Source organism: Lissotriton helveticus, chromosome 1_1, assembly GCF_964261635.1.
Source record: "Lissotriton helveticus chromosome 1_1, aLisHel1.1, whole genome shotgun sequence".
Taxonomy (NCBI): Eukaryota; Metazoa; Chordata; class Amphibia; order Caudata; family Salamandridae; genus Lissotriton; species Lissotriton helveticus.
In genome coordinates, this window is record NC_136057.1 from 1,960,715,297 (window position 1) to 1,960,787,385 (window position 72,089).

Below are 72,089 nucleotides of genomic sequence, written 5' to 3' on the forward strand. Positions count from 1 at the left end.
CTTTAAACCAGCTTGTGCTTTTAATTTGCATCCATGTTTATAGGTCTGCGCAGGTTCCCTGCCCTTTAGCTGCTGTCTGCTGCTGTTTCCGCCTAATGCGTGAGGTTTGGCATGCTCACGCCTAATGCGTGAGACTTGGCATGCGCTCACGCCTAATGCGTGAGCTTTGGTTGTCGGGTCGCATGCGTAAGCGCCGAAGGCACGCTAACTTACGTGACCGCGCCCTGTCTCCTGCGCTCACTATTCTGGACTATTCCTAGGGTGTAGCTGTGGTTTCTTCCTGCTCCCTTTCCTGTTTCCCACAGATCCAGCGTTTTGGATTGGAATTTCACCGGAGGCTTTCGGTGTTCATTGCAGGGGGCGTGGCAGTTTCCAGCTTGCTCCGTTTTACAGAGGAACCTTGTTGGAGCATTTCAAGAAGATGTTTTGTCCATCTTAGTAGTAGAGTAGGTCGTACTCTACAGGTAGGGAATAGGAATTCCTTGTTCATAGCTAAAATGTTTGAAATAGCTTTTTTGTTTTAAAAGGTGACATTTAAAGCTGCCAAATGCATAATAGATGATTTCTTAAACACAGAAAGTTTGAAGCCTTAAATGTTTTATTCCTCAAGTAGGGTACTGCAATCCATTGCTGGCAAGGGTTGTTGAAAGTATTTCTGGGGAACGCAAAGCTTATCGGAATGCGCGCACATTCTGTTTTATTGCAAAATTGTCTAGGCGCAATCCTATCTTGAGAATTCTGGCTAAGTGGCCAAAAGGGTTATTTTTTGCTGATGATGTTTATGTGGTATTCATTTAGTTTGACCTCCAAAACTTTGGTAAAGGAGTTTATTTGCTGAAGTGTGGTGCTATTTCTTTTATTAAGAATCTGTCGCAATTCACAAGAGTTTTGAAAGTCGCTATTCACAAGTGGTTGAAAATAGCATAATTAATAAAGAGTTTATTCTTGAATACAACTGTGTAGGAAGCTTATCGGATTTATAGAGAGTTTGTCCGAAGGCTAGTGTTTTAGAATATTCGCAGTCTTGGTACAAAGGTTATTGCCAATTTAGAATTACAGAATATTTTGTTACTAACCTTTTCTTTTCAGATCTCCTTCCCCGCAGTCCCCTTCCCAATTCCCTTTTTCCCCCCGCTTGATCACTCCAAGATTCTGTGTAGTAATTACATTCGGAATTGGAGGTATCGAGAGGTGGGCCCTTATAACTTCACGACAGACCCTGAGGAAGACGTCGCCTGACACAATTGGTGTGGGTTTTCATCGTGTGAGTATAGGTATTATATGTACATTGCTTAGTTTCTAAGGCCATCGAGCACGCCTTACAGGATCCACATTTACAGTGGCCCACCAAAGGCGGGATATTCCATAACACAGTCTGTATTTCCACATTTTTCTTTTTCAACAAGGAGTGTACTACATAGTCTCTCACACTCCTGCCCTTACGGAAGGCATGCATCGGAGGGTCCGGAAAATAAGTTTCTTCTGCCACCAAGTGCCAATGACTATTAATGATTGTCTTGATTTCAGTACTTTTTGTATTAAAGGTTGTTACACATATTAACCTTCTATCGTCATTCTCATTCCTTATCTTGGGTTCTAGAAGCACCTCCCTGTGCTAAAACCACGCTCTTTTTTGTGCTTTCCTTACCAGGCTCCTGGGATATCCCCTTTCCATTAATCTTGTCATTAGGATAGAGGATTCGGAGAAGTAATCTATCTTGCGACTGCAGTTCCTCCGCAACCTCAGGAACTGTCCAAATGGGAGATTATCCCTGAGGTTGCGTGGATGATGACTCGAATACCTCAAGAGGGTATTCTTCTCTGTAGATTTCCTAAAAAGGGTGGTATGCAAAATGCCTTTCTCTTCTTTGATGGTGATGTCCAGAAAGTGTATGAATTGATTACTATGTTCCATGGTGAATTGAATGTTCTTATCCCTCCCATTCAACCAAGTGTAAAAAGCCATCAGGACTTGATTAGGACCATTCCATATGAGTAGCACGTCGTCAATATAGCGAAGCCATAAAACAATGCTATCTCTATAGGGATTGTTCTCAGTGAGGACCCAATCATGTTCGTACCGGTCCATAAAAATAATTGCCAAATTTGGGGCAAAACTCGCCCCCATGGCTACGCCATTTGTCTGCTCAAAATATTCTCCTTCAAAGACAAAGAAATTGCGTGTCATTGCAATTTCCAAATTTCCGATAAAATTCGTGGGGACTTTATGGGGTCTGGCTCTCTCATCTAATACCTTTCTTATCACTTCAATCGCAGCATGTTGTGGAATATTAGTGTACAATGATGAAATATCCATCGTCACCAATAGTTCCTGTGTGGGGTCAAATATTTTACCATCCACCAATTTTATCACCTGCATCGTGTCTCTAAGGTAGCATGCGGTGTTCTCTGCTATAGGCTTGATAAAGATGTCAACAAACTTACGGAGCGGTTCGAGAATCGAGCCACATCCCGAAATAATCGGCCTCCATGGTGGATCATTCAGCCTTTTGTGTACTTTGGGTAAAGTATAAATAGTCGGCAGACGAGGGTAGGTGTCATTTAGGTTCTCACATTCATGTTTTGTTATAATGCCCTCTTTGAATGCATTATCCGTCACAGTTCTAATTTTGGATGCAATATCCTTAGTGGGATCAGAGGCTAATTTCCTATAATTTCCCTCAACCGATAGTTGGTTCAAAATTTCTTGTTTGTAGGCATCCCTGTTCTGAATCACAATAGCCCCGCCTTTATCGGCCACAGGGAGGTGCTTCTAGAACCCAAGATAAGGAATGAGAATGACGATAGAAGGTTAATATGTGTAACAACCTTTAATACAAAAAGTACTGAAATCAAGAAAATCATTAATAGTCATTGGTACTTGGTGGCAGAAGAAACTGATTTTCCGGACCCTCCGATGCATGCCTTCCATAAGGGCAGGAGTGTGAGAGACTATGTAGTACACTCCTTGTTGAAAAAGAAAAATGTGAAAACACAGACTGTGTTATGGAATATCCCGCCTTTGGTGGGCCACTATAAATGTGGATCCTGTAAGGCGTGCTCGATGGCCGTAGAAACTAAGCAATGTACATATACAAACTATACTCACACGATGAAAACCCCACCAATTGCAACTCTATGGGGGTTATTTATGCCATCCTTTGCCCCTGTGGGTTCATGTACATAGGACAAACGACGCAGACGGTGAAAAGTTGTATTCTGCAGCATTGCAGCAGGGTACGGTGTAAAGTACAAGGAGCCCCTTTGTTTGATTATTTTGTGAACTTCAACCACCAACCTGAGAGTTTAAAATGGTGAGTAATTGAAAAAGTAACACAGAATTCCCGGGGAGGTAACTTTGCTAATGTCATCAGCATTCGAGAATGCAGATGGATGCACCTTTTTGACACTGTAAATAGGGGTCTGAATGAGCAGGAGGAAGTCATGAGACAAATGGCTTCAATCCCTAATGGATGAAAATCTTTTGCTCCTATAAAATATCAGTTATGTATATTGGCTTAATACTATTGATACCACAATGATGTCCCCATAAGTTGATAGAGCTATTACATTATACAGATCCCCAATTTTTGTATTGTTTTTTATGTCATCTTTGTACTGTTTGTTAGCTTAGGTTTTATATGATTGTATGATTGTATTTGTCTGATCGAGTAATTGTTGTGATTAATTATTATGATGCGTTCACTAAAGTATTCTTAAAAATATGTACTGATTACCATTGTGGTTTATGCACAAGTAAATGTACTTAGGTGTTGCATTAATTGCTGTAGACAACATTGTTAGGAGTGTCCTCCTCCCTTTCAACAGATAATGGTGAGAATAATTACCTGTTTTTTAATCGATTCCGGTTTTTCTAATGAATCCTCGGTTTACCAATTATAAAATTCGACCTGAACTCACTGGCATTCCTTATTTAATTTTTGAATTTGGACACTAAATGAATTATGATTCGATTTTATTACAACAGAATGAACTATTGTGGCAATCGGAAACCATCTTGAATGTACTGGTATCCGCGAGGCATCACTAGGCGATTAGTCCCCTCTCTGTTTCTACTAGGAGGGCCCTAGTCTATTAGTTGTGGAAAGTGCATCCACCCATGTGACGTTTACCTTCCGGACACACCTCCCAGCTTTGGATAGCTCCACTAGACGCTGTTTGATTCTGCCGTATTTCGGAGTAATTCGGTGGCCGTTTGGAATACAATTCTTCACGGACCCTTCAATCCAGGTATTCATGAAACCGATTGTTGTCCTGGGTGTGGGTCATTTAAATTGCTGACTCGTGTTCCCCCCATTTTTGTTTCCCTTTTTGTACAGAACGACACATCCAAACAATTCACTTAATCGTGTTCACTTTAATCTATTCATATTGTGGAACTGCACCTATAAGTCATCTATAGGTGAGTTTTCAGTCTATTGAATTTAATTGGAATAGGCTGGACAGACAATTGATAACTGTGCCTTTTGGAGATGGGCATTTAGTTAGTTCTTCTGTCTCTTTCAGGTGGCTCGTCCAGTCGTTTTGACGTGACCCCGGTAATGTACCCAACACTATTTATTGAAATAACTAGAGATTCCTTTACATGATTAGTTTATTTAATTCGATCCAAACTTACCTTTTAGGTCCCCCCGTCCCTCCCTTGACCCCAGTCCTGAAGAAGACCTACAGCAGAGGTTGTGAACTTCCCCGTTTTGCGCCAGGGTCGAAACGTCGACTATTACGCCCCTATAAATTTGAGGCCTATATCATCTATTCGTCATTGTCCTTGCCCTTCCCCCCCCTTTTTGTATGATTTATATGGATAGCAATGTATGGGTAGGCCTCCTTGGTTGTCCAACTGCAAAAGTGTAATTTGAGTTGTACATAATTATCTTAACTTTGTTCTTCAAACTATTTCTCCTTTCAATTCACTTGAGCACCCCCTTTTTCTCCTACTGCAGGTCGCAGTTCTTTTCTTTCCCTATTTTATGAACATGTAAATAAATTTGGTATTATACAAAGAATTATCAAGCATAATTGACTTTTTGTACTGTCTGTGTTGGGTTTGTTAGACTAATACTGTTTTTTGCAAATAATACATCTCCTCTCCACAGATTTGATCTGTTTACCTCGAAAAATAAGATTCACATTAAGTGATATTTTGAAATTGTGTCAGGGACTAGTTATCCATGATTGGCATATTTGATTTACTAGTAAGTCCCTAGTAAAATGCACTGAGGGTGCCAGGGTCTGTAACTCAAATGCTACCAGTGGGCCTGCAGCACTGGTTATGCCACCCACACAAGTAGTATTTTTCAAATGAGTCTCAGACCTGCCACTGCAGTGTCAGTGAGCAGTTTAAACTGCAATGTTGACCTGGTAAGTTCACCCATTTACCAGGACTAACATCTTAGTCACCACTAAGGTAGGTCTACGGTACCCCCGGGGCAGTGTGCAGTGTTTGTGAAAGGTAGAACATGCGTGTGTTTCATGTCCTGATAGTGAAATACTGTACATTTCGTTTTTCACTATTGGAAGGACTAGTTTTCCTGTAGGCTATCATTGGAGCTGATTAGTAACATTCTACATGTGTAAATGTAGAGGGGGTTTTTGAATTGTGCGTTTGAAAATGCCACTTTTAAAAAGTGTCCATTTTCTTGTATAACCATCCTGTGTACCTCTGCCTGTTTGTGTATTCACCCTCTGGTTTTGGAGTAACAGGAACTGGAGATGTGCATTCACTCTAGACAGTTATATGGGGGGTTGAGGTGTGTCTTGCCTTTCCTGGGTGACTCATAGCCAAACTGAATGGACCTTTCTGCATTTAGAGTGATGGTAGTAGTTTTCACTATCACTCTACACAATGCTGTCTCCATCTCCTGTAGTGAAACTGGACTGGGGAGGACAGTATTTTTTACTGAGCTCACAGACTTTGGAAGCAAACACTACAAAGAGCAAATGCGGTATAAGTATTGGATATAAAACCCCAGAACTTCAGATCACTTCTGGAACTAAGAGGACCCTGACAAGAAGAAGAGATGAAGAGATGCCAGGAGGAGTACTGCCCCTTTGCTGTGTGTTGCTTTGTTGGGATGGCTTCTGTTTGTGGTCAGAGGAAAGGACTGAATCATTTGCCCTGCTGTGATATCCTGGTGAAAGAGATCTCCAAGGGCTTGATGCAGAGCTTTGCTCCTGTTCTGAAGTCTTCGGGACACAAACTCTTCACCTGCAGCATCTTTGAACTCCATTGCTGGGAGTTCCGACCTGTCTTGTGGTGCCAACTCAAGTTCTCGGACCTTGGATGTTGTTCCTGCTGCAAGTAACTGAAGAAACCTGAAAATCATTAACAAGTCTATATGTTGGCATATAACTATTTAAGCACTTCAATTCTGATCGTCCCTTCATTAATCTGCCACAGACACAGATGTAGAGGAAATCTAGTCACTACTCCGTCACAGGAACATCTATCTTTCATTTTCACATATTATATACTTTTGAGGGTCAGTCTACTATTCAGTGCTTGACTACTGTTCTTGAAGTTAAGATTGTATGAGCTTATATCAGGTTTACAGTGACTGTGAGTATGCCTCAAACAGAGCAGGTAGAACATGTGCACCCACCATACTAGCTTCTGTTCTATTCAGAGCAACCAGCCTGGTCAGCAGCAATGCAAAACATTTTCATATAGAGGTCAGACATAGACTGCAAATCTGCTCTGCAAACTATGCGCACTCACAAAAAACTCCAAAATTGTGTGTGTGTGCATATTTGAAAGGCCTGCATTGCCTTTCAATTCTCCAAAGGCACAGGGACTGATTCACAAAGGTAAACCTAGACACTGTGTAAGTTTATTCCTTTTCAGTATTCGCAAAACTACATATTAATGGATTAGTAATGCAGAGTGAAGAACTCAGCACATAAAAAGATAGGACAGGCCTATCATTTTGTGTGCGCAGTTCTCTGCCTTAAATGTGGATTATCTGCACTTATAAATTTACTATTAAGATACAGTTTTGTGAATACTGAAAAAGAGTAAACTTGTACAAACAAGTAAGTTTACTTTTGTGAATCAGCCCCACCATGTACAATTAAGAGATAATATTATTTTCTGCTGAAAGAGGAGCTGCTTTGCTTCTACTGCTTTCTTTAAAGGAAAGTGACCAGGCTGATGAGAAATATTTGGCCTCATGTTCACTTATAGAAAGGGGCAGGCTACCATTGGCTAGGGAATACACTCAGGTGTTGATGGATTAAGGAATTGGCAGTGTCTGATCTATGTTTTACAGTTTGTGATGCTTTCTCACTTAAACTGAATCAGTAGGACATTTTAAATATTGTTTTAGTGAAGATTTTAACCGGAGAAGCATATGCTTTGATATGTGCAGCCCTGGTGTAATTCTTGAATTAACATTTGCTGGATTGGGAATCAGTTCACAATTTAGAGTTTCTCGGTTTACTATCACGTGGGCTAATTTCCGCTCTTAATGGTGGCAAAGGATCTTTGCCGTTGTTTTAGAGACTATCAGGAGCAATGTATCACATTCATTAAAATCACAATTACTAATCTAATTTCAGTCAATTGAAAGAGTTTGATATGAGTTAAAGAGTATTATTATAATTCTTTATTACTTCACAAGTAAATACATGCACTTTAGTCATGAGAATCTTATTAGAAGTCAATATTCAATCAAAAGGTAAAAATGACAAGAAAATGAATTAAGCATGTTCCTTAAAGGAAAACAATCCTCTAGGAATTGTAAAGGTCCAGTTTGAGAGAGTGAGAATTCAAGCATAAAGGTTCAGCATATTAAACAGCTCAATAAATTAAAAATCAATCAAAGCAAAATTTCCCATAACGAGAGGTTTAAGAAACTCAGTTGGATCTCAGAGAAACATGGAATAAGGCAGGGTAAAAGAATTGTGATGGCATGTGAGGGCAAAAAGTGGTAACTTACCATAGGAACATGCACTATTATAGACAAAACCTTCTGAAGCTTTGCAAAATGTAGCTTCTTCCTCTCCAGTTGGACAATCAGCGTTCTATGCTTTCATGGGAACAGGATCACTACGCTTCTTCTCACCGGAATACAATAGTCCACAGACAACTTTTGTTAGGTTTAACATTATTCTGTATCAGTTATAAACTAATGTAGGTTACCTTCTCATTCAAGACTACTTTCCCATGATTAAACTACATCTCTAACCTTCTAATATATTAAATGTTGTACCTTAGCTAACAAATGGTTTTTGTAGAAATCAAAACATCTGTATTAACAAAAAGAAAATATTAAGCAAAAAGCATTCATTGGAAAAAAAACAAGTCAGTTAAAAAGGTCAAGTTCACATCTAAAATGCTGCTTCTCTAGGTATGAACTCTTCATTGCCCATTAAAACACAAAACCTAATCAAGAGTTAACAGTGTTCTTTGAATAAGTAGAAATAGTCTGCAAAAATATGTGACAGCTTTTCAGCAACTATTATCTATTATGAAAAAACGTGTTCACGGAAGGTCACAAATTAAACATTGTATGCACGGTTAACATTTCTAGTCAAGTCAGCATTTCAAGCAATCTTACTGTAGCCATTTGAGGCCTAGTACATGTAAATATGGAGCATACTACATTTGTATGCATTCTTTTTTTTTTATATTTCTTTTTATTATCAAGTAAACATAAACAAACAAGGCAATAAAAAATCAGTACAGCTGGATCAGCGCTCAGTGAAGAAGGAAGTGCATTACAGTTTGATACAAATCATCAGTGCAAGAGGGGGGGAGCAGGGGGGAAATTCAGAGTCATAAAACATTAAAGCTTAAACATCATTAGGAATGTCAGGTCAGGGGGAAGACGGAACATCCGGAGCATCGACGAGGGGAGGCGTACATATGTCACCCCGGTAGGAGCTCCATTGGCCCCAGATTTTGCCCCACTTTTTAGGTCTGCTGCGCGCCACATTTACCGTCTTCTCTCTAAACATACACCAGTCCATATTCTCCTTCCATGCCAGGACCAAGGGCGGTCTCTGGGAGCCCCAAAACTGCGCGATATCTCTCTTGGCAACCATATTCCCAAGGGTCCCCCACTGGGTCTGCGCTACATCATAATCAGTCTGTTCCCAAACATTCAGCAAACAAAGCCTTGCTTCAGGCAACAGCGCGATACCCGTGACCTCTTCCATCACAGCATGCACTCGACTCCAGAACAGTACCATTTCCGGACATTCCCAAATTATGTGGAGGAAAGTACCAGTTAAACCGCATCCACGCTTACACAACCCATCCACAGAATATCCCATACAAATCAGGCGGGGCCGGTCACATAAATCCGGTGCAGGATCTTAAGCTGTACGAGTCGGAGATGAGCCGGAATCGCGACCTCCTTCGGTGAGGATATCGCCGACTGCCAGTCCTCATCGTCCAACTCCAGACCATCACTAGTCCAAACCTCTCTAAGTTGGACCAACAAATCAGCTCGATCATTAATTAATTTCTTATATATCAGGCAAATAGTGCTGTCGGGAACGTATCCGTCAAGCACCCGATCTTCAAGTGGGGATGATTCCGGGATAACGATACCTGCAGGAAAAACCGAACTCAGCGCGTGGCGAATCTGCGCATAACGGAAAAACTCCTTATCGCTCAACTCATATTCTACTTTCAACTCCTCAAAGGTCTTAACCCTATCTTTGGCCCAGATATCACTTACCCTGCAGATACCAATCATATCCCACTTCTCAAAACCTTTCGTCTTCCACAGGCTGCCCAATCTTTCGGTTGCATAAAGCGGAGTCTCTCGAGTCAGTCGATCCCTCCATCCCATTGCCGCGTTAGCACATCGCCACACCTGCACCGCTATCTTAGTGGGTCCCAGCAGATTTGGAGTAAAGCGCTCTGTTATAATCGCCACCCGGCAGCAGCCACTTATCCATTTCAAACGCAGGATTGGATGCAGGACCGTACATTCCATGATTAATCGCTCCCAGCTGGGAAGCCCAATAGTATCGCCTTATATCCGGAAGTGCAATACCACCGTCCTACTAGGGAAGCGTCAGCTTAGCGAGGGCGATACGCAAACACCCGCCCCATATCAATTTTCTCTGCAAACTCTCCACCTCCCAAAAATAGCTCGCCGGAATGACATCAAGTGTGTTCTGCAGCGCGTATAAAAACCGCGGGAAAGACATAAATTTGAAAAGAGCTGCACGCGCGAGGGGGGACAATGGCAGTCTGTGCCAGGCCACAACGTCGGATTTTAATCGTTGAAGCGGGGGAAGCAGATTGCGATCATAACGGACCATGGGGTCCAAGGCGATAAATACCCCCAGATACTTAAATCCCGTCTGCACCACTTGTATGGGACAACCGCGCGGCAAAGAAGGAGAGTCACACGAGAGTACATAGACACAGGACTTGGTCCAGTTAATCACAAGGCCGGAGTTTCTCCCGAACGAGTTCAGCACATCAAACTATACAATCAGCGACTTTCGAGGCGACGTAAGATACAACAAGATATCATCCGCATATAGCGATACTCGGTCCTCAAAATCCGGGGTCCACCGAATACCCCTCATCGATGGCTCCCACCGTAGCCAAGCAGCCAGTTGTTCTAAGGCGAGGGCAAAAAGAAGCGGGGACAGCGGACACCCCTGCCGCGTGCCCCTCCCAAGGATAAAAGACTTAGAAACCCGACCATTCACCACAATCTGAGCCAATGGTTCCTCATACAAAAGTTTCACCCAGCCGATGAAACCAGGACCAAAACCGAACTTTGCAAGAGCGGCCCAGAGATACGGCCATTCCAACATATCAAAGGCCATCGTAGCATCCAAGGAAGCCAAGATGGCCGGTTCACGCAGTGACGCAGCCCCCGCAAGAATGCCATGCAGGCGCCGCAAGTTCAATGCCGTATTACGATGGGGAATGAAACCGGACTGATCCGGGTGGATCAGGTCGCTGATCACCTTTATCAAACGGTTTGCCAGCAATTTTGCGAGAATCTTGGGCTCCGCATTTAGAAGCAAAATAGGCCTATAAGATGCACAGCGATCCCGCGGCTTCCCCTCCTTATGAATTACCACAATGGTCGCAAGTCGCTGATCACGAGGGAGTGAGCCGATGTCTCGCGACTCCAGGAACATAGAACGAAGATACAGCGCCATTTTGTCAGGATGCAGTATGAAAAGCTCGATGGGGAGACCATTAGGGCCCATAGCTTTTCCCGAGTGTACAGAACGAATAGCAATTGCCTCGTTTTTGCTTTTCTTGGCGCCAGCAATTAACGACAGCGCCTGGCCACGGATAACCGTCTTGAAAGCCTCCCACAGCGAAACAGAAGAGGACACAGACCCCACATTCTCGGCAAAATAATGATCCAGAGACTTTATCAACTCCGCCCGGATTTTGGGGGCACAGAGATACCAAGGATTGAGCGGGGCCACTCGACCCTCAGCCCCCATCTTCGTATTCATCATAAGCCACAGTGGGGAGTGATCTGAAATACCCCTAGCCAGATGTCTGACTTCCCTGACTGAAAAATGTAAATTGATACTTGTATAGTGCACTACTCACCCGCAAGGGTCTCAAGGCGCTTGTACGAATACCGCTGTGGAACCCATCCTGGCTTTCCCTGTGAGGTGTCCACTCCTGGGCACCCCCAAGGTGGAGGCCAGTCAGCCTAGCGAAGAGGCCTGTGCTGCCGGCATCAGGACATAATCAAGTCTAGAGAGACTGCCGTGGGCACCAGAGTGGAAAGTGTATTGCGACTGTTCCGGATGCAGTAGCCTCCAACAATCTACCAGTCCCAGCGTCTCCAAGAAGCCACCCAACCAAGACTGTGATCTCGTGAAATTCCTGGGGGGGGTAACGGTCCTCCCTACCGGAGACGACAGAATCGAAATCACCACCCATTACCAGGATGCCTTCCGGAAGCACCAGAATTACTCTCCCCAAATCAGCAAAGGTCGTAGTCTGCAGGCCAGGAGGAACATAAACGGAAAGCAGTAATACAGTCTTCCCCTCCCATCTACCAGTGAGAGCAGCATAGCGCCCCCTGTCGTCAAGGATTATGTCATCGACCTCCAGGGGGAGGGAACCCCTGACTAGGATACCCACCCCCCTAGAAACAGAAGTGAATCCAGAGTGTGCCACAAGACGATAACCTCGCCGATTTTATGGCATGGCATGTATTTCCTATCAGATGTGTCTCTTGCAGTAACATTACATCAGGGGAGAGGCGTCTCAGTAGCTGCAGCACTACACCACGTTTTATCCTATCCCCCAACCCGTTAACAGTCCAGCACAATAACCTCAGCCCCCTACCCCCCATCCCAGGAAATAAATCCAGAATCCACCCCACGGCGAGCACAAGACCCAGGTCCAGAAGTTAAACAATGTGTTGCCTTGAAACAAAGTGAAACACACACAAACCCCCCTCCACCCCCCAACAAATACCCAAAACACACACCCCCACCCTGCACCCCTGCGTTAGACTCAAAAGCCACCCCAACTTGCAGTGTGCCTGTCGCCCTAACATTAAACTAGTCTACAAAAAGAAACCCGGAGGAGGAAAGAGTCTCACCCCCCCGCCACCTCTGGGTATCCCACCACGAATAGTGCAAGTATAAAAGTCATCGAACCGCAGCTGCCAGTTGAGCACAATGTCCAGAAATCCGAAACCACTGCTCACTCCTGTTCCAACGGGCCGCCTTCAGCTCCTTCGGAATGTTCAGAGCGATCACGCTGCATGGGCAACGTGTCGAGCCAGTCACTCACATTCTCAGGGCGGTCAAAGAAAAATGTCCGATCTTCGTATTCTACGCGCAGCCGAGATGGAAAAAGCATTGCATATTTCATACCCATGTCTCTCAATCGTCGCTTCACCCCCTGAAACCCCATCCTTTGTTTCTGAACGAACTGGGTGAAATCTGGGTAGAAGCTCACCGTAGTGTTTTCAAACTTCGTAGGGCCGCCCACCCGCGATGCCTGCAGGATAGCGTCTCTATCTCTAAAGTTGAAAATTATGGCGATGATAGGACGCGGAGGGGCGCCCAGCTTGGGCTTCCCGCCCAGTACTCTATGTGCATGTTCCACCGCAAAGAAATTGCTCAGGCCTTTGGGGGCAAGATAATTTAGGATGAGGTCCTCGACAAGGAGATCCACGGCTGGGTCGTCCAGTTTTTCAGGGACCCCAATAATACGTACGTTGTTGCGTCTGGCCCGACTTTCAAAATCCTCCAGCCGACGAGAAAAGAGATCATTGGAGGATCGTCGATTGCGAACCTCCGTCTGTAAATCGGACACATCAATCGTGAGGCTGGAGGTCTTCAAATCTAAAGATTTGACTTTTTCATTAGTCTTTGATAAATCCGCCCTGATCAAGTTGACATCGATTGCCACAGTGTCAAGCTTTAGGGCCAGAGCCTCATATTGTTGGCCGATAGAGGTCTTCATGCTAGCAATGGCGCCCATGACATCATGCAGGGTCAAGTCATCCATGGCCGCGGCGTCGTCTCCCGCACCTCCCAGTGACCTACACGTACCACCGGGGGACCCCTTAGGATGAGTGTAGCGATCCATGATATTCGATTGAATAGTGCCCCCCCGGTGAACGGTCTTGGTCTTCCGTTTCTTGCTGTTGGGTTTGCCCGCCATACTGGGTGTTGCGCCCCTGAGGGGCCCTCGAGACCTGGTAAAAATGGCTCCTCTCGATGCGCCCACCAGGATCACCAAAAAACAAGTTCCAGCCAGATGTCACACGACCAGAGACACTCGGTGGCAATCACACAGTGGAGGTGCGGGGTCAGACTGCATCCCGGGTTGCCAGAGCGGTCTCGAGACAGGAGAAGGCCGAGGAGCCAAAAACGAAACCGAAAGTTAACTCCGGGGTTGTGAGCAGGGCCCCGTAAGCCGTTGTTGTTCAATTACTACCTGGGCACCACATTGACTCGAGCCCTGGGCAGTGTCATGGAGCAGGCCACAAAGTTCGAAGTGCCGAAGTTACGGTTCCCGGAGTCCAAATCGATTTCTGAAAGCAGCTATTATATCAGCGGGGTTGCGTCTTCAATAACCCGTCATCATAATCAGGATAATGTTCAGGATAGATGCGGGAGGTGGCGAAGGTCTCGGGAGCCCTGTGCTCACGCGGCCATCTCGGTTGCGCGCGAAGCTCCTCCTCCCATTTGTATGCATTCTTAACGCATTTTATTTCATTAAAGGTTGCACGTTAAATCTGCACCTTCATTATAAACTATATTATTTCCTCTATATTGTTAAAATGAACCCTCACATTATGATGATGCTTCTTGTTGCTGTGACAGCATTCTCAGTATGTAATTCTGAATACTCTGCCTGTAGCATTGCTGTAACCTGCTTGTGTGCATTTAAGTTCACTCATTTATTCATACATCCATCAGGGCACTTACTGATCCCTCGTTCAAAATAGTGACTCATTCTCACACCAATCCACTCACCTCTCCACGGGGCATATTAACAAGGGCTTTATCTCCGCTTTTTTGGCTTTAAAAGAAAAAAAAGCGGAGATAAAACTATTGCCCTATTTACAAGAGGGCGCTAACATGCATAATCGCATGTTAGCTCCCTTTTTCCTGATGCTTCCCTTTGCATCTCTAATGAGATGCAAAGTGGGCGACACCGGGCAGTACAGCCTTGCAAATATCGCTGATGTGCACATCGCGATATTTACAAGGCTGCCCAGCATTTTAGCAGACGTTAGTTTTCGGAAAAAACTGCTGTTTTCTCCAAAAACTAACGTCTGCTAAAATCCTGACTTATCCATCCCTTACTATAGGGGGTGGATTATGCTGCTACAACCACAGGATCGTATCAGCAAGGTTATCACCCTTTTGCAGGGAACATCGCTGGAAAACCAGCGATGTTCCCTGCAAAAAGGTGATTTCCCCCACTATCTCTGGAATTTCTATCGCCCTGGAGCAACACGTTGTTGATAATGCGCTACCAGGGTGATAAATTCCAGAGATAGACAACGATGAATAACAAAGCGCTAAGCACGCTTTGTGTTATTCATCGCCGTTCCTTGCTGATATGCCCCCATATACACAAACCCTCAAATCAATGAACAATGACTTTTAAAATTGCCACACCAATTTGCTTTGACAATGCTTGTTTCGGGAGAGGCAAGGTGGCACCCGCCACTGCGGACGTGTAGGTGACCGCTCCAGCCGGACCTCGCGGAAAATTGTTTTGGAGGAGTAGTGAGACGATTTTCTAACTGTTCTCACCCTGCTTACAAAATGCACCGGAATGCTCAGAAGCTTCCCCCGCAAGTTATGGACTGATACTGATGCTTTGTTTCACTGACCAGCGTATGTGCCGTTGTGCTGGTTCTTGATGCTGGAGACGCTGCTCGGCTTAGCTGCGGGGCTGACCAGGTGTCAGCGAAGTTGGAGGGCATTGCCGCTAAGGAGTACGCAGATCACCTGGGAGCCGCGCTTCGATTTCACCAGAGGACCGGACTCACTCCAGGAGATGCCCCAAAGGGAACGCGAGGGAGACATCGTGGGCAAGAAATCGAGAGTTTGGAGAATGCAGCGGTAGACGCTCAGGTTAGAGAGGACGTCCCTGGCAGCTTGCCTGATTTGGGCAAGAATTGTGATGACGCTGCTGCAAGAGCTAAGGGGGGCCCAATTGGAAAAAAGATACCAGCGCTTTTGTCAGCAGCTACGGATAAGCGGAAGGGGAGAAAGGCTGAACTTTTACTGGAAGGGGGAGCAGACCTGGTTGAGTCAAGTGACGGGGGCTTCTGAGTGCGACAAATGCGAATTAAATACAGGTCCATTATCTATGGAGGACGCTAACTTGGGATGTATGGGGCCTCTTTCAAGTGCGCCTACTGGTTCTCCTAGTGTCATTCCGTCTTCCTCGAAAGATTCGGGGTGGGCCTTGGATGGTACCGGAGGAACTGGAGGTGCGGACTGTGGGTCTGTAGGGGGGACCCAACATTCTAATCTGCTGACAAACTCCCAGGGTGCTGATCAATTACGAATACCTGATGCAGAATCGGGGGATTTGTATTCCCTTTCTGAGCAATCTATGTCATCTTGTGAAGATCTGGCTGGTCAATATACAGCACAATTGAGTATGGCAGATGGTAGTGATCACAGTAGTCTGTTCTTGGAGGAGTAAGGGGAGTTCGCAGGGGGTTGCCCCCACACTGTTCAGAAAAAACTGGAGTTGAATACAAACAAAGGTGACACTGTAAAGGCTCAACAACTTTATCATTAATATATCAATTATGTCCCACTGGGATGAAACCCGAGAAGAGAGTCAAAGAGTACAAAACTTATGCTGTAAATTTCAAAATTCGGTTAGGCGTATGGCTAAATTCCATGCTGACTTTATCTCCAGGTTCAACGAGGCTGAAGCACAACTTTCCGATTTGGAGGATGAACTTGCCCAACAAAAGGTTGCCGCTGAGTTGATGCAGGCTACCAGGGAGGACACCCAATGGAAGATGGCGGACATAGAAAACCGGGTGCGTCGAAATAACGTAAGAGTACTTCAGATTCTGGAGGGGAAGGAAGGGCAGGATCCACGCAGATTCATTGTAGATTTGTTCAAAAAAGTATTTCCTGAGCTGACCAGCTGGGACTTGGATAGAGAGATCGAACAAGCTCACAGGTTCCCCTTTAATATTCATCTTAGAGCTGGACAGGGGGATCCTAAGCCTAGAGCCTTCCTAATCTCATACAATTGTTTCTTGGCTTGAGAGGAGGTGTTTCAGTTAGCGCGACCTGATAAGAAAAGAGTAGAGGGAGATGTTGAATTTTTTGTGAGGCCGAATCTTTGCCAACATACTGTTGAGCTTCGATGGCAACTTCGGCAGTTGATCACACAATTCCAAGTCAAGGGGGCTCAAGCTTATTTAATGTTTCCTGCAAAGCTAAAAGTTATTTTTCATGAGCGTACTCGTTTTTTCACTAACACAGCGTCAGCTAAGGAGTTCTTAAGCTCTATTTAGTGAGGTTGATTTCTATTTATCTACTCAATGTATGGGCTATTCTGAGTCTGATACCTCCTATCTTTTCTCTTGCTAGGGTGATGGTGGATATACCTTTTTTTTTCTTTTCTACTCCTTATAACTTTTTTATTTGGTAGTGAGGGCTGTTCTTTCTCGTCTAACTTTGGGGGGGAAGCCTTTTTCCTCTCCCTCGAGTGGTGCGGTCCGCGAGGAATGGAAGGGGGTCCATGGGAGCTTGCATCTTCAGGACCATGGGTCCTAAAGCCTTGTTACGGGGAGGGGGAAAGGGGGACACTGTGGAGGGGCAAGGGGGGTGGGTCACTTAGGTGGGATAGAAAGGGAAAAAATCCATAGTAGTAATTACTCTGAAGAATATAAACAAAAATAAAATATTGATATGGTCACAAAGGGAGTATTTATGTTCTGTTATAGTATTATATGTGAATTGGCATTCATGGGGAGCTTTGCTGTACTGTTACAATGATATTTAAAGGGATAAAAATCTGTTCGCTAAATGTTTCCGGTCTTAAAATTGGTCAAAGCGGAAGAGGGTAGCTGCTGAATTGCGAATTTTTCAGCCAGACCTGGTGTGTATTCAAGAGGAGCACATACCCTGGCCTAAACGGCATATCTTAAAGGAGCTTGGGTCTTCGTTGATTACGGCCTCTAAGCAACTCTTAATGACTCAGGGTGTTGCTATCTTAGCTAAATCAAATGTGCAGATTATTGGACACTCCTTGGCCCATAAGCTTGGTCGCTGGGCCATAGTTGAATGTGGACTTGGGGATAGCACATTTACTGTGTGTACCATTTATGGCTCCAATTTAGATGAGGCAGAAACTCTGGAGGAGTTAAATTTAGAGTTGGCTACTTGGGGACAACCTGTGGTACTTTGTGGGGATATAAATATCGATTTGGCTAATCAAGAATTTCAGGATGGGCCTCGAAGATATAAAGGTTGTAAACCATGGGTTTTTAAAGCTTTATATCATCTAGTAAATGATCATGGGCTAGCTGATGTGTGGGGTAAGTTGAATCCTCTGGATCCAGACTATACGTTTTGTTCTTTTCCCCATAAAAAGTACTACCTCTTTAGTAGGTGCCTCAGTCCAAATATATCCCAGGATTTCGTGTGACCATGCCCCAATTGTTTTGGAATTGAGTGCACCAGGTCGGAAGGTGCTGCCTAAGACATTCTTGTTTGAACAGAAACTGTGTCCAAATGATGTATTTAGAGAATATATGATTTGCTGGATGAAGGATTTTTTTGATAATAATAGGCAGTCCGCTCATACTGCAACTATTTGGTAAACGTTTAAAGATTGTTTTCGGGGTGAAGTATTTAGTTTTGCACTCCATCAGCAAAGAAAAATTAAGTCAGAGGTACAGGGATTATATGCAGCTCTGAGAGAGGCGGTGGACAAATTAATTTTGGGGATTGCACAGCGAGGTAACAATATTCTGGAGCTAGAAAACTCTGCTGCTAGAGCCCGGACTAAAATTCACGGTTTGTGGAATATGGAGAATGCTAAAAAGTATTTAGTTTATAAAAAACAAAATCATGAATATGGGGAAACAGTTGGCAGATGCCTGTCCCTACGGCTGCGCATGAAAGAATCTTCCCTTTCTATTGCGTCTCTGAAGGATAAGAAAGGGCAACTATGTCATGGTCCACAACAGATACTGACTATTTTTCATCATTTTATACTGAATTGTATACAAAACTGAAGGGGCTGGGGTGGATAATAGTGTACTCTTGGAGGAGGGAATATCATATTTAGATCCTCTCGAGTCGGAACAACTGGATAGCCCAATTACAATGGTAGAACTAGAAATGGCTGTTAATAGTCTTGCCTTAGGAAAAGCGGCTGGGCCTGATAAGATTCCGGCAGAGATTTACACGCTTTTTTTCATCAATTGAAGGATGAAATGCTGAATACTTTCAGGGCTGCACAGGAGGGTCATGCTCCCAAATCATGGGCAGAAGCCACTATTGTGGTTTTTTGTAAAAAGGGTAAAGAACCGGAATTGGTTGGATCATATCACCCGATCTCATTGTTAAATTGCGATAGTAAAATTTTCTCTAAGATATTGGCAAATCGCTTATCTAAGGTTATCAGCTCATTAGTCTCTGCAAACCAACATGGGTTTATACCATCTCGAGGGACTGTTACCCATGTAAATAAAGTGGTCACACTTTTTGATGTTGCCCATACTGAAAAACGAGATTTAGGGCTAATTGTATTGGATGCGGAGAAAGCATTCGATCGGGTGGAGTGGGATTATTTATGGCAATTGATGTGTCAAATTGGTTTTGGGAAGGGATTTATGACCGCGTTGCAGGTACTATACACCTCATCGATCGCTAAAATTACTGCCATGGGTTTATTATCAGAATCTGTCAGAATCACTAGAGGCACCGAGCAAGGTTGCACCTGCTCGCCACTTTTATTTGCTTTATATATTAATCCTTTTGTTGAGCAGTTAGGCAACAGTCCCGGTATCAAGCCTTTTTATGTACATGATATTCCATTCTCAGTCTTTGCTTATGCTGATGACATAGCTGTGACTTCGGCTGATCTATCTTTTGCACTTCAAGAGATTGAGTGATTAGCGATAATGTTTGGCCAGGTGTCCGGTTATAAACTCAATGTGACTAAAATACAAATGATTTGTTCAGAGAACATTGTTTTGCCTGATGTTAGAGTGTTAAAAGAGGTAACATACTTGGGCATTAAAATAATGACATCGATGTCCGAGGTGGTTGACGCCAACTGAAATGCGATGTTACAGAGTGTTAAGGACTCGCTTGATAAATGGGGACGACTACATCTTACCTTAATTGGTAGAAGCAACATCATAAAAATTAATATTTTACCTAAGGTCCTCTATATATTTAGATCAATTCCCTTGGAGGTGGTAGGAACTCAGTTGTAACATCTTCAATCTTTGTGTGTGAAGTTTATTTGGGCCCCTGGTAAATCAAGACGAACTATTAGATTTATGACTCTACCAATTGAGAGAGGTGGCTTAGCCATACCGGATTTTGCTTTATATTTTTATGTATGCTTTTTGCTAAAAATGCGGGTATTATTGATTGGTGAAGGAGTGGCTAGTACAGCAGAGGCCCCTTCGATCTTTGAGATCTTGCTGGAATCTGAGACCCGACAATGCCTGTTCAAAGAAATTGATGGCAGTTATTTTAAGCTGACATGGTACAAAGTAGTGGAAGAAGCCATTAAAGTATGGAAGAGAATATGAAAATTATGCCTATTGGAGAAATGATCATATTATACCCCCACGAATGCTGTGAAGATTCTTCCTCCCATATTTTGGGACAATGTAGCACACGGCTGGAGGAACAAAGGTATTATAACATTAGGTGATTTTTTTGCCCCGGGGGGGTCACTCATGTTCTTTGAAGAACTAGCGAGACAATATAATCTGTCTAATCTTCAGTTTTTCAAATTTCTTCAAATTCTGGATTTTTTATCATGGAAAAATGTTATGTTTGCACCTAACTTACTTGTAAAGGCTGTAAGGTCGAAACAGAAAATTGGGGTGTTGTATAAGGTATTATTATCGTATAGATCAGGTGATTTAGGAAAACATAATGCTAAATGGTCTATAATTTTGGGGGAACATATCCATTGAGGATACTACTGCTAGATCTCGGGATGTGCTATTGTCGGCTAATTTGAAAGTGCAATTTTTTAAAACTGTTTTTGGTTTGTATTATGCTCCAGCTCGTATGTTTAGGTGGGGGGCAGGTATGATGGAAAATGTTTTCGTTGTCGGGGAGATAATGCCGATAGCCTCCATATTTTCTTTAGTTGTATCAAACTGTCTAGATTTATAGCGGACATAGAGAAATTTTGTCTACAATTATTGGGAGTCCGATGAGGATTACACCCACCATAATGTTATTAGGGATGGGGACAGATACTGATAAGGGGACACCACTGTATAAACATCGTCATTTGATTTTTATTGCAATGACAGTTGCTCGACTGTGTATTGCCTCTGATTGGCTTCAAACAGAACCCCCCGCATTTGAGTTATGGCGGGCTAAAATGTATAATCTTTTCAATTTAGAACTGAGTTTATTTTCTGTTAAGGGGGTTAAAAAATGCAAGATTGGTCAGAGTATTTGGAGGGCTTTTTGTGACCATATGAATTTGTGAAATTGTCACACTAATAAGTATTGTTTCTGTATGCCACTGTATGCTACTGTGGAGCAAGAAAATAAAAATAAATTTTTTTTTAAAAAGACAATGCTTGTTTCATGTTTTTTTTGTTTTTTTAAAAGGCATACCTTAAACTCAAATGTCCAATTGTCTAAAGCTAAGAATTGTTTATAGCTAAGAACCACGGAGTGGGGAGACCAGTGGAGCACAGAGTGAAGATGGAAAATATATCATGAGGTGAAAGAGAGGACTTGTCATGGTTTTCAAGAAAAGTCAGACAACAGCCGATTAGACCTAAAGAGAGCACCTCTATGTGACAGGGTGTCAATAATCGCTAGGAATAGTATTAGAAGACTACAAGAGTAAAGGAAAAGATAGATCAGAAATGGTGACAGATTGATTATAACGTGGAGGCGAGAAAGAGAGAGGGCTCACAACCGAATAGATCAAAAGAAAGGGCCTACATACATATAAGCCGGAGAGTCCGTTAAACATTTGGTGCAAGCTACATTGTAAATCCCAGCGAGGTGTTCTCAGATTTCCAGTGTTCCTCAGATTGGTAAATAGAGAATCATAAACTGGGAAATAGTAACAGTTGGTATTTCCAATGCATAGAAATTGTGAAAATATGGTGATATAAGCATTCAACTATTATTTAGTTGTGTTGCATTTCGAATACTCACACATTGTGATATAAATAACCTCCACACATGACTTTGAGGAAGAGAGCAGAGTCTGAGAAAGGAACAGAGATCTAAGGTGACAGGGTCAGAGAAATCAGAGGTGACATTGAGAAAGGGACGTGAGTCATGGTGTCTGCGAAAAAACACTGGATTTGCTTGCCTTCATCCCTGGCTAACTATAGTGACTCCAAGGGTCATTTGATTGACCTGTTCTGACCTACAGGGACACAACAAGCTCCAGATACCCTCTTGCAACTGCCTAACTGACCAGCTACAACTGGACTTGCTGGAGCCCTGATGGCCTCTGCTTGAGTAAGTCCTGATCCCCAAGAGGTTCCTCCCCAGGTCCTGGACCCTGGGCTGGCGTCAGAAGTCACACTTCTTCAAGAAAAGGAGAAGTTCCGAAGTTTTCTGCTGTTCACAACCGCAAACAGACCCGTTCACACCAAGATTCTGCCACCTGTAATAACAGCCAATGCGAGGCTCTGGTGAACCCGACTCCTCATGCTATAGTGACCGCCAGTGACGACCGCCTACGTGAGATCTGCACTTTGAACTAAAGCAATGACAGCCCGTGGTGACCGTAAACACGAAGCTCCAGCAGCGTCCGACTGGATATTTGTGTCACATCATCGATCGTCCATGATGCCAGGCCTGGTCTTTGCGCTATGGCGATGACTATCCTCTACTCTCTTCCTGCAGCCTCCTTCACTGCATATGGAACTCTTCGCGCTGGATTTTGAGAAGGTAACTTTTTCAGCTGAATTAATCTGATCCCTATTTCCGGCCCATGCTCCATTGCGCACAGCCTGAATTTGTGACTTTCTCCTGGTCTAGCATGGCCAGAATACTAAGAGTGGCGCTTTGTGCTTTTAGGCATAATATCTACCTTAAACCTTGAAACTGAATATGTCCGGTTCTGCTTATTGGATTCCTGTTTTACTAGTATAATTTTTTTATTATAATTTACTCTATTTTTCTAAATAGTTTTGAGATTTTTATTAGTTTTGTTTTATACTTTATTACTGTTTGTGTGCTACATAAATACTTTACACATTGCCTCTAGGTTAAGCCTGACTTGCTTTGTACCAAGCTACCAGAGGTTTAAGCGCAGGTTAATTAATTTACTTTTGTGCCCTTACAAGGGTTGAGGTTGCTGCTTGAGTGGTACTCCATCTCCTCAACCAATAACCCGACTGCTTACAATCCCGTAGGAAGCATAACACAAAATCGACAAAATTATGCAAATAACACCCGCATAATTTTAATTTCACCCAGGCCTTATGCATGGTTGAATGTTTTGATTGGGGCAAACCCGACACCTTCTCTCTACCACAATGAATTCACAGTACTGAGTAAATCAGACATCTGGGAATGGCAGGGACTGGAGGGCTGGCTGGAGGGCAAGAGTTGAGAAACAAATATCCGCTCATTCTCCCATAAATACAAAGGCATTTCAAGCAGAGATCTGGTGTGATCTGAAGAGGGAGCTCGGTTCCCTTTTTCAGTGAGTTCTCCCACAGCTTTTTATAGAATAAGAATCCATTTTAATGTCCCAGCTGCTCATTTGCGCTACAATTGTGCTGAACTAAATATCTAAAATTAAAATTATACAAACGCCACATGGCCAGACCCTTTGACCTTTCCAGAGCCTCCAATGTATATGCCACCCGTTGTTAAGTTACTCAAGGAGTGGTAAACCTTGATACATTTCTATTTTGACTTTAACTTATCAACTTTATAATATACATTTCTAGTGAAAAAATGGGCAGGAAAACACTGTGGTGCAAATTATAATTGCAACAAGTACTTGGTGCATTTGTGCACTCACTAAACGCATCAGGATAGCAAAATGAAAAATCATGCAGTTATGTAGCATGTGCACCGATTTTGCATGCACTAGTTTTATTTTCCGCAGTTATTGTTCGTTTTGAGCAACAGCTGTAAGGAAAGGGAAAATGTGAGTGCAAAGCCTGACAGAGCACAAAATGGCTTACCGTTTGGCATAAAATAGTGCAACAATGGACTCAAACAGAATTCCCTCCTATTTTTTCTCTATCACGATTGTATTTTTTCTCTACCACCATTGTACAGAACCTTTATTTTGAGGACCCATTTTGCACATCTTTAGGGTCTTTGCCGGCATGATTGGCACCGGGCTGTGGGCAAATTGCAAATATTTTTGTTTGTACACCTCAGACGGGGGAAACGTTATTTAATTACATTAGTTTAGACACAAAGTATACCAAACGAGAGAAATGTAATTTCATCTAAACACACCATATCCATCCCTATTTCGGATTACATGTTCCAAAACTCCTGCAGGTACTGGATTCGCACTCAGAATCCCTAATATCGTTAGCAGTGAAGTTTTTGTTTTATACTTGAGACAAAAAATTGCCCTCAGACTAGATTTTGTCGGGTATTGGGTGAATGACCTTAGCCTGACTACTTGGACTACTCTTGCATTTCGTTGGAGGCAACGGAGAATGAAGGGCACACGCTCGCGCGCACCTACGCACGCTCGCACTTCAGGAAGTTCACATAATGAACAATGGCGTCATCCGCTTATCAGTTCATGCCTCTGCAGCCATAAACTCATTATGAACATGCAATTGCTCAGCTGTTTCTTGATTGGCATTTAATATTTCGCCAAAAGCACAGTAAACTGAAAAGAAATCTGTTTATGTAAACCGACTTTGTGAAAGGGGTTTTGCTTGGCTTTTTTGGGAGGGTTGATAGAAGATATTTTAAATTTTGTATCCGCTTTCCGTCTTCCAGGTACTCGCAGAGACACAATTGACATGTCGTCTTGGGCTATTTTGAGATCTGGGTCTATCAAGTAACCCGTTTGTGACAGTTATTGCAGATGGCGGGCACCACACTCGTTTTGGGTATTCGGATGGTACGTATTTTTTATCATCAGACCTTTACCCAGGGCAAGAGCAAGAAAAGCAGAGAATAGAAAAGAAGAAGCAGGAGAAAAATAGGAAAATGGTGGAAGCAGGAGACAAATAGGAAAATGGTGGAAAAGGGAGAGAGCAGTGTAGAAAAAGAAGCTGCAAGAATGATCCAAAAAGACTGGAAGTGAGAGGTGGTAGAAGAAACAGGCATCAGGAGGGATCGAAACTAGGCAGCCTTGGCTCTTGAAATCCTGGCATTCTGCAATACTACTACCGGGCGGCTAAGAAAAACATTGCCCCCTGTACTTTATTCACAAACTAAGCACTGGTTCTGACCTTCCTTTACAGAGCCACTGTGAGAAAGTACCTCTTTTGCATTGTTAGCCTCCACTTTTTAGCTGATTGTGATGTGGTTTCAAATGTAGTGCACAAGGTCCCTGCCAGTCAGGTACCCTGTGCCCATACTTTATCCTTAAAATGAACTCAATTGGTACGTATGCACGATGTAAGTCCCTAGTAATGGATACCTGGAGTATCTAGGGCCTGAGAGCCAAAGAGGGTCCCTTGGGACCTCCTCACTGAGAACATGCCACTACCCTTGCAGCCTGCATGCCCCGGTGGGACAGAAAATGACAAAGTCGACATGGCACCCTGACTGTGTGCCCTGTTAACTAACACTGCCTGGCAGCATAAGTAATTCACCCCTCTAAGGCAGGCATCCTGGTGATGGCATATCAGCAGGAGCGAATATGCCCCTACAATATTGTGCACCAGCTCCTAATATTGTAAGGGTTAGTGAAGCCATAGGGACGGAGTGGGCTAGGAACTCGGCAACTCTAGTTCCTCAGCTTCATGATGGCCTCACTGAATACAGGAGTGTTTGGTACCACACTACTCCTTTCAATAAACCCACACTGATGCCAGTGTGGAATGTATTGTACCATGTACCTAGAGGTCCCCTCAGAGGTGTCCCCTGAACCCATACAAACCCTGGTGTGTTCTCTGACAGGTTGTAGGCAGCCAGCCACCACCAGACATGTTTCTGGACCCCTGGGTAGAGAGCCCCTGCTCTCTCGGACCAGAAATAAAGCATGTCCTTGGTGAAGTGTCCTGCTTACTCCCCCAGGATGGGCCAATGCTCGAAGAAGGGAAGCTTCAAATGTCTGCTGCCTTTGTAATGCAATCCTCAGCCACTGCTTCCAGCAGCAGATGGCAGCCCCTGATTCACACCCCCTCTGTAGATGGAAAAACCGGCAGGAAAATTCCCAAAGATAGGTGGTATGCTCACCTCTGCAAACCCCACCCGTCAGGTGCGGAGAAGCAAGGTGAAGCACACTTTTCAGTCCATGCCATCTTGAGGATGGGGGGAGCCCTCCAATCAGGGCTAGGTCTATGCCCCTTCCCACGGGAGGCTGGACAATTGAGGGTGTAGTCACCGCAGGTTTGGTGCCCATTGGCCCTATTTGCTATTCCACTAAAATACGCCGCCTAAATTTCGTATTTAGGTGGCTTCCCCAGCCTTGGGCCCCAGATCTGCAATGACCTAAGAAGCAAGAAGACACTTTGCAGTCAAAGCCTGGAAATGACAAGTGCCTTGGCCCCAGCCCTACCAGCCTATCTTCCACTTCAACGTAATCTTTGACCTGTGTTGCAGCACAACCTCGAAAATCTCTGAGAGGACTGTTGCCTTCAACAAAGGCTCCAATCTCCTGAGGACAGTGGACCTGTCCAAGAAGAACCAAACCCCAGAACCCCCACAGGGAGAACCGACCCCAGTCCACACAACTCCCTGCTGAGGATTCCCTCTCCCTGCACAAGAACTCCAAGAACCACCATGGCTGAGGACCAACACTGCTGTTGACGTGTCTCCTTGTGACCACATATCTCCCAAAGATTGCAGTGGCAGAGGACCAGCCCTTGTGTCGACCTAACTCTGCCCTTCCCACAGAGCTCCCTACTGTTCATAGATCTGTGCCCGAGAGCCTGTAGCCTCCTGCTAGTGGTCCTGCCAGTCACCAGCAGCACCGCCAACCCAACCGTAATCTTTCCAAGATGATCCAATGATGAAAGACCTCCATCCGAACTGCAGCCATCGACCGCCAGCGACCGTGATGGTAACTGCGCTGGCCCCCTGCTGAACTCTATCACTCCACTTGCCTCCATCAACAGTGAGGGCGACAAACCCTGCAGATATCGACCGCCTAAGCAAAGGTACCGAAATCCGCACTGTATAGGTACCCTAGTCCCCAACGACAGATCCTGCACTCTGTGTGGGCTTGACCACCCGAAGACTAGAACTGTAAGTTACACACACACCTGTTTCCCTCCTCAAGAATCTTGGACTTTACAAAGATTGTACTGTGGATTTTTAAACATGAAACGTAGAACTACCTGAAACTTACTAACCTTCTTAGCAAGGCAAGGTCAAAAAATAAAACTTCAAACTAAGTATAATTTAATAAAATTGGTCTGGATTTCCTTCTTGAGTTGTGTGTCTATTAATGCTCCTCTGTGTAGGGCCTCAGGCTGCTCGACCGCACTAACACAAATAGAGCACTTTAGGTTTTACATTGAGCACTGTACACTTTTGGGGAACCCCTGGAATCTGTGCACAGTGTTGCAACCCAGTGTCGATATCATATGCAGAGCCAGCTTCCCACAATGAGTTTTGTCACTTGGCAGAGAAATTAAATGTTGCTGTCCTATCCTCTTCCGTGGGTGACTTGATTGTTTATTTTACCCAAACACATTTCTGTTCTACAGCCCGATTTTTTCTATATTCAGAAGCAATAGTATGCATTTATTAAGTATGGGTGCAAAATCCGCTCCGCTCGTGAAATTTGCGAATTTTGTTGTAGGGGTTGGCAGTGGGCAGGGCGTAGAATAGCAACATGTAGCAATTTTCACAGGAAGTGTGCAGCAGGACTCACACACGAATATTAAGGTGTGCGCACATTACATGCTACTGCACATCAGGGGCGTGTAGGGTGACCAACCGTCCGTAAATTTCACGGACCGTCCGTAATTGGGACCTCACGTCCGTTGTCCATGAGGATCCCTTTTACGGACGCCTTTTGTCCGTAATTTTGGGCATTGCAGGGAACAGCACTGTTCCCTGCATGAAGCATCAGCCCCCTGATGGGGCGCCTCGCACTCCTCCTCGGAGCACAAGAGCAGCCCCACCCGCCCATTGTCATTCTGTATGGGGCTGAAATGAATGATGCATACAGAATGACAATGGACCCTGCTGAGGTGTTACAGCATGCGGTGACCAGCCTCCTACAACCTCTGTCCAGGGCAGGGCATTCTGTCAGACAGAAGACTGCGACTGCCCGAGGCAACGCAGTGGACATCAGGAGGGCGGCCCCCTAGACACAGAAGGCTCCCCCCGCCCCTCTCTAGCCCCTCTCCTCCCCCGGGCAGGGGGAGGAGAGGGGAGCTAGGAGGAGCTGAGTGGTCACGTCCGGTGCGGCAGGCAGGGTGAGGGGTACTTAAGCCCCCCTCGCCATCTTCTCTGCCTCTTTGCCGCACAGGACGCGTCGTGTGACCTCGTGGCGGGGACACATTTTCCCTCCCAACCTCTCACCCTGTGTGTCAGCTTGTGGGGGACAGTTTGAACGTTTTAATGTTCTAATTTTCGTTGCAGGCGGAGTTACAGGGCAATCCGGAAGCAGAGAAGTTCAGCACTGGACCTCAGCGGGCACATAGGGGTGCCAGAGCCTAAGACCTGGGGCCTCATGGGAGGTTCCGGGAACACGTGTCGGCGCCCCATTTGTCCTTCAGGCGGTTGTGGGCCTGTGCAACCGGGGGTTTGCCTAGTACGCCCCGCAAGGGGCGTGAGTATTATGTTTACCATAAGGGGCAGCACATGGTGGTTCGCCACGGTGCTGCCTGGCTCATCAGGCGGGCAGGTGGCGAGAATCCGGCCTGCCCTTGGATTGCCCGTAAGATAACCCACTATGATTACATAACGTTGTATGTAATAAAATAAACCTGCAGCAGTTTCTTCCCAATCTAACAGTGGTGTCTAGTGTGTTATTTGCGGGATGCATGCTAAGTGTGGGGTCCTGTTGCCATGAAGTGTCTATGCCCGAGGGGAGGGAGGGAGGTGGGGCTGGGGGAGTTGTTTCTTGGTGTTTCTAGAAGAGTTTCGTTTTCACTCAGGAGGCCTCTAAGGCTGGCAGCGAGTTTGAACAGATTAGAGAGGTAAATCGGAAAGTTAGTTTGTATTGTGTTGTAGGCAGGAGTTCTCAGTTTCAATTTAATTCTAGACAGAAGACAATGTAACTAGATGAGGCTTGTGGTGACATTAATACATTTAATTGAAAATGGGACAAGTGGAGTGTAGAGCAGTTTTGAGTGGGAGGAGTTTGGAATGGGTGATGCCCAATAGAGTGCCCCCTTAATTATAAAAATACACACGTTGCTGAATAAACTTGTAATCATTATTTGCATCAGGGGTTTAATCCTCTGCAGTGAACGCACCTAATCCAGCGGTTCATGCACTTGTTCTCACCTCTAGAAAAACGACAGATTCTGATAAGACTCAATGGAATGATGACGATTTTTTAATAGTTCACATGTCTAGGAACTGACATGTGATATGTGTTTTTGTCCCTTCGATGATAGATTTTACCATGCTAACGTTTCTGTAAGGAACAAAATATGTTGGCAAGGCTAATTCCTGTTTTTTTTTTTAGACTTTGAGTCTATTGAATAAAGCATTATACTATTGAATGAAGATTCGTTTCGCCATAGTTTGTGAATCCAAGGAGAATTATTGATGATCTCTTCTCTCTTAACATTTCACTGAAAGCCGAGGACTTATAGTACATTGTGAAGTTTTGAGTATGCCACCCTACTAGAATATTGTGTTTTGAGCCATCCAGGTTTGAATGTTTATATGTACAGAATGGAGCCAGGCCAAGCAGTGATGAGGTTTTTACGGTGTATTTAGGTTGTTCTGGAAATCGTCTAGCTCCTTGGAATGTTAGTCCATGTATTGACCAGTTCTGATACCAGCATTTGCACCCTTATACCATTTGTGGTGCACGGTACTTCTTTAGGATAGCACTATTATTTCATTACAGTTGTGGAATTTTGACCAACGCATTGTGTTAGTAAAGCTTTGTTTGTCCAGTCTCTCTGCAGACAAAGGCTCATTTCATAATTAAAATGAAAAGGTGGGTGTGTGAGTAAGTGAAGGGATGGTTGGGTGGTTGGATGGCTGGATAGATTAGTGAAAGGGTGAATGGATGAATGAGAGGGTGAATGGATGGATAATGGGAGAAAGGGTGGATGGGTGAGTGAGTGAGTGAGTGGAAGGATGAATAAGACAAAATGTAAAAAGATAGATGTATGGGTGGAAGGGTAGAAGGATTGGTAAATGGGTGGATGGATGAGTGAAAGAATGGAGGGATGAGTTAAAGGGTGGATGATGGGCGAGTCAATGGGTGGATGGATAAGTACAATGATGGATGGATTGATGAATTAATAAGTGAAAGGGTGAAAGGATGAACCGATGAGTGAAAGGGTGGATGTACGGATGAATGAGTGAGTGAAAGGGTAGATGGACATAAGGATGGATAGATGAGTGAAGTAGTGAAAGGATAGATGAGTGAAGGAGTGAAAGGATCAATGGGTGGATTCATGAGTGGATGAGTAGATGGATGGGTGGAAGGAAGGATGGCTAAGTGAAAGGGTTGATGGAGAGAGAAAGGGTGGATGGATAGATGACTGAAGGGTGAATGGGTGGAAGGATGAGTGACTGGGTGGATGGATGAGTAAGTGAAAGGATGGTCGGATGGGCGAAATGCGAAAAGGCTGGATGGATGAGTGAATGGATGGATGGGTACAAGAGTGGATGGATGAGTGTACAAATGGATAGGGTGAAAGGGTGGATGGATGGATGATGAATGGATGAGTGAAAGGGTGGATGGATGGATGAGTAAAATGATGGATGGAAGGATACATGCTGGATTGGTTTGCAAATGGTTGCATATGTTTGGATATGGATGCGCTTAATTATATACTATTGCGGACCTCCTCTGTGTCTGTAAAACATACCTTTTGTCCCGAAGGTTTGTCCTGAATTTTGACCTCCTGTCCTGAATTTTTGTCCTGAATTTTGACCCTTTGTCCTGAATTTTTACACTCACTGTCCTGAATTTGGACCCATGCCAGTTGGTCACCCGAGGGGCGTGGCCCATACAGCATGGCCTGCCCTCAGTCAGCTGAGTGAGCGGCAGAAGCCCAGATTGACGCCAAGGACGTGTTGCAGCAAGTTTGTATTTCTGAGAACTTACGTAGTGTGCACAGTACAAAAAACCTTAAGTAAACTGTACACGAACATCGAATTACACAGCACACAAACGCAACACACGCCAACAGCAACACATGCATACCTTGTTTTAAGTAGACTTCCCACATGCAACACCAGGCCGAGGAGGATTGGTTTTCCAAAGATCTAGACTGCCCACTGGACACGCTAGCATGAGTCCCCAATCATCCCGTAACCCCTGATACAAATGAACGACAGCCACCAACCTTCTTGGTAATCTTCTTATCTAGCCGAGCAGCTAGTTTGACCAGTGGTTGCACTGTCCATGCTCATCCAAAGTTATGCAAACACATATACTGTTCTCATATTGCACGCTTCTTTCAAAATGTTTTCATATCCTGCACGTGTTTGGAACTTCAGAAAAGTGATTGATAACATGACCTCTAATAAAATGTTCAACAAATCACATTTTGAATCTGGCTCATACTTGCGTCATTGCTTTATATCCTGTTAGTGCCAGCATAGCCTCCCAGCCTTTCAGCGAAATTGATTGAATATAATTACAATTGACTAATTGTGCCTGATTATATAATGCTGGCTGGATTTTTCAGTGAGTTAACATGACGTTTGTCGACATTTGCCGACATTGGCCATGATCAACAGGTGAGAAGCCCATTTTTTACACCGGGTTTTCTCAGTGAACTGTAGCATTTGGATGCTGCTTTTTATGGCAGGGGGCACTGCTGGAGTCCCTGTCACTTTCTCCAGCTTCACACAGAGAGGGTCAAGGGTGGAGAGAGATGAAAGCGAGAGAAACGAGAGACGTGAAAGCGAGGAGGAAAGGAGCAGTGCAAGTTTGAACATTTCTACCAGGGCTGCTTTTGATTCTCAGTCCGGCCCTGACCCCAGCTTTCCATTACTCATAGGTTAATTGGACGAAGGCATTAAATTAGGTAATTAGGACACTTGTTATTTTATTGCATATTAATAATAGAGAAAACCGGAGTCATGATAACGCTACATGAAATTATTGTTCTTATTGTTAAAGCAAATATAGGTCATATTATAATTGCCAATTATTTGAAAGAGCAGGCATGTCACGTGCTTTTTTTTAAAATCATTACCATATATTATATAAGGGATTATATAATATTACAAAATATTGAAAGAAAGCGTTTAACGCAATTTAATTAACATTGCCATTTTTTAGTTAATCAGGGTCAGCAAAAGACATTCACGATTTAGTGCGAGAAAAAAAAATTGAAGTAGGTCAGAATAAGAACCAGCACACTATACTGTAAAGCAGAACGGTGCTCCAGTGACACATTTTGAAATTAAATGACATCAATGTCAGCTTGCAAGCTAGCCTGCTAACCTGAACTTCTGAATGCAATTAAGCACCAGACAATGAACTGTCCATATGACACACGTTCACGAGTCACGTTCATAATTACTTTATGGCGATGGAAGCCTCAAGTGATCAGAGGACGAGAAGAGCTTTACGTGAATGTCATGGTGTAGTGTTAGTGACTGTGGACGTGCACCCTGCCTTCTTTGCGTGCCCTCTAGCAGCAGACCGGTTTAAAGGTATTGGTCAGATCATACCGGCTATGTAATCCGCTCAATACAGTCTGAAATGTGCTTAGGTTTGTGAAGGTCGCAACACAAAGCATTTTTAGCTTGCACTATTATTTGTTCGTGGTGGTCATTAAAGTAGTGCTTGTTGAAAACAACTTGTACTACCGTACAATGAATGTAGGTTTGTGTGTGTGTGGTAATATGCAATAAGAAGATTTGTGCATGATTGTTGTGCTACATTTCATTGCGGCAGTCTTTTCTCGATTTGTTTTGTGTTTTATTATTGGTTTGTTTTGTTTTATGTTATACTGTGGTTGTTGTGTTACATTCTGTTTTGACTGTCACATTGAGTATGTTAGGTTTTGGTTATTATGCTTATTTATTACTGTGTTTTATTATTGTGTTCTTTAATTAATTAAATAATCACGTTTGAGCTTGGCATTTTTCTTTCTGGCTATGTTCAGTATCAGTAGCTGTTGTTCAGACAAGTGGGGTTGCCATTTTTGTTAGGGCTCTAGCAGTTCAAACCAGCCTCCCTACTTAATGAGAGCCAGGGTGCAGATGTGCGCAGCCGTCGCGTCACTGGCACGCCAAAGGCATGCCTGTCTGTGCCAGATTTCCTGCCCGCTCACCTAAAAAGAGGATTAGTTACACATCTGGAGAACTTTGCCATTTAAAGTGGCCATTAGGTAAGAACTGATACCACAGCCTCGACCTGAAGGGTTTTCCATCTAAATGCTGGCAATATAACCAGAAGATAGGGCAGTTAGAATTAAAGAGGCCAAGTGATCTATTCAATTCTGGAACTACAAATGAAGATAACTGGTACATGTGTTTAATTAACTAGATCTCTCCCTAAACACACATTTGAGATGCTTACCTTCCTTGAAGACATGCAGCCAGAAGCCTTATTTCTCCCTGAGACTTGGATTAAAGAAGACAGTATGCCTGATGTAGTAGTGGTGATGGAGCAAGGTGGAAAAACAACATTTTGTGTACCCCTTGTGAAGTCACACTTCAATAACGTGTAATCTGAACTAATAGAGTGTTGCATGAAAAGCTAATCAACCTAGAGTAAACTGTCATACACAGACCAATACGTGGGAACTAACTTCTGCTTATGTCGCAATCATAACTAACTAACTATGTAATTTTGTCGTGTTTTGTACTAATATACTGCTTTAAAATAATGGAATGAAGCATAAATGTGCTTTTGTCTAAGTATTTGTGGCTGAAAATCGGACCTTAGTAAGTATATTATGCATATATGTGGCTTATCTGCTAGATAACAACTAATGGGGATGACCTTATGAAGGGGGGAGGTAAACAGAAAGGCTATTTTTCTTAAAATAACGTTTATTTTTGTTTGTTTCTATGATAGTTCCCATTCTGGCTCGTGAGACCTACTTTAAAATGGAGTCGCTGGCCTGCTGCGACAGCGAGAGACAAGACGCGTGCCCATTTGGCAATGACAAGAATGAATGCGAGCTGCCTATGCTTGTGCGGAAGATAGTTCAAGGACACTATGCCTTGGAAGTCTAGAGAACTGCCAAGTGATGAGAGCAACGGTTTCAAATGTGGGAACTTTACTTGAAGTTACAAGTTAAGGAACTCGACTAAGCCGGACAGTGAAAAACAATAGGGGCATTAAAAAAACCCTGACAGGAAGAAAATGTATAATTTGATGATGAGGTTATGCTCATCCACCCCTAAATTGACCAATCAGGACTCGACTTTTCTTCGAAAGTTACTCTTTTAGGTAGATAAAGCTAGTGAAAATGGTATCAAAAGTGCTGATTTTAATGAGTAAAAAAACATTCTCTTGACTGCTGCTAGACATGCTGTCGGACTGCTGATTTCTTTGGACACGTAAGAGACTCTAACTAAATTCTAAACTTTCTTTTCAGGAAACATACTTTGATGAGGGATTTTAGTTAGGGAAATTAGGAGAATGGACTTTGGGAACTATCTGTCTTTTGCTAATACTTGCGTTCTGAACTTAAACCGATAATGTATTTCTGATATTTTTTCTAAATAAATGGTATTCATTGTTTTGAACCAAATTTTTGTTTAAATGTCGTTTAAGGAATAAATAAATAAATAAAGAAAAGAAGCTTTTAGACATGTCAAATTTGCTTAAATAAAAATTAGATAAATGTAAAAGTAAGCTGGTCTTGAGTTTTCCTATGCCTAATTTTTCTACTAGCAGACCCACCGACCTGTATGGCGATATGTCTAAATGTATATTTTCTGATGATGAAACCATGGAAAAAATTCTAAAACTGCAGATGTAAATAGTTAATGTTTAGTCCAATTTAGACATTTCGCTAATGATACAGCAGCTCTCCATTGAGATTCACTGATCCCTAGAGAAGAGTGCGAGAGTGTGTGAGAATAGCTCACAGTGCTATGGGCCCCACTGGTGAGTAAATGTAAGTTCTGGTGTTTTAGGGATAAATGAAATGGTGTCAGGGACTATTTTTGGAGTAGCGCTGCATCAGTTATATGCTTGGTAGCAGAGTAGTGGTTGCTATAGATATTAGCTAGGGTTATGTATAAAGTGCCATATAAGGGTTTTGGTGTACAGAATTATGACTAATATCTGTTGAGTTCGTATTACGTTATATGTAGTCCTCAAAAGGTTTCCAAGTGTTGCGTGAAGCTGGTGCCTCTGTATGCAGGCAGAGGAAGTGTGACAAGTAAAGTCGCACAGTGCATTGGTCTGTTTCAAAAAGTAGTATCATCGTATACTGCGGTGGTATCATCATATATCACTGTTTAGGGACACTACATGTGAAAGGATAAATGTATAGCGAGGACAGTCTACAAAATCTTAGCCTTCAAGTACAGGGATCATTGCGTATCCTGATTTAAAACTTACTGCTGAGAGAGTAATAGAGCTTAACCCGAGCTTGAGAGAGGGGTAAAGTAGGAAAAGTAGTACTATTTTATTGGCGAGTGTAAAATTCAGTGGTAGAGAAGAGGTAAGTGCTGTCTACTGGAAATACAGAATACTTGTGTGATTGAGAAAATTCTATCACTTTTGTTAGCGAAACAGGCGAATGGTGTTGTTTTGTGTAAGTTACTAACCGATTTTGTAGAATATCTTGTAAATACGGCTTCTTGAAAAAATCTTGTAAAGGAGGGATCAGTCGGCGCTGCAGAAGCCGGAGCGCTGGTGACGTCAAAAGTGTCGCGCTGGGATTGGTCTGCATGACCAAGACAGGGCAAAGAGTGCGAGAGTGTGTGAGAATATCTCACAGTGCTGTGGGCCCCACTGGTGAGTAAATGTAAGTTCTGGTAAATGAAATGGTTTCAGGGACTATTTTTGGAGTAGCGCTGCATCAGTGGCACTTCCTCAGGGCTACTCAATAGCCAGGTGTGATTGCCAAAACAAAGCAGGAGGGGTTGGGGGGTTGTGGTAATCTTTAAAGAACATTTTAAAGGGAATCTCACCCTGGGCTCCATTCTGGGGTGCAAAAGTATCTCGTTTGCGATCTAACTCTCTCCTACTTTTACTTTCGCTGGGCTTTTGGTATATCGGCTGCCAAGGCCAGCTACTCAGTTTATTCATGCTTTGCTCTTCATGCCGGCTGAATAAAGCCTTCTTAAAGCTTAAATCACCTGCTTGGTGATTTAAGTGTACATTTTATTGACAACAACTGTGACTATGCAATACACATTTTGCACAACCTTGCTGCAATACAGCTCTGCCAATTGGTAAAGTCCCCCACGCATAGAAAAGGACATCTTTTTGACCCAATTTTTGGCAATGTCTCTAATATGAGATGGGAAAATCCTCTCCAAGACTGCTGGTAGATGATTCACTTGTTGTCACATTTCTTCTTCCTAAAATTGGAAAGAATGTCTCTACTGATCAGCAACCAAGGATTAGTCGGTGCTGGTCTAAATTAAATAAGGTTAGCTGGGATGCGACCTTACTTAGCTCCATTCCTGACATGCATGGAGAAATTGCAAAAATAAATACTACATGCAATGAATAGATAAAAAACTCATACGATTAACATATCTTTGAGATCGCACAACACCAGCCGACCGAAGGGACAGCCTGCATGGTTCCCGGCATAGCTAGTAGATTTTAAAAAAAGAGTGCAAAAGAATGGAAAGAAGGAGTATAGTATTGTACAAAAAACCATTAAAAATATCAATATGCTATTAGAATAGCTCTGATTAACGACTGCAGTTCGAGGAACAATAATTCCTCTAATTCATCTAAGGAGGATTACTATATAGTCAACTCAGACATAATCTTTCCAGTGCTGACTGATATTTACAACCAGTCACTGGAGAATGCAATGAATCTGTGAGGCCTGGAAACATGCCATTATTAGAACTCTGCTAAAAAAAATACTACATGGATCCAGGGCTTTCATTGAGCTACAGGCCAATATCACTACTTCCTGTCATTAGTCATTTTTTGAGAAATGTATTAATAAACATCTCTATGGCTTCTTGGAACCCCACAACCTACTGCACCCTACTCAAACAGGCTTTCGGCTTGGATGTAGCATTAAAACGGCTGTCCTATTTTACACAGAAGAGGGCCAAGGGGGAGCAGCTGCGATCATTTTGCTGGACTTGAGTGCTGTATTTGATACCATCTCCCATCAAATTTTGCTGACTGGAAGAATTGGGGATTGCTGGTTTAGCACATAATTGGCTCACCCCCTGCCTTAGCAACAGAAGTTTTTAGAAGCCGGTCAGTGAAGGACCTTTTAATTCAGCCACCCATCACCTAACATGTGAGTTTCCACAGAGATCTTCACTGAGCCCCACATGTTTTAATGTTTATGACCGTACACTTGCAAACATTATATGCTCCCATTGTTTCTCAATAGTATCATATTTATTTGGCACAAAGATCATTCTTTACCTCTCTCTCCATTCCAAGGCAGTATCACACCAACTCAATTACTGTCTAACTGAAGTTGCAGATTGGGCCAGCCAGTTGCTTAAAATGTAATGGCAATAAGACAGAGGTACTTATAGTTGGGGATAATCTATCCTTATGGGTTAATCTCAGATGGACCAAGTCACTAGGATATCCCCCATCTTCCAAGTCGGAAGTAAAACGTTTAGGCATCATCATTGACAGTAAACCTAACAATGAAAGCCCAGGCTAGAATGCTATTATCAACTTACTTTGGTCTTTGGAGAACGTCAGGAAGATGTTGAGATGGGACCCAAGGCCTGTACGAAGAGTGGTTGCTCAGGGCAGGATTCTATCATGGTTGGACAATGGAAACTCCCTATATTTAGGTTGTCCAAAATACGTGTTTAAGAAACTCCAAGTGATCTAATATTCTGCTGCCCAGATTCTCTTGGGAATCCCAAAACCCCAGACAGCTTTGCCTTTATTAGCCTTGCTCCATTGGCTGTCAATATAAAAATAATTCAGTTTAAAGCTATGTGCCTGGCTCACCGTGCTCTGTATAGGAAGGGGTTGCAAGCTTGAAATAATTTGATTCATCCTCACTGTCCAACAAGAGAGTTAAGATCCAGGAACCTAAATTTGCTGGTCGTCCCAAGGGCGAATAAGACCAGGATTGGGGGTGCACGTTTGCACACTTGGTTCCCAAATTATGGAAATCCCTTCCTGTAGTGCTCAGGCAGTATGACAATTTACTCAGTTTCAGGAAACAACTTAAAACATACTTGTTTGTGTAATCATGAGTTCCTAGAAGTCTTGCAGACCTTTTAACTCTAGGAAGACCATCGGGTAGCCATGCGCTTAAGAAATGCTTTTGAATTCTTTGAATGAGAATCAGTGCTGCTACATTTCCATCATATAGCTAAACTTTCCATTGACAACCATTTTCCGCTGTCCATGGTGATAAAATAAGGTTGCTCCACCATGCCTCAAAATGTCACTTTCTATGGTAGCTTCATGTGATTGGACCCACCCTGTACTGACTGGAGGTCAGTATTCTGCATCAAATTTAGAAAATGCTCTTTTTAGTAGTTTGGAAATTATGCTTACCACTCAGCTTGATAATTACTTGCCAAGTGCTCTTATTCGGTAGTAGGCCACTTAAGAGCATTTGGTTGGCCATACTTATAACTACAAAGTGTGATGCACCTTAAGCTTATAAGTAAGCAGTGTGCAACATATAGTAAATTAGAGTTCGAGGTCGTAATAAGAACATCAGAAACATGTGCACTGATTTTACATCTGTGTGAATTGTAAGCTGCTTGAAATGGGCAGCTGAATTTGAAAAGAGGCAGTGGAGCAGAGGCTGATGGAAGTGACAACTCAATAGCAACATATTTTTTAAATATATGTGAGAAAGTGGGTTATAAATTGAAGTGGATAGCAGTGCACTTCAAGTAATAGTGGCACCATTCCTTACTAGCTTAAGCTGACCATGGTAGCTGTAGTGCAGAGCAAACAGGCTTAACTGAGGAAAAATCTTTAAAGCATTTATCAGTACTTAAACAGTTAAAAAGTAGAAAACACAACACAATAAAAACCCCGCTCCAATTGATAAAAATAGAGAAAACAATTTAACGTCCTAATAGACACCAAAACAAAAAATCAGATGTAGGGAACCAGAGATATGATTTTAAATGTTTCTAGCACGAAAAAACACAAAGCGCCAACCATGGGTATCTGGTCTCTCTAGACCAGGTCAAAGCCAAAAGTTAAGGCTGACCACGATGGAGCATGGGTCAGAAACAAGGACCAGGGTTGTCCTGATCAAAAGTTTACCTTCTGACATAGCCTTTTTCTTGTGCACAAATCTTCATCAACAGGGTCGTCTCCGGGTCTTGGTGCAGGCTGGATCTGTAGAAAGGTTAGTCAAGGCAGCCTGATAAAGTTCAAGTTCTCAGCCAGAGCTTTGTGTGTGGGGGGATACTCAGGTCAGTCTTTGTTGATGCAAAGAGCTAACTGATGGTCAGACTATTTCATTGGCAGTTATTGTAGTGCGGTCATTGTTGATGCGAAGTGCTCTGTGCGGGTGAACCCAAAGTCTGTATCCAGGAAGTTCTTGTCAGCAGTAAGATATAGTTTCCATGTTGGCCTTGATGTAGTCCATTTGCTAGGAGACTTCAGACAATTGTTGTCAACACGAGGAATTCTGTATGGGCAATCACACCTGCCTGTGAAAGGGTCTATCTCTTTTTAAGCTAGTACAGTTGGGGAGCACATTCCCCAGGTCATCTGGCCAGGAGGAGTTCACTCCTCATTCTAGCCTAGTCTCTTTTGTTCCTTTCCCGCGAGGAATGTATACCTCCCAGTAGTATACCTCCGAGTAGACTTCCAGGTGACAGGGTTTATCTCAGAAAGAGCTACTGGGGGCTTTGGGCAGGAAAATGGCAACTTTCTAAACGTTTCATTTTCACAATTGTGATTTAAAATCCAATTGGACTTTACCATGAGATTGGATTTTAAATTCCTATTAATGTGAGTCTTTGAATCATGGTTCAGCCGAAGTGCCATTAGCATGGAAACTGGCTGTTGTGAGGCCTCTACAAAAAAGCACCTACTAAACCCTTCCACTTTGTCCAACCTCAGGCCTAGTTCCGTGATGCCCGTACTAGCCAAAAGTCTGGTGAAAATTGTAAATCAGCAACTTCTCACCTTTCTGGAAAGTTTCCATACCCTCCACACATGCCAACCTGGTTTCCGACCTAAAAATTCCACTGAGTTGGACCTTTTCGAGATCTAAGAGAGCATTAAAATGTCCCTGGGTGCTGGGAAGGATGCAGTATTGATAGTGTTGGACCTCTCCAATGCATTCAATACCATTTCACAGAACATTCTCCTCCAACGAATTCAAGCTGTAGTGATCTCCCATAAAGCCCTATCCTTGATCAGATTCTTGTTAACTGATAGGAGACAAATTGCCATCCTAGGAGAATTTTCCTCCAAAGAAAAAGTGTGCATAATGGGTGTACCACAGGGTTCATCCCTCAGCCCAGCCCTTTTTAATATTTACATTGCCCCTCTTATATCTCTGATTGGCATATCTATGGAATCTCAATTAATTCTTAAGTGGATGACATCCAGCTGATCCTCTCTTTAGACAGAGGGTCTACGGGTCTGGAATTGAATTTCCAAAAGAGCCTTTCCAATGTTATTTCATTTGTGCAAATTAACCATCTGAGTTGAAATTCAGAGACAACAGAAAATCTTCTCCTTGGCAAATCTAATTATTTTTCTCCTATATGCTGGTAGCCAAACTTAGTCCACTCTCCTCCAGACACAGTCACAGAAGCAAAGAACTTTGGAGTCAAATTTGACACCGAACTGTCCCTCAACCAGTGGAGGTAGCTTGGATGTGTTTTAACTTGATTAAGGGCCAGATGTAGGAGCCCTAATACTGGTCGGAAACGGCCGATTTCGGGCGTTTCCGACCGGTATTAGGGTTTTTCAGATGTAGGGGGCAGAAAATTACAGAATCGTATATTTACCGATTCGGTAAAATTACCGATTCGGTAAATTACCCAATCGGTAAATATACCGGTTCTGTATTTCCAAATGTAGGTGGCACAGTTTACAGTGCCACAGGCCCTTAAGAGTCGGTATTTTACCACCCAATCCTATTGGGTGGTAAAATAGAAGCTCTATTGGTGGAACAGCTCCCTAGCCGGTTTAAGAAGACCTCAATGAATGCCTATACATAAAATAATCTTGTTCAAGATCCTACCCATAGGTTTTAGAGCAATCAAGGCTAAGGGCCCAAAATACCTGACAGCCAAGTTTAGTCACCACAAGGCCCTGAGACAATCCACCAATGCTAATCTGCTGAAGCCCCCATCCTACAGGCTAAAAACCTAAGGTGGGAAGCATGAAATGAACTCTCTATGCACCTTCGATTTATAGACAAGGAAGATGCATTTAAAAAACCCCAAAGACACAGCTTTTCCATGTGCCTGATGGACTCTGTCACACTCTCATATACCTGTCCCATTTAGGTCCATGACAAGGCTCGTAATGCTACTCAGTACAGTGCCAAGATGTTCAATTACTGGTGACAGTGCACTTAAGAAGTGCCCCAGGACGCTGTCCGATCACGCCCATTATCTGCTGCAGGTGACACTTCCGAACACCCTGCCACCTTTATATAGTTGGAGATTAGCCGCTAATACTTTACTTGATCAGGCTTTTAAAGAAGTGATACACAAGGACATTGAAGATTTTTTTGAGATAAACTCTGGGTCCCTTTCCACATATGCGACATTATGGGAGGCTTTTAAGGTGGTGGTGAGGGGTAAGTGCATATCAAGGCATGCAGGAGTACTCAAAGCTATTAGGAGCACGCAGGCCTCTATGCAAACGAGTATCAGGGACCTGGACTCTGATTATTTCAACACTGCTGACCCTACAGTTTTACTGAAAATTAGGGAGTTTATCATTAGGCACTTCGGGGAGGGTGATCGACCGGGATGAACCCTAGCTAACTTGTTGAGACCATAACGCACAACTGCCTATATTCCTGAAGTTAACGGTGACAATTCCAAGATCATTAGAGGCCCCGGTGAGGTGCTTGGGGAATTTACAAAATACTACACAAAATTGTATACAGCCACACATGGTGCAGAACCGGAAGAACTTTTGTCACTTCTTGAATCCATAGAACTGCTGCGGCTGGCAGAGTCCATAGGGAATACCTGGACGAACCTTTCACTGTTCGTGACATTTTCCATACCAGCAGCAAAGGCCCTGGTTCTGATGGATTGACTACCGAATTATATAAGGCATACGCAGATACATTAGCACCTCAACTGCGGCGGTATTTCAGGAAGTCCAAGATACTGACGAAATCCCTCCATCAATGTACGAGGCGATAATCCTAACACACTTGAAACCAGGAAATCCTGGTCAGGAGATGGACTCATACAGGCCGCTCTCCTTAATTAATATAGATGTGAATATTTATGCAAAATTACTGGCCAACAGGTTACAGCCCTTGCTTCCCATGATCACAAGACTCGATCAGTCTTGTTTTTTTTCCGGCAGGTCTACTGCCCACAATCTTTGCACCTTTTTCACGGTGTTACTTTATTTAAATCCAAACACCAAAGCGCTTGTGACGTTTCTGGATGCCACAAAACCGTTTGTCGCTTTGGAATGGCCCTATTTGTTCACCATCCTAGGGAGGATGGGTCTTAGTCCCAACTTCATAGCCCTAATCTGGTTACTGTAGACGAGACCGTCGGCAAGATTGCGCATGAATGGCTTGATCTCCAGTCCTTTTGACATAACTTGTCGGACAAGACAAGGCTGCCCCCTGTCCCCGCTTTTGTTCGCTAAAGCGATGGAACCAATTGAGGCCAGGATACCCCAACACCACACTGCCAGGGGATTGGAATTTAGCTCTAGGGGGCTTTTGATTTCACTATATACAGACGATATGACGTTGTATATAAGCAAATACGAGGTCAATCTTGCACCATTACTCAGGGAGCTCACAAAATTTGGCGGCTTATCAGGTATATTCATAAATTGGTCCAAATCGACCCTGTTCCCCCTAATACCGGCCACTAAAGCTTTTGATCAGGAGTTTCCTCTCAGGTGGGCGGAGGGCCCGGTCAAATATTTAGGTATCTGTCTAAGCTGGACATGCAAGAAATATGGAATCTGAACTTCGGTTGTGCTGTTGCCTGGTTGGAGGAGAAAGTTAGGATGCGGGCCAAGCTACCGCTCTCTCTCACTGGCAGAATTGCCAAAGCAAAGATGGTCGTTTTACCCAAGATTCTGTTTCTATCAACATACCGCTACCACTGACCAAGTCGTTTTTTAACACCCTCTGTTCTCTCCTGATTTCCTTAGCCTGGGCCGGGAAGCAGGCCCTTGTGAGCTGGGAGATACTTACCCATCCCTTGGCACAGGGAGGGCTGGGAGCTCTGGACATACCGCTGAATGCATATTGTGCAAAAGCACAGTTTTTAAATTTTGGGTTACATCCTGTTCCGTTCCAGCCTCACGTAGCGGTTGAAGCAGACATGGCAGCCCCCACTTCCCTTCAGGTAGCAGTACTTAAAAAATACATCCGACTTAGAGACGATATAGTCACTGTGGAGACCATGAGGTGGGCCTGGGAATATTTAGGCATCAGAGCTGGACTGTAGATACTCTATGCCCCATCTGTCCCCCTGCCGTATAATCCACAGATCCCTGCCATGTGTGATGGCGGAAATGTGGCACTAGCTTCATCAATGGGGCTCGAAACATTTGCAGATGTGTACCCTGCAGACAAGTTTTGTCCTCCACCAGAGGCTGGCCTGGAGAACTCGAAGAATTCCTGCCACCTTTTTACATTAGTCCTCGAACTGCCCGCCCATCTCTGCTTACTGGACTGCCATCTTTAATAAGATTCACGGCATTCTAGGGACACCCCACAAGCCGCATCCGATAATAGGCCTTCTTGGCTATGTTAAGGACGCTAAAGCAGAGCACCGTAAATTGTATGCTTTATTACTCCTGATGGCTAAACGCAGGGTACCTATACACTGGGGGAGGGGGGGGGGGGAAGAGAGGTCCTACAGTAGAAGCTTGGATCACGGAGGTCACATTCAGCCACACCCAGCTGTCGACCTTCTGGGAGTTAATGCCTGCGGCCTCCAGGCCGAGAGATACATAGGAGCCATTCCTGAACTGGTTAAAGTCGCTGCAGGTGGATGTATCTGCCCCTTCCGACCAGGATTTAGCTAGCTAAACAGTGCCACCAAGGTCGTATCCTGTATATTATTCAGACTAGTTTGTCTTTGACAGTTTGACAGTTATGTCTTTACACGTGCAGATTTTGTAAGTGATTGGTGCCGAAGCACAACCAGCTTTAACTCTGTAGTTGAATGCTGAGGAGGACCTAGCCCAATGTCCCTTATATATGGTATGTGGATAGACTTTGTATAATAAGCCTTAAATCCGTTTATCAAAATTGTAGATTGCTGGTTCCTGTTTTGCGTTCCTTTTTATTACATGTTTGATTATTCATGTGCTCAGAATTTTGTGATATTCATGCCGTCCTATTTCAATAAAGTGAGCTGTTTGTATTTTCGTAAAAGTGCTAATGAACAGATACAAAAAAAAATCATCATCCAAAAACAGATATAGAGTTAATGGACTAGCATTAGCTTAAAATTACTTTAAACATCAATCAAGTCCCACTGGTTAAAAACAAGGCCCTAGCTGTAGACTCAAAGTCCAAACGTCAAGGAGACACAATGAAGTTTTCCCTGCTTGTATGGCCAACAGCAGTGAGCGGAATAATGTTGTACGTTTTGGTGGCTAAACTCCAATTCCACATCCATCTTAATCAGGACCAAGCATTATAATAAATGATGTAATGTATTGACAGCTCTTCAGTTTCTATAAAGAATTATAAGGGGGTCTAATAAAACAAAAATATATAATAGGGTAATTAAAGAATATACAAATTATGAAAAGCGAATCAAGCCCATATTTATTCAAAATCATTACAATCCCACAGTTAAATATGTCATTGTTAGAAATGGGGGTCTCTAGTTGGCAGTGGCATGCACCTTGTCCAAGTAGGAACCTTTATTCTAGTCAGGGTAAGGGAACTACACACCCAAGATAACAGCTGCTTACCGCTTTGGTAGCTTGGCACGAGCAGTCAGACTTATCTCAGAAGGAATGTGTAATGTATTGTACAAAAAGACAGAGTAACACAGTGAAAACACTACAAAATGACAATACACGATTACGAAAAATAACCACTATATATCTGAATAAAACAAGACCAAAACGACAAGAAATCCAATATACACAAGTAAAGATCTCACTTTTAAAAGGTTCAAAATAGTTCAGTCCATAGGAAACTATGGATGCATCACAAACTACCTGGGATGTGTCAAAATCAAAGATGAAAATAGGCACAGGGGAGGAGAGGTGCTGGAAATGCAAAGCGATGCGTCAGTTCCTTACTCCCAAGGGAGATGATGTGTTGGTTCCTTACTGCCAGGGGAGAATATAGCGTTGGTTCCCTGCTGCAATCCAGGGGAGGTGATGCATCAGTGACTTATTGTCAGGGGAGGTGATGCTTCAGTACCTTTGTGATGGGAGGTAATGCACCGATTTCTGGACACGCAGCCGCAGCTCTTAACTGCTGACTAATGCCAATGAAGAACTTGCTGCACAGGTGCGATGAATTGAAAATCCAGATGCAATGGGTTGACGCGACGTTGGCGAAACGGTTGCTGCATCGATTTCCTAACCACAAAGCAGGTGATGCATCGATTTCTTCGGCCACACAGCAAGGCCTGTATCAGAGTCAGAGCAGGTGCCATGGACATCAGTTACACGGTGCTCAGGACTTGGGATGTGGCGATCTTTCAGCCACATGGTAGGTGCTGTGACAAATCTTTGGCTACACCGCAGCGATGGGTTGATTGTTCAACTGCACGCCGATGCTGCATCAGGAAAACCACCAGGTGGTGGAGGTCAAAGCATGGGGTTTCTTGGTTCTATGCAGCGAAAGCCACCTCCAAGGGCCCACAAGTGGACCTGGCAGCACTTGGCAGGTCAGAACTCCCCGCAGAGGCGTTCAGGGCCTACAGATGAAGTCTTTGATGACCCTGAGACTTCTTAATAGGAGGTAAGCACGTGCAGGCCCTTGGAGAACTTTGGCCAGCAAGATGTAGACAACAAAGTCCAGTCCTTTTTATTGTCCATGACAGAAGCAGCAATCAGAAGGCCAACACAGCTAAACACACAGCAAATTGATAGTCTCTCATGACAGCTTCTCCAGCTCTTCTTCTTGACAGAATGCCCTTCTTAGTCCAGAAGTTGTCTGAAGTTATTGTATCACAGCTCAAGTACATATACCAGTTTCTCCCTTCGAAGTAGGCAATCTTCAAAGGAAAGTCTTCTTAGTGCACAAGACCCTGCCTATCCCTGGCCTGGATCCAGACACACTAAAGGGGGTTGAGACAGCTTTATGTGAGGACAGGCACAGCCCTATTAGGTGGCAGTGACAACTCCTACTACCAATGTAGCCCAGGAAGATCCATCAGCCTGCTCATGAGCCATCAGGATACTCAGAACACACCTCAACTCCCTGTGGTTGACTGTCTAGAGTGAATGCACAAACAGCCCAAATGTCAGCCTCCCTCAGATGTGGCTTCCACAGGCAGGCATAGGCACAGAAAGGTAAAGCTTTCTAAAAGTGGCATTTTCAAACATGCAATTTAAAAACCACTTTCACTAAAAAAAAAAATTTTTAAATTGTGACTTCAGGTACCCCAAACTCCAAATCTCTATCTCTTACCTATTGGAAGTTACACTTGTGAGAGGTTGCAAGGCAGCTTCAATGATAACCTATGGGAGAGATAATTCTTGCAATACTGAAAAATTTAATAAATGACCAGTAGTTCACTATCAGGACATGTAAACAACACCAGTACATTTCATACCTTATAAATACAAAGCTCCCTTATCCAAATATACAGAGCCAAAGTGTATTTCATTAGCTATGATTGGGGCCGAGTTGTGGGGCATGAAAAATACTAAGAACATACAGACGGTTGAAGAAAGGTTTTTAAAGAACCTTTTATCTGTCCCTAAGACAACAGCTAATTACATTGTCCATCAGGAGCTTGGAATCGGCTTTGTTGAAGATGCTATTGCTGTGGCACCTCTATTGAAATGGATATCTACCTGGTTAAATCCTGACTTAGTGCTTAACCACACCATCATGAAAGACTGTATGTCACTCGACCGTGGGCTCAGTATACCCTGGCTCAAATACATCCAGAAGCTCGCAGGTAAGCTGGGTCGACCAGAACTATATCACTCCCCAGAAACCCTAGTGAAGGGAGATATAAAATGGTCTAAGGAAATGTGCCTGCGCATAGCCACCATGGATAGGGAAGAGAGAGAGCTAGTAAAGGTGACAGTAAGGGCCCACCAGCTATGTAAAACAACACCATCCATGGAACCGTATCTAGGCTATGTCACAAACAACAATCATCGTTTCTTATTGACTAGATTCAGACTTAATCAATTCCATTTTCTTCTTGGTGAACAGAAAGGTTGGAAGAGGGTAGACAACCTTGGCCCTTGTACTTGCGATAATTTCTCGCAACAAGACACCATACATTTCCTCTTTTTTTGTGAACACCTCATTGTCATTAGGAAACGTTATATTCTCCCAATTCTAATCAACAAGGGCTTTGTGCAAGTGTGACCAGCCCTTCTCCATTTGCAAATGTTGACTGATGTCTGGGAAACTTTTAACATTGCTAACTTTTTATCAGCAGCTGTAAGAATCTTGAGGAAATTAATTTAACATTATATCATGTACATTCCTTTTTTAACATTGTGTCAAAAATGAAAGTGTTTTTATTGTTTTTATTGATCGATTTTATATATATTTATGAGTCTTGATTGTGTTGAATGGATTAGGTACTTACAACTGTTTATATAAACTGTTTTTTCTTGCTTTTATGGTTTGCACATAAACCGAATAAAGATATTTGACTGACTGACTGCCTGGAGTGAATGCACAAACAGCCCAACTGTCACCCTCCCTCAGATGTGGCTTCCACAGACAGGCATAGGCACAGAAAGGTAACGCTTTCTAAAAGTGGCATTTTCAAACATGCTATTTAAAAACCACTTTCACTAAAATATATATTTTTAAATTGTGACTTCAGGTACCCCAAACTCCAAATCTCTATCTCTTACCAATTGGAAGTTACACTTGTGAGAGGTTGCAAGGCAGCTTCAATGATAACCTATGGGAGAGATAATTCTTGCAATAGTGAAAAATGAAATAAATGACCAGTATTTCACTATCAGGACATGTAAACAACACCAGTACATTTCATACCTTATAAATACAAAGCACCCTGCCCATGGCGCTGCCATGGACTTACCTTAGGGTGCCTTACATCTAGTAAAATGTAAGGTTTTGGCCTGCAAGTGGGTTCACTTGCCATGTTGACATGGCAGTTCAGAACTGTACACACAGACACTGCAGTGGCAGGTCGGAGACATGATTGCAAGGCTATTCATATGGGTGGCACAATCTGTACTGCAGGCCCACTAGTACCATTTGAATTACATGCCCTGGGCACACATAGTGTACTTTAAATTTGACTTACGAGTAAATCAAATATGCCAATCATGGATAAACAATCATAATCACAGTTTACACAGGGAGCACTTGCACTTTAGCACTGATCAGCAGTGGTAAAGTGCCCAGAGTTCTAAAACCAGCAAAAACTAAATGTAGCACACATAAAAAACAGGAGGCCAGAACCAAAAAAGACAGGGGAAGAACACGCCAAAGATGCCAGGTCTAACAAGTGTCCCCCCAAGCTTAAAGTGGAGAGAACTACCCAACCTCATTAGAGTTCTCTTCACTAAGGAAGAAGAATGTGGACAGACCATCAGCATTGGCGTGTTCTCTGCCAGGGGGCTGTTCCACTGTAAAGTCCATTTCCTGTGAGGAGATGGACCACCTCAACAGTTTTGGGTTCCCACCCCTCAACTACATTAACCATCTGAGGGTCCTCTGGTCTGTCTGAACACGGAAGTGAGTTCCAACAAGTAGGATCTTAGCTTCTTCAGTGCCCAGACCACAGCAAAAGCTTCTCTTTCAATTGCACTCCAACTCTGTTCACGGGGAAGTAGCCTCTTGCTAATGAAAGCTACAGGTTGATCTAGGCCCTATTCATTCATTCAGCTATGAAAGCATGGCCCCCATACCAAGCTCTGAAGCATCAGTCTGTACCACAAACTCCTTGGAGAAGTCAGGAGCCTTGAGCACGGAGCCATGTCCATGACCTCCTTCACGGTATCAAAAGCGGTCTGGCATGCATCAGTCCAGATCACCTGGTGTGGCTGCTCTCTTGAATTCGGCTCAATCAAGGAGGCAACAATGGTGCCATACCCCTTGAATAATCTGTGAAGGTACCCGATGAGACCTAAGAAGGCTCTACCCTCTTCCTGAGTCTTGGGGGGTGGTGCCCAAGCAAGAATGGTGTCAATCTTGGGTTGTAGGGGTGCCACCTGGTTGCTTCCTACCTGGTGTGCAAAGTACACCCCAGACCCCTGCCCTATCTGGCATTTGATACTGATGCCTGCCTTCTGCAGTGCCTACAGCACTTCCCAGAGGTAGTGCAAGTGGTCCTCCAGACTAGAGCTGAACACCGCAATGTCGTTCAGGTAGGTGGCACTAAAATCCTCCAGGCCAGCCAGGACCTGGTTGACCAACCTCTAAAAGGTGGCAGAGGTGTTCTTCAACCTAAAAGGCATAACCTGGAACTGGTAGTGTCCTTCTGGTATGGAGAACGATTATCTCTCCTGCGCTCCCTCAGTCAAGGCCAGTACCCAGACGTTAGATCAAATGTACTGAGGAATTTGGCAGCTCCCAGCCGATCAGTGAGTTCATCAGCTCGGGGGATGGGGTGGCTGTTAGTATTAATGACAGCATTGAGCCAACGGTAGTCCACACATAACAGCAGTTCTGGGGTGGCACCGGGTGCAGCAGCTTTGGGAACCAAGACCACTGCTGGACTAAGGAAACTGGACTGCTCAATCACCCATAAAGCTAACATCTATCACATTTCCTCCTTGATGCTAGTCTTCACTCTGTCTCTCAAACTATAAATCTTGTCCTTCACAGGTGGTTTGTCCCCTGTGTCAATATCAAGAGTGCACCAAGGGGTGACTTCTGGGGTGAGTGAAAACCGGGAGGACACGCATCCTCGGTTCCTTACTGCTGGGCAACGTCGATGAAGAACTTGGTGCATAGGTGCAATGCGCTGAAAATCCAGATGTGCTGGGTCGATGTGGCAGTGGTGAAATAGGTGAAGGATTGATTTCTTCAGCAGCACAGCAGGGCCTGTGTCAGAGTCAGAGCGGGAGCCACGGACGTCAGTGACACGGTGCTCAGGACTCAGGCTGCAGTGATCTTTTTGCCTTACGCACGGCGTTGCTGCATCATGAAAAACAGACACTGGAGGTTGATGTGTAGATTGTCTTGGTTCTTTGTAGCCAAAGTCACCTCCCAGGCCCAGAACTGTAATTGGCACCACTTGGCAGGTCAGAACTACCAGCAGAGGAGATAAGAGCCTGTAAATAGAGCCCTTGATGGCCCTGTGACTTCATAACAGGAGGCAAGCACACATAAGCCCTAGGAGAACCTTGGCAAGCAGGATGTAGAAAGCAAAGTCCAGTCCTTTAACTGCCCAAAACAGAAACAGCATGCACCAGACCAACACAGCAAAGCACACAGCAAAGTGGCAATCCCTCCTGACAGCTTCTCCAGCTCATCTTCTCGGCAGAATGTCCTCCCAGTCCAGAAGTGTTCTGAAGTTATGGTGTCACAGCTCACAATAGAGCAATTGAACAAAATAGCATCATTTTATCAACTCAACAAAAGTTCTATAATATATGCATTTTGTACTCACTAGAATTACTCTCTAATTGTGTTCATACCCATTATATCAAAACAACATATCCATTAGAAGAGAGCTATTTATTTATTTAGGTTAATCAAAAGTTTCAACAAAGAAGCAACGGCTTTACATAATATACATGGCCAACATTCATTTCTGGACTTACCAAATGTTCCTCTAATGGCATTATAAAAGCAGATAAGGAAAAACAATAGGGAGTGAATCTCAGATCTAAAGGACTCTCTGTAACTAAACCTAAACTATAAAAAGAGCTCAACATATAAAAGTACTATGAATTAAATTCATAGATAAACAGCAGCCTAATGTCTCAAGAGATACCATAAATTCTGACTCTGGAGACTTTGCAGATGGCAGTAAAGATAATAAAAAGTCCTGCAGAACTAATGTAAGAGGTGGTACTGTTCGGAAAAGGTAAAGATGGATTTATCATTACCCTAAAAATTAACAAACACTAGCTTAAGAACAGGTGCTCAAAAACAGAACAAGGTGCAAAAGTCCACATTATGTGAAGTGGAAGCATTTCTAGAGCCTGATGGAAAAAGAAATAGAAGTAGAGCTAACCCAATCAGTGATCATGAAGCAATTTGGGTGGCATCTAACTAACTAATAATAAGGGGCAACATAATGTAGCAGCATGGTCTGACAGTACCATTCAAATATTAATTACAAGTAAAGCTGTTAGAACTGTCAGGTCCCAAAATACATACGTGACTCCTGAAATGACAGATGAAACCCTCTGACTACAAGCCCTGCCTGGGAGCAAAATTTCACACAAATAGTGGCTTCTACTTAAGATGGTAAAGTATCCTTGTACAAGAGTATGTGAATGGCTCCCAGAAATATGCAGAAAAATGTTCCAACAGTTCCATCCTGATGCAGGGATACTGCATATACACAGAACTATGCACATGATTATGGGACCTCGGTGTACAGGTACCTTCCTACCACCTTAGTGCCCACAAGCCCAGGATCGACTAGCTATAGTGTCTCACTCGCTCTCCTACTCACCGATGGAGAAACAAATGATTAGACTCCCAGAACACAATGCTCCCGGATGTCTCAGGAATCGCGGTATCAAGACACACCTTTTGGCTCACACTCTTGTACTTGTCCACAGTAAGATCTGACAGAGACACAAAGATAGTTTAACGTATTTATTTTAACTAACGCGCTCTAAAATGCAGTATAAGTGCCACAACAAGAATAAAGATGCATAACACAAATATCATTAGCATTGCAGTAAGGCCATATATCATAAAGGGAGACTTCATTATACAAAGACCATGGAGAAAAGACTACAGTGCCTATGCTCCCTCCTCTCGGTAAGAAGCAGTATGATTTATATTAGAAGATCTCTGGGCTTTGTCAGCAGACCCCATACCTCAGGCCATATATTGTATTTCTACATCACAGGTGCGTTTTGCTCTTTTCCCAGGAAAGGTCCCTCTCCAAGTGTGTTTAACCTAAGCATGCATCCCCATAATATCAAAGTACGCGTCTCCAGGAACAACAGGTACATTGGTATGTTTTGTCTAGGTGCCAGGGCCTGATCAGAACAGAATAACAAGGAGCATTGTTTATCAACCTTGCTCACAATGTTCAGACTAAGCTCCAGGAACAGGCGGAGAATGAGCACAGCATAGAGTTCTCATGTGAAAGGCATAAACAGAGTTGTGCAAAAATAAAGGCATGTAGTAACGTGCACAAAAGCAGCATCATGGCTACTGTGCTCATGTCTCATGTAAAGACGTCCACCATGTCCCTAGCACCCACATAACAACCCAAATATTAATAGTTCAGAATGTAGCCAGGGCCGGACTGAGAACAGAAACTGGCCCTGGCAAACTGCTCAGCTGATCCCCCCTGGTTTCGGACAATTTTGTTACAGGGGGCTGATATTGCCGACCCCCGGTAACAAAAACTGCCCTGCAGGGGCCCAAAACCGGCCCCCACACTAGCGGCCTACCGAGGAAACGCCCGGTGCCCGCTATGACCAGTCCAGCCCTGAATGTAGCTGCTTAGAATCCACAATTTCAAAATCTGTTCAAGTTTCTCGAACTAATAGTTCACAGCAAACTACTGCATATCTTGTGTGGAAACACACATCCACTCAAATAATGGCTTCTGCCTAGGTAGGATAAAGCGCCCTAATGCAAGAATATATAGACGACTCCTAAAACGTGCTTGAATCAAAATGATTAGCCACAACACTCACCTAAGAGCAAACAAATGCGCACCCATAGCTATGGATCTTCCTCGTAAGAGTCGGACACAGGAGCCTGACATTATTATAAAGGATGAGGGGCAGGACAAGACCTAACGCACAATGACGTCTAGCTACATTGCTAACCTTATGTACTAGATGTCCTTGAAGATTCCGATAAATAAAAGAATTCTCGTAACACATAAAGAGAACTTAAAGATAACTCAAAATCATTTTTTAATTCCAAGTTAAATACTAAAAAAGGTAAAAATTTACCTAAAATCCCAAACGCCAAGTATATATCAAATCTCACCATCTGCTAGTAAATGCAAAAGGAACAGACAAAGGCTACTCTACAGCTATCAAAGCTGCTGCAACTATAAAGAAACAGAGAGCAGAAACCGCACACATATTTTCGCATTGAATTTTTTATTTTAAAAACAGACTATTGGAATTTAGATTGAAAATCCCAAAAAGTCTCTCTGCCCAACCTTTTTACATCAAATTGCTACTTATTACATCGCCCTACATTTTCTCAATTATTCCCCATTTTAGGTCAGTCTCCGTATGTGCCATTTCTATACAATGACTCATTAAAGAAGGTGTTTATTTGTTATTCCCTATAGCTGATTTGTGTTCAGTAATTCGTACACAAATCTCTCTACCAGTTTTTCCAATATATCCTTTATCACAAGGGCAAATGACATGGTAAATAATGTTAGAGGAGCAGAAGTTCATAAAATCATTTAAAAACAACTTCGTATTCTGATAAATTAAACAACTTGTTTTCAACAGCTGTTTCACCTGCATGGCAATTACCACATCTGTAATTACCTGTAAGTTGAGTTTTATCAGTTAAGGTAGTCTGTTTCATTTCTTGTACTGGTAAAAGAACCCACGCCAATCTATCTTTAATATTCTTATTTCTGCAAAACACAAAAATAGGTTTATGTAAGAAGGTACCTACATCAACATTCAAAATGTGAAGATTAGAATAAGATTTTGTCATCTATTGGAGATATTGCTAAATTTGGTCACACATACAATATTATCTATTTTCTGTATTTTTGCCTTTGCTGCAAACATACTGTTCGGATCATGCAACCTACCTCACTTTTATGAGTGATTAACCAGTCTCTTAGGGCACCCCATATTACACGGTTTTTGTTTCAATAAAGTCAAGTGCTTAGTGAAATCAATAATATTAGAGAAGTGTATACGAAGCATGAGAAACTGGCTAAATAGCAAGGATTCACGTTGACTTTTGTGATGAAAACTCCTGAAATAAAGCAAAGCATTTCTAGCTGTAGGTTTTGTGAACAGTCTAACTTTCAGGTAATTGCCCAAATATCAAAGTTGGGCTCCAACGTCAAGTTCTTTACTTTCTTAATCATGTCAGCAGTGTCACATAGATAAGATTTCAAGAAAAAACAATTAGCCTCAGAAAGGTATCAACACTTAGTGGTTCAATTATTGAACCAATACATGATAGACTAGGTCTAAGTGGAGGGCCAAGTGCATTTTTATGAGTCTTTGGAAGACAATATAGCACCACCATTCGGGGTTCAGAATTTATAAGAAAATCCAGCTCTTGTTAAAATATATCTCCTCTCCTTAGCTTCTGTTACCAACTTATCTATGTGAGAGTAAAGTTCTTTTGGAGAATCAGAAGAGACTGCAGTATAATGGTCAGAGAATCTTAACATGTCTTCCATCTTCTAAATATAGCAGAGAGTGACAGGGATAACAATCCTTCCCCCTTTCTAATATTTGGCTAGTTCCATGCTTTATGCCAGGTTTCTAAAGATTTATACTCCTGTTAAGAATATGGCTACTGATCAGTCCTTGATCCTGTACAAAGGAGAACTGCAGCCGATGCAGAACATTGTGAGCAAAATAGCTTGCTATCGCATCAAGTTGTACATGCTGTGTGAGAGCTCTAGTGGCTATGTGTACAGCTTGAGAGTGTATACAGGGACGGACACCATTCTAGACCCTTTAGGTTTCCCTCCCACGCTACGAGTCAAGGGTAAGATTCTATGGAAGCTTGTCCAGCCACTCTTTCACAAAGGTTATAATCTTTATGTGGACAACTCCTGCACAGGAGCTGCACAAATCTGGCACTGTGGCATGCGGTACGGTTCATTGTTGCTGCAAAGGACTCCTGCAGAAAGTTGTTTGTAAGAAGCTCTAAAAATAGTAGAGCATTGCATTGCATCCCAATGAACTGCTTGCAGTCACATTTTCTAATAGATAGGATGAGTACATGCTCACTGCAATTCATGATAAAAGCACTTCCCTGTCACAAGTTGGGGTCAGATGGCCTAAGTTCACAACCCCACCAATATACTTGTTTACAACAAGTACGTAGGTGGAGTAGATATGAATTCCCATGTTCTTCAACGATTTAAGGCGAGTCGTAAAACTTGCACTTGGTATAAGTAGCTGTGTACCCACCTGATCCCAATGACAACATACAATGCATATGTTGCATATGTTGTCTATTGTCAGACCTTAACTGGAAGAATCATACCTGTCCTTAACTTTCAGTTGCCCATTTGGTAGACCTGACAGCCTTAGGGAGATCTTCCCCCCAACTTTTTGCCTTCCTCCTCCACTTTTCTGACCTCTTTTTTGCTGGTATTAAGACTCTGCGCACTTTGCCACTGCTTACCAATTCTAAAGTGCTTGTGCTCGCTAAACCCTAAACATGGTACTATTGGTTCATACCCAATTGACATGCTTAATTCACTTATAAGTCTCTAGTAAAGTCACATTACATGTACCCAGGATTTGTAAATTAATTTCTACTCGTGAGCCTGCAGCACTGGTTCTGTTACCCACTTAAGTAGCCCTTTCACCTAGTCTCAGGCTTGTTATTGCAGAGTCTGTGTGTGGAGTTAACACTGCCATGTCGACCTATCACAATATACCTTTTGCCAGGCCTAAATCTTCCCTTCTTATACATATAGGTCACCCTAGGATAGGCCCTGTACAATGCGGATGGCAGGGTGCAATATTTAAAAGGCAGGGCATGTACTTTGAAGTTTTACACGTCCTGGTAGTAAAAAACATTGAAATTATTTTTTCACTGCAGCAAGGCTTATATATTCCATAGGATAACATTGGGATTACCTTATTGCAAGATTCAAGTTTGTTGCCTCTGGAATCCTAATTTAAAATCCTAACTTATGGTGAAGTCAGAATTGAAAATACAATTCTGAAAATGACACTTTTAGAAAGTTGGCATTTTCTTCATTTAGCCATTTGGTGCCTGTAGCCTGTCTCTGATCACATGAATAGGCTGTGTCCTGTCGACAGAAAAAGAGCTGCATATCCTCCTGTAGTGAGTCTGGAGTCAGGGCATGAAAGGAGGACCTCTGAGCACTTCAAAGGCAAGATTTGCTATAAGCATTGGACCTCAGACTCTTTGGTACACTTTTGAACCTGTGGCTACTCTGCCAGGAAGAAGGTCTGCTACTCTGCTGGACTGCACTCTGCTGGACTCCTGCTTTGCTGTGCTGAACTGCTACCTGTTGCCCTCTTGCAGGGGTAAGAAGAACTGGACCTGCATCTCTTTAACTCAGAACCCAGAGTGACTCCAAGGGCTAGTTGGCTGGCTTCCTGACATGAAGCCTCAGGGACATAACAGGATTCCAAAAAAGGTAAAGATGGATTTATCATTACCCTAAAAATTAACAAACACTAGCTTAAGAACAGGTGCTCAAAAACAGAACAAGGTGCAAAAGTCCACATTATGTGAAGTGGAAGCATTTCTAGAGCCTGATGGAAAAAGAAATAGAAGTAGAGCTAACCCAATCAGTGATCATGAAGCAATTTGGGTGGCATCTAACTAACTAATAATAAGGGGCAACATAATGTAGCAGCATGGTCTGACAGTACCATTCAAATATTAATTACAAGTAAAGCTGTTAGAACTGTCAGGTCCCAAAATACATACGTGACTCCTGAAATGACAGATGAAACCCTCTGACTACAAGCCCTGCCTGGGAGCAAAATTTCACACAAATAGTGGCTTCTACTTAAGATGGTAAAGTATCCTTGTACAAGAGTATGTGAATGGCTCCCAGAAATATGCAGAAAAATGTTCCAACAGTTCCATCCTGATGCAGGGATACTGCATATACACAGAACTATGCACATGATTATGGGACCTCGGTGTACAGGTACCTTCCTACCACCTTAGTGCCCACAAGCCCAGGATCGACTAGCTATAGTGTCTCACTCGCTCTCCTACTCACCGATGGAGAAACAAATGATTAGACTCCCAGAACACAATGCTCCCGGATGTCTCAGGAATCGCGGTATCAAGACACACCTTTTGGCTCACACTCTTGTACTTGTCCACAGTAAGATCTGCCAGAGACACAAAGATAGTTTAACATATTTATTTTAACTAACACGCTCTAAAATGCAGTATAAGTGCCACAACAAGAATAAAGATGCATAACACAAATATCATTAGCATTGCAGTAAGGCCATATATCATAAAGGGAGACTTCATTATACAAAGACCATGGAGAAAAGACTACAGTGCCTATGCTCCCTCCTCTCGGTAAGAAGCAGTATGATTTATATTAGAAGATCTCTGGGCTTTGTCAGCAGACCCCATACCTCAGGCCATATATTGTATTTCTACATCACAGGTGCGTTTTGCTCTTTTCCCAGGAAAGGTCCCTCTCCAAGTGTGTTTAACCTAAGCATGCATACCCATAATATCAAAGTACGCGTCTCCAGGAACAACAGGTACATTGGTATGTTTTGTCTAGGTGCCAGGGCCTGATCAGAACAGAATAACAAGGAGCATTGTTTATCGACCTTGCTCACAATGTTCAGACTAAGCTCCAGGAACAGGCGGAGAATGAGCACAGCATAGAGTTCTCATGTGAAAGGCATAAACAGAGTTGTGCAAAAATAAAGGCATGTAGTAACGTGCACAAAAGCAGCATCATGGCTACTGTGCTCATGTCTCATGTAAAGACGTCCACCATGTCCCTAGCACCCACATAACAACCCAAATATTAATAGTTCAGAATGTAGCCAGGGCCGGACTGAGAACAGAAACTGGCCCTGGCAAACTGCTCAGCTGATCCCCCCTGGTTTCGGACAATTTTGTTACAGGGGGCTGATATTGCCGACCCCCGGTAACAAAAACTGCCCTGCAGGGGCCCAAAACCGGCCCCCACACTAGCGGCCTACCGAGGAAACGCCCGGTGCCCGCTATGACCAGTCCAGCCCTGAATGTAGCTGCTTAGAATCCACAATTTCAAAATCTGTTCAAGTTTCTCGAACTAATAGTTCACAGCAAACTACTGCATATCTTGTGTGGAAACACACATCCACTCAAATAATGGCTTCTGCCTAGGTAGGATAAAGCGCCCTAATGCAAGAATATATAGACGACTCCTAAAACGTGCTTGAATCAAAATGATTAGCCACAACACTCACCTAAGAGCAAACAAATGCGCACCCATAGCTATGGATCTTCCTCGTAAGAGTCGGACACAGGAGCCTGACATTATTATAAAGGATGAGGGGCAGGACAAGACCTAACGCACAATGACGTCTAGCTACATTGCTAACCTTATGTACTAGATGTCCTTGAAGATTCCGATAAATAAAAGAATTCTCGTAACACATAAAGAGAACTTAAAGATAACTCAAAATCATTTTTTAATTCCAAGTTAAATACTAAAAAAGGTAAAAATTTACCTAAAATCCCAAACGCCAAGTATATATCAAATCTCACCATCTGCTAGTAAATGCAAAAGGAACAGACAAAGGCTACTCTACAGCTATCAAAGCTGCTGCAACTATAAAGAAACAGAGAGCAGAAACCGCGCACATATTTTCGCATTGAATTTTTTATTTTAAAAACAGACTATTGGAATTTAGATTGAAAATCCCAAAAAGTCTCTCTGCCCAACCTTTTTACATCAAATTGCTACTTATTACATCGCCCTACATTTTCTCAATTATTCCCCATTTTAGGTCAGTCTCCGTATGTGCCATTTCCATACAATGACTCATTAAAGAAGGTGTTTATTTGTTATTCCCTATAGCTGATTTGTGTTCAGTAATTCGTACACAAATCTCTCTACCAGTTTTTCCAATATATCCTTTATCACAAGGGCAAATGACATGGTAAATAATGTTAGAGGAGCAGAAGTTCATAAAATCATTTAAAAACAACTTCGTATTCTGATAAATTAAACAACTTGTTTTCAACAGCTGTTTCACCTGCATGGCAATTACCACATCTGTAATTACCTGTAAGTTGAGTTTTATCAGTTAAGGTAGTCTGTTTCATTTCTTGTACTGGTAAAAGAACCCACGACAATCTATCTTTAATATTCTTATTTCTGCAAAACACAAAAATAGGTTTATGTAAGAAGGTACCTACATCAACATTCAAAATGTGAAGATTAGAATAAGATTTTGTCATCTATTGGAGATATTGCTAAATTTGGTCACACATACAATATTATCTATTTTCTGTATTTTTGCCTTTGCTGCAAACATACTGTTCGGATCATGCAACCTACCTCACTTTTATGAGTGATTAACCAGTCTCTTAGGGCACCCCATATTACACGGTTTTTGTTTCAATAAAGTCAAGTGCTTAGTGAAATCAATAATATTAGAGAAGTGTATACGAAGCATGAGAAACTGGCTAAATAGCAAGGATTCACGTTGACTTTTGTGATGAAAACTCCTGAAATAAAGCAAAGCATTTCTAGCTGTAGGTTTTGTGAACAGTCTAACTTTCAGGTAATTGCCCAAATATCAAAGTTGGGCTCAAACGTCAAGTTCTTTACTTTCTTAATCATGTCAGCAGTGTCACATAGATAAGATTTCAAGAAAAAACAATTAGCCTCAGAAAGGTATCAACACTTAGTGGTTCAATTATTGAACCAATACATGATAGAATAGGTCTAAGTGGAGGGCCAAGTGCATTTTTATGAGTCTTTGGAAGACAATATAGCACCACCATTCGGGGTTCAGAATTTATAAGAAAATCCAGCTCTTGTTAAAATATATCTCCTCTCCTTAGCTTCTGTTACCAACTTATCTATGTGAGAGTAAAGTTCTTTTGGAGAATCAGAAGAGACTGCAGTATAATGGTCAGAGAATCTTAACATGTCTTCCATCTTCTAAATATAGCAGAGAGTGACAGGGATAACAATCCTTCCCCCTTTCTAATATTTGGCTAGTTCCATGCTTTATGCCAGGTTTCTAAAGATTTATACTCCTGTTAAGAATATGGCTACTGATCAGTCCTTGATCCTGTACAAAGGAGAACTGCAGCCGATGCAGAACATTGTGAGCAAAATAGCTTGCTATCGCATCAAGTTGTACATGCTGTGTGAGAGCTCTACTGGCTATGTGTACAGCTTGAGAGTGTATACAGGGACGGACACCATTCTAGACCCTTTAGGTTTCCCTCCCACGCTACGAGTCAAGGGTAAGATTCTATGGAAGCTTGTCCAGCCACTCTTTCACAAAGGTTATAATCTTTATGTGGACAACTCCTGCACAGGAGCTGCACAAATCTGGCACTGTGGCATGCGGTACGGTTCATTGTTGCTGCAAAGGACTCCTGCAGAAAGTTGTTTGTAAGAAGCTCTAAAAATAGTAGAGCATTGCATTGCATCCCAATGAACTGCTTGCAGTCACATTTTCTAATAGATAGGATGAGTACATGCTCACTGCAATTCATGATAAAAGCACTTCCCTGTCACAAGTTGGGGTCAGATGGCCTAAGTTCACAACCCCACCAATATACTTGTTTACAACAAGTACGTAGGTGGAGTAGATATGAATTCCCATGTTCTTCAACGATTTAAGGCGAGTCGTAAAACTTGCACTTGGTATAAGTAGCTGTGTACCCACCTGATCCCAATGACAACATACAATGCATATGTTGCATATGTTGTCTATTGTCAGACCTTAACTGGAAGAATCATACCTGTCCTTAACTTTCAGTTGCCCATTTGGTAGACCTGACAGCCTTAGGGAGATCTTCCCCCCAACTTTTTGCCTTCCTCCTCCACTTTTATGACCTCTTTTTTGCTGGTATTAAGACTCTGCGCACTTTGCCACTGCTTACCAATTCTAAAGTGCTTGTGCTCTCTAAACCCTAAACATGGTACTATTGGTTCATACCCAATTGACATGCTTAATTCACTTATAAGTCTCTAGTAAAGTCGCATTACATGTACCCAGGACTTGTAAATTAATTTCTACTCGTGAGCCTGCAGCACTGGTTCTGTTACCCACTTAAGTAGCCCTTTCACCTAGTCTCAGGCTTGTTATTGCAGAGTCTGTGTGTGGAGTTAACACTGCCATGTCGACCTATCACAATATACCTTTTGCCAGGCCTAAATCTTCCCTTCTTATACATATAGGTCACCCTAAGATAGGCCCTGTACAATGCGGATGGCAGGGTGCAATATTTAAAAGGCAGGGCATGTACTTTGAAGTTTTACACGTCCTGGTAGTAAAAAACATTGAAATTATTTTTTCACTGCAGCAAGGCTTATATATTCCATAGGATAACATTGGGATTACCTTATTGCAAGATTCAAGTTTGTGGCCTCTAGAATCCTAATTTAAAATCCTAACTTATGGTGAAGTCAGAATTGAAAATACAATTCTGAAAATGACACTTTTAGAAAGTTGGCATTTTCTTCATTTAGCCATTTGGTGCCTGTAGCCTGTCTCTGATCATATGAATAGGCTGTGTCCTGTCGACAGATAAAGAGCTGCATATCCTCCTGTAGTGAGTCTGGAGTCAGGGCATGAAGGGAGGACCTCTGAGCACTTCAAAGGCAAGATTTGCTGTAAGCATTGGACCTCAGACTCTTTGGTACACTTTTGAACCTGTGGCTACTCTGCCAGGAAGAAGGTCTGCTACTCTGCTGGACTGCACTCTGCTGGACTCCTGCTTTGCTGTGCTGAACTGCTACCTGTTGCCCTCTTACAGGGGTAAGAAGAACTGGACCTGCATCTCTTTAACTCAGAACCCAGAGTGACTCCAAGGGCTAGTTGGCTGGCTTCCTGACATGAAGCCTCAGGGACATAACAGGATTCCAACTCCTGCACCTAGACTGTGCCATCTGTAAGCCTACACTGCAAAGTGGTGCCACTCTGGTCCTGGACCCTTGAAAGTGGGCCTAAGGTTCTTTGCCACTGAGTCAACACATCTTCTTTACTGAGCGGCACATCCCTGAGCAAAACCGATGTATCGGCACTGCTGTGTGGATTTGACCTGTCGCAAAAGACTCACATTGGTACCACCTCCCGCATCTTGGGACCGATGCATTGTCTTCAGAATCACTGCTGTGCAATTCTTTTCCCGGTGCAAGCTTCTTGCAGCCAACAACGATGGCAGCTTCGACTCTGAAACTAATCGCTCATCGGAATTGATGCAACATCTTGGCTGTGCCTCGCATCCCCGAAACCATACTTCACATCACAAGCCCCGCCGACAGAATGCTCGATGCAACAGGACCTCACACTGCAGGCTTGTTGCATCTTGTAACCGACGCATCACCTCTGCTGCGTGTCGTATCTTCGACGTATATCCATGCAACACTACATAATCAGGATTTAAGGTATTCTGATCAGCGGGTCAACTGGGTCTCTGTAACTGGCCCAAGCTCCATTGCAGTCAGCCTGAACTGGAGACTTTGTCCCAATGTGACACGACCAGATATCCCCAATAGTGCTTTGTGCTTTTTGGTGCTATTTTTCACAATACACTTTAAAAATCAATATCTTCAGTACTACTAATTGCATGTTTGTCATTTGTTTGTCTTGTGGGTTCTTTTTGTGTGGTGTTTTCACAGTTTTACTGTTTAAAGTGTTGCACAAATACTTTACACACTTCCTCTACGTTAAGCATGACTGCTCTGTGCCAAGCTACCTGAGGGTGAGCACAGGTTAATTTAGGGTGTGCCTGCCTCTTACCCTGACTAGAATCGTGGTTGCTGCTTGACCAAGGTTCATACCCCAGTCAACCAGTACCCCAATTTCCAACACTGTCAATAAAAGTCTTACTGCTAGAGAAGCAGCAGCCTCCACATCATATGCTCTGGAAGACGTGGCAAGGATGCAGGATCAACACTTTGCCAACTGCATTTCTGAAACACTTAAAAAAAACTCAAAAATATTGTCATTGTAGATCTGCTCTAAGCAAAACAAGAGGCAGGAGAGATGTGCTTACTGTCACGAGTGCCCATCTCAGAAAGCCCTGTGTTTTCCTACTTGCTTTATGTTATATCATACAAAAGTAAAGAATTGGGAAATCGACTGCTGTGGAGCTGCCGCAAGATAAACCTTTCAATGGCTGTGCATGGGTTCCTACAGTCCATGGGACACTACTTCACCAGGCAGGCATCCATAGATTTTTTTTCTTTAATTGAGGAACGCATGGACTTGCTTATGGCCTGCTCGACATCTTTATCCATTGTCAGAACATGGTAGGTGTTCTGTCTGTCGATTGTCAAGTGCATTGTTGTCCCCACACTGCACATAAGGGTTGGCGGGACATAACCACCTTGTCACTTAGTGGCCAGTGTGGCAAAAACATGCAGTCTTGACTAGTTTTTCAAGTGCTTTTAGGAAACTTATGTATACAACACAAGGACCACTCTGATTGCCCACATGAACCAGGGTAAGTATAACAAGTCAAACAAATGTCCCATGGGATTCATTCACCAACACTTCTACTTTTGCTTTGTAAGTGTGCAAACTCAATTAGTAACATCTATAATAATCAATGTTATTGAAAAAGTGTACAGGGCACAATATCATGTTTGATGATGATGTTCACATTTTTAGTATAACAACAATATACATTTCATTATGTATCACAATTAATGCAGAGGACACAGTGCTCAGATAGTGGACTAATATGAATCCAGCAATATAGAACAATGCCCTGCAAAACTCAAAATCAAGACCACCCTGAGTTAACTCACTTGTGCCGATAAAAGTGCTGCCCCATTGTGTGACTGGGCCTAATGCCCCCACAGGAATGGATCAAAACGGGGTCACTGGGTGCCCTCACCAGGGGACTCCCATAAACCTTGGTTTGATCCATTTCTGTCATGGGAAATAGGCCCAGCCACACAAGTTGGACAGCGATTTTATCGCCACAAGTGGGGTAACGCTGGGTGGTAGGAATTTCATGGATTCCTGTGGATTGCAGATGTTTCCATCACAGAAATGGAAGGAAAATGCCTTGTTTCAGACAAGGTTTGAGCTTTGCAGTGCATTATGAGTTGGAAAACATTGTGGGATCCATGCAAGGCACACCACCCTGGACTCCCCTGGTTGTGTAGTTTTACAAAATGTGTGTGGTTATGTCAACTTAGCGCTTCAGGGACTTTTGTGTTGTGGATTTTTGTCCCACCAACACAAGCGGGGTACAGTTATTATCGGGAGATGCGTGGAAACTCAGGGTGGCAGAAAATGTGTGGCTCTCTTACACTAGTTTGAAGTTAGAAAATGCTTATGGATCAACTTACCTGGTGAGAGCCATGCAAGTTATGCACCCCTGGACTCAACTGGGTGTCTGGATCTACAAAATCCACTGCTACCCACATTGCAAAAAAGGGTCAGTTTTTAGTGCAAAAATGTGATGTATCTATATTGCACTTTAGACTCTATCCTGTCACAGTCACTAGGCCCGCCCACAGAAGTGAGGAATCATTTTTATTGGGAGACTTGGGGCAGTGCTAGATGGACGGACGTTTGTGGCTCCCAGAAGATTCTTGAACTTTCCAACACAGCACTTGATGGAAAATGCATGACTTTAGTTGAAGTTTGAGCTTTACAAAGGCTTCTGGGTAAAATTGTCTAGTGAGAGCCACCCAAGTCATGCTCCCCTGGACTCCTTTGGTTGTCTAATTTTAAAAAATGTGCTAGCTTTGCCTAGGTGCCGACTGAGCTGGGGCTAGGAGCGGCAGGCACAGGTAAGAGTGGTGGGGTAGGTGTGAGGTGGGGCAGCACAGGGTTGGGAGGGTCTGTCGACAGATGACAGGATAGGTAAAATTAAGTAATAAAATGTAATAAAACCACTTACCATGTACTCGGTGCATCACTGAGTTGGTAATGCAGCGTGAGCAAGGTAAGTGGTTTTATTATTGTTTTTATTTGATTTTACCTATCCTGTCATCTGGCAACTGACCCCCTACCACACCACATCGCTCTTACCTGTGGTGGCCGCACCTGGCTAGGGCCTATATTCTACAGCTACCCATTTTGTAAAACAACTGTCAGTTTTCTGTGTAAAAAAAAGTGATGTGTCCATGTTACGTTTTGGCCCGTTTCTTGTCGCAGGCACCATGCCTACCTGCACAAATGACATACCATTTGGATTGTGAGACTTGGGTGAATGCTAGGTGGAAGGAAGTTTGTGGTCTTCTGCAGATTCTAGAGCTTTACATCACAGACATGGGAGGAAAATATGTTTATTTAGCCAAATTGGAGATTTGCAAGGGATTCTGGGTACGATAATCTGTGGGGAGCCATGCAAGTAACCCCACCCAGGATTCCCCCAGGTGTCTAGTTTTCAAAAATGTGCTGGTTTGCTAGGTTTGCCAAGATGCCAATTCAAGTAGTACTCAAAATCCACAGTTACCCACATTGTAAAAAAAGGGTCAGTTTCAGTGGAAAAATGTGATGTGTCTATGTTGTGTTTTAGGCTCTACCCTTACGGGGGCACTGGGCCTACCCACACAAGTGAGGTACTATTTTTATTAGGAGACCTGGGGCAATGCTAGGTAGAAGAACGATTGTGGCTTCCTGCAGATTCCAGAGCTTTCCATCACAGAAACATGAGGAACATTTTATTATGCAGTCAAAGTTGGAGGTTTGCACAGGATGCTGGGAAAAAAGCGGGGGGAGCCATGCAAGTAACCCCACCCTGGATTTCCGATGGTGTCTAGTTTTAAAAAAATGTCAGGTTTGCTAGGTTTTCCAAGGTGCCACCTGAGCTAGGGCCCTAAAACCACAGCTACCCACATTGGGCCAGTGTTCACTGGAAAAATGTAATGCGCCCATGTTGCCTTTTGGGCTGTTCGTGTTGCAGGCACTAGGCCTACCCACACAATTGAGGCACCATTTGTACCGGAGACCTGGGTGACTGCTAGGTGGTAGGGAGATTGTGGCACCCCATAGATTCCAGATCTTTTCATCACAAATGTGAGGATAATGTGTTTTGTTATTCAAAGTTTGAGGTTGCAAGAGATTCTGGGTAAAATATCTGGTGAGAGCCATAGAAATCACTCCAACTTGGATTTGACTAAGTGTCTAGTTTCTAAAATTATTCTGGTTTGCTAGGTTTCCCTCTGTCCTGGCTGACCTAGGTCCAAAATCCACAGCTATCCACTTTGATAAACAGTTGCAGTATCCCCCCACTTTTTGCCACCATTTTAACTACTAGAGGCTAGTTTTCTGACTCTGATTGTGCCCTGGGCTCTGCCAACCAGACCCAGGTTGTGAGCTCTAGGTGGTAATTAAATATATTAATTACCATATGGTACAGAAAACTTATCTGTAAGACCCTAGTATATGGTAGGGCATGTAGTTTTAGAGTCCCTGTAGATTTAATGCACTTAAGTGTGCAGTGCCGTGTTGTCTGCTGTTATTTTAAAAGTCAGTCGGGCTTAGCAGGCTTCTTTTACAGTGAACTTTGTCCAAATTCGACTTTGGAATTAAAAGTACTTTCAAAGTCCTAAACTTCCTTATTTCTACCTATAAGTCACCCCTAAGTCTACCCATGGTGCCCCATTGGTAGGGTGCCATGTTAACGTAAGCAGACATTATAAAATATGTTTTATGAGCGTTCTGAGGGAAAAACTGCCAATTGTGTTATTCCCCATTGTAGGGCATTAGCTCCATAGGCTAACATGGGAAGGCTTCATTTAACCATAATAAAGTCTAACTATTGGCAGGAGTGAGTTAAAATAATACTTCAAAGTATGAAAATGATAGTTGCAATAAATCCAGCAACTTGCCAAGGTTAGATTTATGATAACTGTTACAGACATGAAGTAATAGAACTTGCATTTCTGATGTGCCTGAATTCAACCCTGTAGCAACCACAGCTGATTGGCCAGCCTTTGACAGGCTGAGCCAAGCACTCTTGATTAGGTGTGACGTGGCCTGGACTGAGACAAAGGATACATCTGGTGGGAGGATATCTGCTGTTACAGAACAAAGGGCAGGAAGGGGGCTAGTTAGCCAAACTGGTCTTCAAATGGAGAAAGACAGTGAACCAGGCCCACCCGCACTTCCTGCACCCCCGGCCAGATGGGAGGTTGGGTTAACCAGATCTGAAGCTCCAGGAGAGATCTTCTCCAATTTGGATCATATAGAACAGTGTTTCTGGGAAAATAATGTATCACACTTCAGGGGAAATGGTCATCATTGAGGATGGCACCCTGGACCCCATTAGTCAGGGGTGCCCCCTGCTTGCCAGCCCACAAACATGTGTAAATATGGGAGTGCTGCCCAGGAACTCAGATCCCTGCCTGAAAGAAACATGAAGAAGAACTACCTTGCTGAACCCCTGGCCAGCACCAACAGGACCGCACTCAAAAGGACTGCACCTGCTGCACACTTTGGGCTTCGGCAAAAGAAGGACTTTGCATACATCTAAATGTTTGAGGAGTGGACTCCCTGAAAGCAACAGGTTAAACAAGCTCCACTTGCATCATCTCTACCAAGAGGAGCCTCACTTGATGTCGAGAGAGTAAGCTCCAAAAAATGGACTAGGTCAGTATCAGACCCGGCCCTACCGCTCACTGTATCCTACCTGTGCTCCATCATGGTTGACCTGAAACTTGGACTTTGTCATGGTCACGCACGACCGGATGTCCCAAATCAGCACTTTTGCCTTTTAGGCACTAGAAAGTATTTATTATTTCAAAATTCATACAGGCAAGTTCCCTACATTGCATGTTTGTCCTCTTGGTGTCATTTTAATCATGAACATATTTCCTATGTTTATAAACTGGTGTTGGACTTTTATTGTGTGTTATGTCTTACTTATTAACTGTTGTTGGGGTGTTTAAATGCTTTACACACTGTCTGCTTATGAGCCAGGCCATGAAGGGTTGAGCAAAGATTAATTTATTGAGATTTGGCTAGACCTTATTTGTGAATGTGGTGTTATTACTAGCTGTAGGTACCTGCACCTACTAAGAAACCACCAACACCCACATTGGAAAAGGGTCAGATTTCAGTGGAAAATTATGATGTGTTCATGTTGCATTTTGCCCTGCTTCCTGTCGCAGGCACTATGGCCTACCAGCACAGGTGGGGTGCCATTTCTAACGGCAGACTTGTGGAAGCATAGAATAGAAGAACATTTGTTATTACTAATTGGATGTCACTGCATTTGTGCCTTCTAAAGGGAAGCCAGTGTGTAAGAAAGAAGTCATTCTGAAAAAGACCCTCTAAATCACATGCTTGTACGAGTACCCACAAATACAGAGATGCACAAATAACCACTGTGTCTAAACTCCATATCTTGTGCCTATTTAAGAAATATAAGTTTCCATGATACACAGTATTCACTCTATTTATTTCACCATATGTATTTGTCTATACTCAGTACACAATGAAACACCATTGTGAGGTGCAGCTCAGTTGTTGGCTGTGTGTACTTCGGGTTCTTGGAGAACCTACAAAGCCTTTATATCCCCGCAACCATAAAGGTCTAGCAGATGCAATGGTATGTTGCCTTTTGTAAATTGTCTATCGTGACATAAAGTTACGGCTGAAAATGTCACAAATGTTCATTTTTTCATTCTCTTCTTTATTTCAACAGTTAGTATCTTTGGAAAATCCTTGAGTAATCTCCACACGTAGCCCCTTGCTGAATTTAGAACTGTATTTACTTTTCATAAATCTGTAGCTTTCCTGAATCACCAACAGGTTTCACACTATTTTCCACCACAAACCGGAAGTAGCTTGAAAGAACAAAAATAGGAAAAGTGTGATACCTCTATGATAAATGTGGAAACTGTGATAAAAATGTTTTTGATGCTGCTGTGCATGTTACTGAAATCTGGGATGATGGTGACTTTAGCACAGAAAACTGTTTATTGATGCCATTTTTAGGGAAATAACAGACATTCTTATCTATAGCACTTTGTTCCAATAAAAAAAAGCCATATTTTGCCGAATTTCTCGGTCCCCTCCTGAAGAATCCACAAACCCGTAGGATGTAAAAAAAAGGCCGCACATTTGGCATGTGTACCTTATGTGGACAGAAAATTATGGAGGCCTAAGCATTTAAGGGGTTAAATATTCATTAGAAAAGAGAATGTTAATATTGCATTATATGAGTATGTATAGGCTTTCCTGTTTTCTGTTTCTATTTTTGGTCAATTCTGGTGGTGTTTTTTCAGTGATTTCAGTACCTTAAAAACAGTTGTTATCAGTGGTTACACATTTGCGCGCCACTAAAAACAACAAAAAAAGTGTTTTTCCGGTGTTTATGGAACGTTTTGCTTTTATTATTGCTTGCTTTCTGCACTGAGAGAACATGGTATATAGACAGTGTACGTATAGTGTTTATGAGGTCCAAATAGATTTTTGCAAATTAAACTTATTGTAGTACACCATACAATACTTCTTCGGTGAGTCTTTGGCCATGTGTGCTCGCTCTTTCCTTCCAATGCAAACTTCTGTGAAAAAGCCCTCTCAACATTGGCAATTGAGATGGCCAACCCCAAAACAGCCAGTACACAATTTGTTAACTATAGCCACTGACATAGCTTTCCATGCCAATACTGGTGCACTTGAACATTACGATTCTCATGGCAGGTTCTGCAACATTTGCATTGAGCTGGCGCTTATGCCATCAGAGTTATTGAAGCGGTCAAAAATGAAGCAGCACTTTTGAAACTACAAAGGAAATTCCCCTTTACTGAAGGGATCTAGAACTTGTACGGAGTACCACAGTGAGATTTCATTGACTTCAAATGCCATTTGTGTGAAGGGACATTTCTATGCATCATTGCATGCCATTTCTCATACATTGTAAAACAAACGTTCCTGAATTGCTCTTCAACATTGCTTTGCTTACCAAGTGGCAAGCACTCTAACATGGAACAAGTTGCAGTGCCAAAGACAATAAAGGTGTCGTCCAGCTTACTCTCTAGGAGATGTTTCACATCTACACCAATTATGCTGAACACTTGGCAGACAAGGGTTTTCTCAGACTCTACCTTTTTATCATGTCCACTTCAGCAGTTATGTTTTCCTGTAAAAATCTAATAATGCAGTAGAGTGTACTTTTTTTACATCACTATCAATATGCGACCAAAGATCCTCCCATTTCTTGCCTTTGGCATCTTCACTCAGCAAAAATGTTGTAAACGGTTGCCGCATGGATAATATAGCATTTATAGACCTTTGAACTGATAACAATCAGCTAAAGGACACAGTTGGGATGACTCTCTCTTTGATGTCACACAAAGCAAGAAATGATAAATATTTGCGTTTTAGTTCCTGTGCATAAGAAAACAGTGTTCCAGAATGGACTAAAAAGTAAACAGCATCCCTCATTAACTCTGAAGAATGTAAAGATGCTTTCATCATACCATCTAACAAGTAGCAAGGATCTCCTACAGTGAATTAGTTCAGCTCGGGTATCAATTTTGACATGACGTCACACAACCTTTCCATATATGTAGCTGAATACAAACAATATCACTCCAATATTTGCTGAACTTGGAAAGAACCTTTTTTTGCAGAGCATTCCAAGTGACACAGTGTTCCATGTTTTCCAATAGTCTAGTGTAATGTTTTCACCACTATCACAGATGCTTGTTGATAGCGCTCTTTATGCATATACTTGTCACTATACCTTCCATTGAATGTTTAAAGCCTGAGGTGTTGGCAATTCACCTACTATCAATACTGACCCACTAGAAACTGTGGGCTGATGCATTAAGGGTTTTTACCCATTCTCTGTGGGTAAATTTGATGACACATATTAGGAAAGATTCTTATGAAACCTGCCATTTTACCTATCAGTGAAAGAATCAAACGCAGCCAAAATATGAAATATGATTTTGATATTTCCAGATGCTCAACAGTTTATAAAATAATTAAACGAGACGTAAAACATGCTTCTCAACCCTTTATCTTTAGACCAAAGACCACAAAAACTGAAACAAGTAAAAGGAACAAGAAACAATATTTTAGTGGCATCCCTAAATATCAAAACTCAAGCAGAATAATGTTAGCCCAGTGTTTCTTAATGCTAGCTTGTATAACAAAGTTACATTCTATTGGCCGCTTTAGGAAGAAATAAAAATGACTCTTTCACTCTCTTTTTCCTTTCTTTGAATGGCATTTAGTTTGTGGTTGTGCAGGTGTTTTTTCAGTGTTTATATGTTTTCACTGGTGAGGGCTATTTCTCTTTCAGTTGGGTTTTATCAGTTATTATAGGTTTAAACCTAAAACCCCAAAGCCTAAGTATGTAATTGAAGGGAACAACAAGAGCTGACAGAAAGGATGTTAATGTAGATATATCTACATGAGGCATGAAACATATTCCATCTACCAGGATTTATTTATTTATTTATTTTTTTTTAAAACCTTTATTGAAAGACACGTAGCAATACAAGCGCAGGCCTACAACCACAGGGGCCGGCCGCAAAATCAGGAGAGCCAAAAAAGGAGCAACAGCAATGTGTACGGTAAAATGAATACAGTATAGACGTGGAATAAAGTCGCTACACAGCAAGCGCCAGGATAAGAAAGGTTTCATTTTATGATTTATAGAGGAGGC